Source organism: Hordeum vulgare, chromosome 1H, assembly GCF_904849725.1.
Source record: "Hordeum vulgare subsp. vulgare chromosome 1H, MorexV3_pseudomolecules_assembly, whole genome shotgun sequence".
Taxonomy (NCBI): Eukaryota; Viridiplantae; Streptophyta; class Magnoliopsida; order Poales; family Poaceae; genus Hordeum; species Hordeum vulgare.
Window position 1 is genome coordinate 381029701 of NC_058518.1, and position 72089 is coordinate 381101789.

General features: G+C 46.7%; 1 protein-coding gene across 1 annotated transcript; it reads right to left on the minus strand.

Moving 5' to 3' along the window:
• Positions 1-28215: 28215 nt before the first annotated feature.
• LOC123411624 (E3 ubiquitin-protein ligase ATL4-like) lies at positions 28216-30429 on the minus strand. Its single transcript, XM_045104591.1, has one exon. It carries the CDS (start codon positions 29990-29992, stop codon positions 28892-28894), a length of 1101 nt encoding a protein of 366 aa, XP_044960526.1. The 5' UTR covers positions 29993-30429; the 3' UTR covers positions 28216-28891.
• Positions 30430-72089: the final 41660 nt, after the last annotated feature.

The window sequence follows — 72089 nt, forward strand, 5'->3', positions numbered from 1 at the left end:
CCAATCCTATTTTGAGTAGGATTGGAGTAGGAGTCCTACTCCCCTCTTGGCCGGCGCCCCCTTGGGGACTTGGTCCTCAAGGCTGCCTCCTCCCCTTCCCTCCTATATATAGTGGTGATTTAGGGCTGATTTGAGACAACTTTGGCACGTGCAACTCAGATCTAGACACCATAGTTTTACCTCTAGATCGTGTTTCTGTGGAGCTCGGGCGGAGCCCTGGAGGAGTAGATCCTTCACCACCACCGGAGCGCCGTCATGCTGCCGGAGAACTCATCTATTTATCTGTCTTGCTTGCTGGATCAAGAAGGCCGAGATCATCTCCAGTTGTACGTGTGCTGAACGCAGAGGTGCCGTCTGTCGTGGTTTTGTCACGGCAGAAGTCCTCGTGAAAGGACTTAGTGTTGGAGCCATCGCACCTTGGTGGTGACTCAAAGGGGTTGAACGGGAGTGAGACGGCAATTTACCCAGGTTCGGCCCCTCGTGAGGAGGTAAAAGCCTACGTCATGTTTTGTGTTGTATTGATGGAGTTTCGATTACAAGGAGGGCGTAACTCCCCAGACCTAGCACTCGATGACTTATCACCTGCCCTCTTCTTCCCTGGGACTCGCCTTTATATACAGGTCGAGTCCCTAGGGTTTACAAGGGTCCTTTTCTTTATACAAACCGTGACTCTTACGATCTCTAAGTCGCCACCTTTCCAAAGCTTGGAGGCCTTCTCTGTCATGGACTCCTTCCGGAAGTTCTAAACCGCCATACGACCTTCGGTCCTACCAGGCCAAGGCCCGAACCATATTTTAGATGAATCGCCAGATTTGGTGACCCGGCCCAACTAGGGCGGGTTATCAACAGATAATATCCCCAACATTAGGCCCCAGATTGACTTGAATTTCCTTCACGCCAATATCCTTACTCGATTAAGGGCCATTCATCTTCACCCCTTTTATACGCCATGAACTTAACCCGCCATCTGTTGAGGAAAAACTTGAGTCGCCAAACCATTTCTTGTTGGTACCTCCTTATCCCTTGAATCCCGGAAAAGATAATAACGTAATCCCCAACGGATCCTTCGGTATCGTTATCCCAAAATTTTCGGGGCGCCATCATGGCGAATCTTTATCTTTTGGTGGTTCCCGCTCATGGCGCCTCGATCCTCGTGCCTACCCTGATAAATAGGCGGGAGGAAGGGACTGGGCGCATTCCACCTACCAGTCTTGTCGCCCTTCTCTTCCCCACTATCACAGCGAAAACCCTCATCGTCTTCCGAGAGCTTCGCCGCCACCCGAGGACCTCGTCGCCATCCAAAAGCTTCGGTGCCGCCCGAGGACTTCGTCGCCGTCAAGCACTCTGCCGTGGCCGAGCAGTTCGCCGCCGTCGACCGTCTCGCCGTCGTCGAGCACCTCGTCGCCGCCCGAGGTTTTTGCGCCCGTCCGAGACCTTCATGACCATTGACCATCTCCAGCCGAATCCACCAGGTTAGGTTTCTGTCATTCAAGAACAGATCCAAGTTCCTTTTCGAAGTTCATCACGGTCGCGTTCTTGGTGCTTCTCGAATAGCTTTACTTGTTCCCGATTAGTTGGCGGCGATGATAACGAGAAAATCGATGTCTTTCATACCTTTATTTGTTCGGCTTTTACTTGCATACTTAGAGCAGGGCTTCACCAAATCAACAGTATTGTCCCACCTTAGTTGCAGGTTACTATATCCAGTCATTTTCCGTGTTCATCTCCGTCTGCCCGGTAGATCCATAATCTACCGCTTGTCAAGTAAACTGTTTGTAGTCTCATACTTCACCATTTTGACAAACACCACTCATGCTTTGAAACACCGCTCCCTTAAGTAGCAAAAGTTTCGTAAGTCGCCCTGGCAACCTGACCCGGACCTTCGTTGGCGGATCAAAAAATTTCCTCAGCCATCGGGAAAATTATTTGGCGAGTCAAATGAAATTGTTTCACCTTTTTTAGTAGATGTTTGGCGTGTCAATTCACCCGTAATTTTATCCCTTTGTAGCATGGGCGCCGTTTTCAAAAGCGACTCGCTCCCCACCAAGGTTAATGATGCTATACTAGATGATTATGTGAAAACGGGAAATTTGGACCCTCAGGAGATTATCGGTTGGTGCACCGGGTTAGGAGAAGAAATCCCCAATCCCAAGGAAGGGGAAATAGTTGTTTTTGTTGAACACCTTGAGCGGGGCTTTAAGCCGCCTGGATCGAAATTCCACAGAGACGCCATGGCTTTTATGAATGTCCGCCTCCAAGATCTAGGGCCCAACTCGATAAGCAACCTATGCCAGTTCCAGGTGTTTTGTGAGGCTTACTTGCGGATGGAGCCCTCAGTTCCCTTATTCTGGTACTTGTTCCACTTAAATCGCCAAACAGAATTTCACAATGGCCCCAGCCTGGAGCTTGGTGGTGTCAATGTTCAGCGTCGTAGGGATAGCCCATTTCCGTCACTCGCCATGCCAAGCCACCCCAAAGGCTGGGGCGAGTCTTGGTTCTATTGCCAGGAGACTTTGCCTGAGGGCGAGAACAAACTTCTGGGTTATAGGGAAGATCGCCTTCCAACAAATTTCAAACTCCGAGACAAGCTCACCGAAGAGGAGGAGTCAGACTTTATCCCAGTATTGTCCAAGTTAAGATCTTTGACAAACAACGGCCTTACTGGAGTTGACTTGATCCGTTGCTGGGTCGAATGGTGTATCCTCCCTTTAAGTCGTCGGGATGGGTTAATGTGTGAATTCGATGGCACCCTAGATCATCCTCAGTGCTACTTCCACACGGCTCTGACGGAAAATGACATTGTAACAATCATCAAGAAGCTGACCGGCGAGCCCGCGGGAAAATGCAGCCAAATAGGTCTTAAACCTTTCTGCAAGATTAACCCGACACCAAAGGTAAATAACTTTAACCCGCCTTTTGTCTTTTACCCCTTACGTCTTATTCGAACTATGACCTCTTATAAAATATGCCATTTCAGAAAGGTGATAAATTTTTGTCCAAGAGGCCAAAAAAGTCAGCCATGAAGCAAGCTAGGCCGCCTCCAAAGAAGAATTCCAAGGGCAAGGGCAAAGCTGCTGTTACCAAACCATCTGAGGTCGATGAATCCCAAGTCGGCGACGCACCTTCGGAGGTAAAAAACCTATCCTCTATTAACTCGCCATCCATTACTGATAACTTTGTATTTACACCTCTGCATCTCTTGCGTAGAATGAAGACAATGAAAGCTAGGAGGATTCTGTAGAGGTAATTTCTGTTTCCTCCGACTCATCTCCTTCTCCACCTAAGCCGGCCAGGCGAATTTGTGGGAAAGTTCCCTTCTCACATCCAAATGCTTGTTTGGATCCAAATTTTCTTCTGAAGAAAGCACAACACACCTCAAATCGGAAAACTCGAAGTCATTCTGGTGATCTGGTGTCCGGTTTACCACCAAGAAACAAGAAGAGGCCAAATGAGGTATCTTTTAATAACACTTCTTCGGGTCTTTTTGGATTGCATTTGTAACTCGCTCATATCTTCGAAGTATAACTTTTTGCAGAGTTCTCCTCCTACATCTGGCGACTCAGTAATGTCGGCACTTCCACCGATGATCCGTGTCCCTGGGTAAACCTTTGATAATTTTTACTTTTAGTCGGATGGTGATAAATTTTCAGTCCTTTAAGCGCACCCCCTTCTCCTTTCAGGGCACAGGCGAAGAAAAGAAAAGCTGGCGGGTCAACTCCCGTTACAACTTCGGAGCCTATTAGAAAGTCGCCGCCGATCCAGGATAACCCGGACCAAGACAAACCTGAAGACCAAGTGGATCTCCCCAGCTCTCCCAAGGAAAACATGGATGCACCTAACCCGCCAAGTCCATTGACAACAACAGAAGACTCGGACGTTGTGGTTATCACCGGTACTCGCTTCTCTAAACCGGCCACAGCAGTTTTATCGAAGCATGTATCATCATCAGCTCAACCTATTATTGAGCATGAACTTTCCAAGGCTAAGCTCTCCCAATATGAAAATCTGGAATTCAAAGAACTTTGCTCTGGCTTTGCAAGTCGCCTGGAGGCGAGTTATGAGATGGAGAAGAGCCTGCTTCGGATGCTGAAGAACAAACATGAGGTACATTTTGTTGTACACTATATTATCCTCATTAACCCCCAAGGGTCGGGTCATCAGTAAAAAGATGATCCGGGTCTTGATGATTTGAAAAACTTTCGACCTGTAACCCCCAAGGGCCGGGTCATCAGTAAAAAGATGAGTCGGGTCTTGATGATTTGAAAAACATTCGACCTGTAACCCCCAAGGGCCGGGTCATCAGTAAAAAGATGAGCCGGGTATTGATACTATATAATTTTGTCTAAAAATTTATACATTAGCCCCCAAGTGTCAGGGATGTTGCTTGCTGAAAGTGCGTTATATCGACTAGAGGGGGGGTGAATAGGAGATTTTTAGAATTTCATCACTGAGGAAATTCCTTTTGAGGAAATTCCTCACTGATGACTAACTTACAGCGGAAACGGTAAAGGATCAGAAGTGCAAAGTTTCACAACAGCAGTTTTTCAGAGTGAAGAATGTGAAAACAGATTGCACTGTGAGCAGGCACGCAGAATACAGATGAGGATTAACTGACGTGAAGAATTTGGGGTTGAGGACATTCAGAGAAAGTCTTCAGCAAATTCTTCAAACAGTCGCAGTGAAAGTCTTCAACACATAATACGAGGAAAGTAAGGAGTTGAGGAATTAGAACCCGTTTCTCAATGAAGATAGTCGTTGATGACCCAGTTCCAACTGCTGTGACAGTCGTACATCTGGTTTGGAGCGACTTGGTATTGAAACCAAAGGACACACAGTCCCGGGACACAGAGTCCCTACCGTGTTCTCCTTGAGCTAAAGACACACAGTCCTCGCCCAACACTCGTGGTAAGTCTTCGGGGCAGACTTCCAAACCCTCACAAACTTGATCACCCGGCGATCCACAATTGACTGCTGGAAAGCTCTAGACCATGACGCCTAACCGTCTGGAGGATGCACAGTCCTCAAAGGTAAAAGGCTTCAGTCCCACACAGGAACAACTTCTTCAGTGATGCTCAATCACTAGGTTTGGTTTGTGGTTTCGGTGTATGGTGTATTTCCTCACTGATGAATTACTCTCGAAGACTCTGAGGAATTGGGTTGCTCTTATGACAAGTGTCAGTTTCTAACGGAGCAGCCAACCAGCTAATGGTTGTGGGGGTGGCTATTTATAGCCTGGGAGCATCCCAACATGATTTGACACTAATGCCCTTAAATAATATGACCGTTGGAGTGGATAGGACCAATGACTTGGCGTGGCTATCGAAACGGTCGGAACCCTCAACTGTGAGAGTCCTCATGTCACTCGTATTCCTCACTTGAGGCTTTTGATAGGATTAGGCTTGGGTTGAGCATCATGAGGAAATTCATTCCAAGGTGTAACTTCGACCCCCTTTAACAGTACGGTGTTCCTATTACTCAAATGCGAAGAAAAATAAAACAAAAAGAATAAATCTTCATGCTTCAAATTCTTCACAGTGATTTTCTTCAGGACACACCGGATTCCTCAATTTCAGTTTCTTCATGAGGAATATCAATTTCATCGCAGATTCCTCGCGATTCATTTCTTCAGCTTCAGACCAATTTCTTCAACCGAAGATATACATTTTTAGGGGTCGATATTCTTCAAATATCTCAAACTCCTCAATGACTTATAGATCCTGTGTACACTCATAAACACATTAGATACTTAACCTATAAGTCTTCAAACCACCAAAATCACTATGGGGCACTAGATGCACTTACACTTGCAATAATTCTGAGACTTGCCCCTTAACTATATGCTTCAACAGGAATCACTTATCCAAACTGAATCAGCACTTGGCGACTTGAAGAAAAATTTATCCGATGAGCAGGATGCCCGGGCCAAATCAGAAGAGAAGTATCAACTCATCTTATCTGAGATGGAGAAGCTAAAAGCCGACTTAAAAAGGGCTCAAGCTGATCAAGATGCTTTAACAAAACGAGCAGAAAAAGCTGAAGCCAAGTTGGACACTGTGCAACAGGAGCTGTCCGGCTTAAATCGACACATCTCAAACATGGCGCAAGCTGTCTTCGGTAAAAACCAACCTTTGACCTTTGTAAACCAATAGCTTTATATAAATCGCTGACTATAATTACCTCTTTAACAGGTTCGAGAGCCGCCAACCTTCAGGATGATTGCGTCCTGATGCTGAAGGCGATTTACACGTTGACGGAGCAGCTATATACCGGGAGTGTGCTGACTGTGAAAGAAGTGATGGGCGCCAAAGAACCTATAACATCAATAAAGAAGATGCTTGGCTGTTTATTCACTCTTCCTCCCCAAATTGGCGACTTAACTCAGTCAGCCGCCCGGAAAGGAGCGCTGACCACTCTGAGTCGGTGCTTAGCATATGCTCCAGAGATAAACCCAGAAGAAGTAGCGGCGGGCTTTCCTCAACTCAAGGATGATGGGTCAGAATTCGCTGAAGAGGACTATCAACGTGTCGTCAAGGACTCCCGTTTGGCGGCGACTCAGCTTGCTGCAAGCCTAGATTTATCAAAATACCAAGCCGCCTACGACAACAAAAACAAGAAGGTTAACCCGCCAACCTTTGTAACGACCAGCTTAACTCTGCGTCGACCCAAGAATCCTTTTGACTTGGACGCAGATCTCTCATCAGTTTTGAGCGATGAAGATGAGTTCGCCGCGTTATCCAAATGTAACTGGGTACTGGGCGACTTGCAAATCGAAGTTGTCCAAAGCTCGCAGCAAGTTGATCCAAGGGCATCAGCAGAATAACACCTCATTGATTTGGCCATGAAAGCCATGTAATAGGTCTTTTTAGGAATCAAAACTGTTTCTCTAATATCTTAAAAACCCTTATGTCGCCTTTAAGGTATTTTGAAATACTTGATCCGCCGTTTGAGGCTTTTATCATAATACTTGACCCGCCATTGAGGCGTTTTTATGATGCTTGATCCGCCATGGCTAGAGTGATTATGATCATCAACCTGTTCAAAACTTGAAAACATATATCAAACCATCTCAATGAGTAATAGGTGATAACAAATAGCAATCGCCCAAGATATTTTGAGGGGAGTCTGAAAAAAGTCTGAAAAACCTTGTGGCAGTGCCAGGGAGGTAAAAAATAGCAATTTTGTCGGCTCATAAAGTCGCGATAGGATAGGGCGAGTCAAACAAGCTCAAGCGCCACCCAAAATAACAATTTCGTCGGCTCATAAGGTCGCGACAGGATAGGGCGAGTTAAACAAGCTCAAGCGCCACCCAAGGTAACAATTTCGTCAGCTCATAAGGTTGGGATAGGATAGGGGGAGTCAAACAAGCTCAAGCGCCACCCAAGGGAGACTTTTGTATCAAAAGCCCAAGTATTTAGACCGGCCGATCAGGCACAAGTCAAGCTTCAGTGAAGCGGGTTAAATGAACCAATGGTTTCTCTATTTTCCATGTGAGGCGCTTGCCGGTACCAGACATGTTTTAACCAAAGCAAGTTCAGGGTCCATTAGCGGAATAACTCACCAAGAGTTCATGGGTCCATATGGCGATTCGGCCAACACACAATCCAGTATAACCATTTGTAATGCAGTAACTTTTCGCAGGCCAAATGGATAGCAAAACTGATCTCAGTGAGAGGAAGCCCCCAAGTCGGGAGGCGTTTAATTTTATTGCTTTATAAGAAATGAAAAACTTACAAAATGTAGAGTTTAAGAGCTCAAGTGTAATAAGGCCGCAAGTGGGCAATATTCCAGGGGCGAGTCGACTCAGCCTCCGTGGTTGGCCGGTTAGGCCGGAGATCCACCAGATAGTAAGACCCGTTGTGAAGATTTTTGCTGACGACGAACGGTCCTTCCCATGGTGGTGATAACTTATGCATGCTAGCGCGATCTTGTATCAGCCGAAGCACTAAGTCGCCTTCCTCAAAGGTTCGGCTCTTGACCCGGCGGCTGTGATAACGCCGTAAGTCTTGCTGATAAATGGCCGATCGGGCTGCAGCCAAATCACGCGCCTCCTCTAAGGCGTCCAAAGAGTCTTGACGCGCCAGTTCGTTGTCCTGTTCCACATAAGCGGCGACTCTAGGCCAGTCATGCCTTATGTCAGTGGGAAGAACAGCTTCTGCTCCATAGACCAGAAAGAAAGGGGTAAAACCCGTGGACCGGTTCGGGGTGGTCCGGATGCTCCATAGCACCGAAGGCAACTTCTCAACCCAACACCCCGGGGTTCTTTCCAAGGGAACCATGAGTCGGGGCTTGATTCCCCGTAAAACTTCCTGGTTCACCCGCTCCGCCTATCCATTAGATTGTGGGTGGGCAACCGCAGAAACGTCAAGCCGGATGTGCTCTCGACGGCAAAACTCCTGCATCGCCCCTTGAGACAGATTAGTGCCATTGTAAGTAATGATACTCTGCGGATATCCAAACCGGAAGATTAATTTTTTCAAGAATTTGACCGCCGTCTCCGCATCGCAAGCTCCAACAGGCTCTGCCTCAACCCACTTGGTGAATTTATCAACCGCCGCCAGCAAATGGGTTTTCTTGTTGGATGACATCTTAAAAGGGCCAACCATGTCTAACCCCCAGACCGCGAAAGGCCAAGTGATGGGAATCATCCTTAGTTCTTGAGCCGGCACATGAGCCTGTCGCCTATAACGCTCGCATCCATCACATCGACGAACTATTTCCTCTGCATCTGCATGAGCCTTCAACCAAAAGAAACCATGACGAAACGCCTTTGAAACCAAGGAACGTGACCTGGCGTGATGCCCGCAATCTCCGGAATGAATGTCATTTAGAATTATGCACCCTTCTTCGGAGGAAACGCAGCTCTGAAAAACCCCGGAGGTACTTCGCTTATATAATTCGCCGTTGATGATCACCATGGATTTGCTTCGCCGAACAATTTGGCGGGCCAATACTTCATCTGTAGGTAGCTCGCCTCGGGCGAGATAGGCCAGATATGAAAGAACCCAATCCGACGTAACGTGGAGAGCCGCCACGAACTGGGACTCGGGATCTGGTATCGCCAACTCCTGCTCTGATGGCAAACTTACAGAACGATTATGCAAGGTATCCAGAAAAACATTAGGGGGAACCGGCTTTCGCTGGGAACCGAGACGCGAAAGGGCATCAGCCGCCTCGTTAAGGTGCCGGTCAATGTGATCAAACTGATAGCCATGGAAATGACCCGCCACATCGGACACAGCCCTCCTGTAAGCCGCCATCACGAGGTCTCGAGAATCCCAAGTGCCTGAAACCTGCTGAGCCACCAGGTCAGAGTTGCCCAAACATCTGACCCGCGTAAGATTCATCTCCTTGGCGAGTCGCAAGCCGTGAAGTAAAGCTTCGTATTCTTCAGCATTGTTGGTGCATGGAAACATGAGACGGAGGACATAACAGGATTTGTCTCCTTGAGGAGATACCAGTACCACGCCAGCCCCCGAGCCATCCAACTGTCTGGATCCGTCAAAATAAATAGTCCAGTATGTAAGATCAGGCCTGTCTTCCGGGGCCTGTAACTCGGTCCAATCATTGACGAAATCTACCAAGGCCTGAGATTTGATGGCCGTGCGAGGGGTGTACCGTACGTGATGCGGCCCAAGTTCAATCGCCCACTTGGCAATCCACCCCGTTGCCTCCCGATTCTGGATGATGTCCCCGAGGGGGGTGGAACTAACCATCGTGATGGGATGTTCTTGAAAATAATGTTTAAGCTTCCGGCTCGCCATAAACACCCCATACACTAATTTCTGCCAATGTGGGTATCGTTGCTTGGAAAGAGTTAGCACTTCGCTGATAAAATACACCGGGCGCTGCACAGGGTATTCCTTTCCTTCCTCCTTCCTTTCAACGACCACCGCCACACTTACTGCTTTGGAGTTTGCCGCAATGTATAAAAGCATGGGCTCTTTCTCAGTCGGGGCGGCCAAGACCGGCGGGTTGACCAGTTGTCGTTTCAAGGCTTCGAAAGCTTCATCAGCTTCATCTGTCCAAACAAAATGGTCAGATTTCTTTAGCAATTGATAAAGGGGAATCGCCTTTTCTCCGAGGCGGCTTATGAAGCGACTTAAGGCCGCAATGCGACCCGCCATCCGTTGGACTTGGTTAACATTTGCTGGCTTCCCAAGAGAAGTAACCGCTTCAATTTTGTCTGGGTTAGCTTCGATGCCGCGCTCAGACACCAGGAAGCCCAACAGAACACCAAAGACACACTTGGTGGGATTTAGCTTCATCTGATATACCCGCAGATTATCAAAAGTTTCCTTGAGATCTTCCAATAGCGTCTCCCCCTGGCGGGTTTTAATCACAATGTCATCGACATAGGCGTGGACGTTGCGTCCGATTTGGCCACGGAGGCAATTCTGGATGCAGCGCTGATAAGTCGCCCCTGCACTCTTGAGTCCAAATGGCATGGACACATAGCAAAAAGCCCAAAGGGGGTTATAAAAGCTGTTTTCTCTTGATCCTCCACGGCCATCTTGATTTGGTGATATCCAGAATAAGCGTCCAAGAAACACAAACGTTCGCATCCCGCCACCGAATCAATAAACTGGTCGATTCGGGGAAGAGCGAAAGGATCTTTTGGACAAGCTCTGTTGAGGTCCGTGTAATCAATGCACATACGGAAGGTACCATTCTTCTTGAGCACCAAGACCGGGTTAGCCAACCATTTGGGGTGGAAAACCTCTACGATGAATCCGGCGGCCAAGAGACGGGCAACCTCCTCCCCGATTGCCTTGCGTCGTTCCTCGTTAAACCTACGAAGATATTGCTGGATGGGTTTTTCCTTTGGGTCAACATTAAGATGGTGCTCAGCGAATTCTCTCGGCACACTAGGCATGTCAGAAGGTTTCCATGCGAAGATGTCCCGATTCTCACGGATGAATTCGATGAGCGCGCTTTCCTATTTGGGATCCAAACCCGTCTGAATAGTGAACTGCTTGGTTGAGTCGCCAGGGACGAAATCCACCGTTTTAGTGTCAACCATTGGTTTGAACTTGAGGGGCGGCTCAGCATCTGTCGTTGGCTTTTTTAAGGGTGACATATCCGCCGGATCAACATTGGCCTGATGATATTTGAGCTCCTCCGCAGCGCATGCGACTTCTGCGTAAGCCGCGTCCCCTTCTTCACATTCTCTTGCAATCCTTCTATCACCATCAACCGTGATGGGTCCTTTAGGACCAGGCATCTTGAGTTTAAGGTAAACATAGCATGGGCGGGCCATGAACCGGGCGTAAGCCGGCCGCCCAAACAGCGCATGGTAGGGGCTTTTTAATTTGACCACCTCAAAAATCACCGACTCACTCCTGTAATTAAATGTTGTTCCAAATGCAATTGTGAGCCTGACTCGGCCTATGGGGTACGCCGATTTGCCTGGGACGATTCCGTGGAATACCGTGGTTGAAGGCATCAAATCTTTCTCCAACAGGTTCATCCTTTGGAAAGTGTTGAAATACAAAATATTGATGCTGCTACCACCATCCATCAGTACTTTCGACAAGGTATACCCCCCAACTTGGGGAGCCACGACCAACGCTAAGTCGCCGGGATTATCAACTCTTGGCGGGTGATCCTCCCTACTCCATGATATGGTCTGCTCGGACCAGTGGAGGTATCTAGGGAGTGTCGGCTCAGACACACTGTACGCTCGGTGACTCACCTTTTTATCACGCCTGCAAGCATTGGTAGTGAAAACGTGGTACTGCCCATTGCTTAACTGCTTGGGATGGTTGCGGAAGCCGCCATTATCATCCTGGCCCTGCGAAGCCCCCTGTGGGGGCGGTTGCTGAAAAACTCCGGGCGGGTTATACCGTTGCTGGTGATGCACCGGATACTAGCCGCTGCTCGGCTGCGAGCCCCCCTGAGCCCTCGGTTCGGGGAAACCGCCGAAGGGGTTCTGACGTTGGTTGGGCGCGCCGAACTGCTCCTGCCGTTGGTCCGGGTCACCGCTTTGCCCTTTTTTGATCGCCTCTGCCCGAAACTCCCTCGTCACGTAGCAGTCCTCCCAGGAATGAGTCGCCGAGCCGTCTGCCATGGCGTGGTGCGGGCAGGGGCCTTTCAGTAACTCATTATAGTTGCGCGGCTTTTTGCCACTGTAACCCCGACTCTTCTTCTCGCGCTGGTTGTCGTTATTGGTGTTGGTGTTGGCGACTAAGTCTGAAGACTCTTCCTGCTGCCTTCTCTTGCTATTTGCTCCCTGATTATGGCGGGCCCGTCCCTGGAACCGGGTATGACTTTTGGATGACTCGCCCTTTCTTGGTGAGTTAGTCTTGCCGCCATCCTCGCCGGGATCTTTGGTGTCGTCCGCCTCAGCGTACCTAGTGAGGGTATCCATTAGCTCCCCCATGTCTTGGACCTTTCGTTTGAGTCACCCCAACTTCTGCACCAAAGGTTCGTAGTGGCAATTCTGTTCGAGGATCAGCACAGCCTGAGCCGCCGTAATACCGTCTGACGAGTGAATGATTTCCGCGACCCGCCGCGACCAGTGGTGGGCCGACTCATCGGGGCGTTGAACGCAGTGCTGTAGATCGACAATTGTCATTGGACGCTTGCAGGTTCCTCGGAAGTTTTTGATGAAGCGCTCTTTCAATTCAGCCCAAGTCTGGATGGAGTTGGGAGGTAAGTTTTTTAACCAAGTACGCGTTGTCCCTTCGAGCATCATTGTGAAGTATCTGGCGCAAACTGCTTCGTTTACGTCGAGCATGTCCATGGCGATTTCATAACTCTCGACCCACGACACCGGCTCAAGGTCCGAAGTGTAGTTAGGCACCTTTCTTGGTCCTTTAAAATCCTTGGGCATTCACTCGTTGCGAAGGGCGGGGGCCAAGCACGGCACCCCCACTCGTCCGCCGCTCCCGACAAGAGGGGCTGGGGCGATTTGGATGTCCGGACGATCCCGGCCTGGCGGGTCTTGATGATCAGGCAAGTTGTCCTGGGGGACGAGCCGCGGTCCGCTATTTACAGCGGGCTGGTCCTCTGGCCGACTCCTGGTGCGGCTTGCCTGGGGAGTGGAATGCGGCCTATCTAGGCTATGTGAGAACTGGGCGTTTTGAACCACCACCGTCTTCAACATCTCAATGGCTTTCCTTGCCTCTATCTCGGCAGGAGTGTTGCCGTGAATCGGAAGCGATTCCAAATGGCGAGTTGCGGCAAGGATGTTGTCCACCGGGTTGGAAAAGTGACCTTGGGGTGTCCGGAATCAGGGGACGCGATCCACAACTGGCTGGGCCGGCGGGTTAGGCGGCTCCCGTCCCGGGAGTTCGCGGAGTGTCGAACATGCGGGTCGGGTTGAGATCAGGGGGCAGGCGACCCTGGTGCCTCCGCTGATGGATGGCGTCAGATGCGCGCTGGTGCCTTTCGTGCCGCCAGTTGTCAGTATTTAAGCAAGCTATCTTAGTGGTAATTTGAGCTTGCCGGGTCTCGATCCTGGCGGACTCCACCTCGGCATCCCGTTGAGCCTTTGCCATTGCTTCTCTTAGTTTCGTCAATTCCGTGTTTACTGCCTCCTGGTTTTCCGGTGTGATGGGGGTCGCCATGAGCCTTGTAATTTCCGCTGCTAATTCCACCAAGATAGCGGCCGAGCTTCTAGACATCTCGCCGGTTCCATCTCCGCCTGCCGGGTTTGGCGAGGGTTGAGTCGCCCGAGCCATGTAAACGGCGATCTGACGGCGAGTTCGGTCAAGAACTTCGGGGTCCATGGCCAGCGACAAGCCCCCAAGGTAGTCCCCATGTAGAGACTGGATTGAATCCGAATCGCCCATGGACGATTTGTCGTCGGTGTTGACCGGCATGGTTTCCTGGGTCGCTGAGTGTTCTGGCTCCTCAGATCCCTGCGTGAATCCAACAAAGACCGGGCGGGTTAGGCTTGGCGTCACAACCGGGCGGACGTACCTGGCCGGCTCGACGATGTCGGAGGAGGTGTCCGGCTCAGGCACGGGCGATCCAATCATGCCGATGAAAACGCTCATCTTGCCGAAGGGGACCCTGTAACCAGATTCGATCGAATCCGCCTCGGGCCCCCATAGCGAGTTGTTGGTGTAGTACTTCCCACGACGGCTCCGAGTCATGAGCCCCGTCGCATAGCTCCCAAACCCTGGTAGGGCTCCCTTTGAGAACTCAACTCCACCGTGCGCAGGCCCCACGGTGGGCGCCAACTATCGTGGTTTTGTCACGGCAGATGTCCTCGTGAAAGGACTTAGTATTGGAGCCATCGCACCTTGGTGGTGACTCAAAGGGGTTGAACGGGAGTGAGACGGCGATTTACCCAGGTTCAGCCCCTCGTGAGGAGGTAAAAGCCTACGTCCTACTTTGTGTTGTATTGATGGAGTTTCGATTACAAGGAGGGCGTAACTCGCCAGACCTAGCACTCGATGATTTCTCACCTGCCCTCTTCTTCCCTGGGACTCGCCTTTATATACAGGTCGAGTCCCTAGGGTTTACAAAGGTCCTTTTCTTTATACAAACCGTGACTCTTACGATCTCTAAGTCGCCACCTTTCCAAAGCTTGGAGGCCTTCTCTGTCATGGACTCCTTCCGGAAGTTGTAAACCGCCATACGACCTTCGGTCCTACCAGGCCAAGGCCCGAACCATATTTTAGATGAATCGCCAGATTTGGTGACCCGGCCCAACTAGGGCGGGTTATCAACAGATAATATCCCCAACACCGTCCATTCGGCACTAGATCGGAACGGATAGTGAGACGGATCGCAAGACGGTTCGTGCAACGGATCGCGAGAATGTTTGTGGGACGGATCGCGGGACGGATCGTGGGATGGATCGCGGGATGATCCGTGGGACGGATCGCGGGACGGTTCGTGGGACGGTTCGCGGGGCGGATCGAGGGACGTGAGCACGTTCCACTACATCAACCGCGTTTCTTAACGCTTCCTGCTGTGCAATCTACAAGGGTACTTGTTAGAGCATATATCTCCATATGTGGTTTTGGTAATTGATGACAATTCCTATGGACTAATGGTTGCCTTAAGTTATATTTATAGCATTTGTCCATAGGCACTTCTTGAAGTCCATCTGTTGGATTCAAGGAGTTTATATGATGACCAAGATGGTATTCAAGGTATTATCCAAAGAATGGTCATAGAGACACAAGGTTGATCAAGATCTCAGACAAAGAGTAAATCAAGATGATTAACACACAAAGTGTACAATATGTACCGACAGGGATCAAGTGATCCCATGGTATGGTAAGCATTGTCCATTACGTGTTTGTGTACTAACTCATGGTCTTCGTGAGAGTTCTATGTGGAGGTTAGGTGTGTTTCCATGGGCTTGCGTCAAAAGGAAGATCTCATACAACCCATGAAGGATGATGTCAAGTGGTGATCGTCATCAAGATTGCGGTGTGCAAGTTCAAGTGGATCAGCACGAATATATCATGCTTGAAGCTTGCCGTCCATTGTGGTGGCAATGGACTTGTGAAGATATGCTGAAGAGTGGCTCATCCATACTGAGTATGGGGGAGCAATCAACTAGTCTTCATAAAGCCAACGCAATCAAGAAAGGTGGTCCATCTTGAGGAAGCCAAGATTATCATCATCTAGCTCAAGAGGTCGAGGTGCAAGGTATAGGTTTGCCCTTGATAGGTTTTCTGTTTTAGGATAGATTGTTGTACTGTCAAGGGGGCTCTCAATTGAGTAGCTTGATCGTATCGTTCGTTGAGAGCTCAAACCATTTGCATCCTTGTATCATACTTCTTGTTTCTTATTTGGTGTTTATCTTTGTGAATTTGAGAGCTTATGGTCATCTTCATGACAAGCTCGAGTTCATCGAAAACGGAGTCCATATGCATCTACTATGATGTTTTTTATGTTGGAGTTTTTGCCGGTTCTTCATTCATAGAGGTCTCACATCTCTATATCATTAGCATTTTCATTGTCTGTTTGGATAGCTCTTGTCGTCCTGAATCCAACAAGCTTGGGTTTGCTCGATTCGTAGCTCGTATGCGAAAGTTATGGATGTTTCAGTGGTGAGCGGTAGTACCGCTGGACCTGGCGGTAGTACCGCTGTCCTAGCGGAAGCACCGCCCCTGGTCAGCGGTGGTACCGCTCCAGGACTTTAGTACCGTCATCCTTGCGGTTGTACTACGTCGAACTTTTTGCGAAGACTTTCTTGGCGGTGGTTGGCTCGGTAGTATCTTTGCGCTACCATGGGCTCAACGGTAGTACCGCTGCAGCCAACGGTAGTACCGCTGGAGGGTCAGCGGTAGTACCGCTGCAGCCAGCGGTAGTACCGCTGGGCTCGGGCTGTAAGTGGGGGTAACGGTCTGATTCCTTCCCCCACTATATAAAGGGGGTCTTCTTCCCCCTTGGCTTGATCCATCCGTTGAGCTCATGTTCTACCTCCATTGTTGACCTTCTTAGAGCTTGCTAACTCTCAATCTCTCCAATGATTCTTGCTTGTTCTTGAGGAAAAAGATAGAGGAGATCTAGATCCACATCTCCACCAATCACTTTCTCATCTATGTGAGGGGAACCCATTGGATCTAGATCTTGGAGTTCTTTGTGACCTCCTTGTTCTCCCTCTTATATTTCTCCATAGCTTTTGTTGTTGTGGAGGGATTTGAGTGTGAGGGACTTGACCACTTTGTGTGTTCTTTCCATTGCATGAGTTGCATCGGTTTGAGTTCTCTACGGTGATACGTGGAAGTGAAGTTTGAAAAGCTTATTACCTTTGGTACTTAGTACCCTAGATATTGTTCTTCATGGATGCTTTGGCGTCCTAGAAGCTTGGTGGTGTCTCGGAGCTCAATCATTGTGGTGTAAAGCTCCGGGCAAGTGTTGGGGTCTCCAATTAGGTTGTGGAGATTGCCCCGAGCAATCTGTACGGGTACCAGTGACCGCCCCCAAGGTTTGCCATTTGTACGGGTTCGGTGACCGCCCTCAAGGGTCCCTTAGTGGAATCACGGCATCTTGCATTGTGCGAGGGCGTGAGGAGATTACGGTGGCCTTAGTGGCATCTTGGGGAGCATTGTGCATCCACACCGCTCCAACGGAGATTAGCATCCGCAAGGGTGTGAACTTCGGGATACATCATCGTCTCCGCGTGCCTCGGTTATCTCTTACCCAAACCCTTTACTTATGCACTTTACTTTGTGATAGCCATATTGTTTATTGTCATATATCTTTCTATCACTTAGTTGTTTATCTTGCTTAGCATAAGTTGTTGGTGCACATAGGTGAGCCTTGTTGTCGTAGGTTTTGTTCTTGACAAATTAAACGTTAGTTTTATTCCGCATTTGTTCAAGCCTAAACCGTAATTATTTTAAAGCGCCTATTCACCCCCCCCCCCTCTAGGCGACATCCACGTCCTTTGAGTACGTAGATCCAAATCTCCTCTCGTAGATGGACATCACCATGATAGGTCTTCGTGTGCGTAGGAATTTTTTTGTTTCCCATGCAACGTTCCCCATCAGTAATACCATCATATGAGGATTTAAAGTGTATCAAGGGCTTTTCAACGGGATCCGCATATGAAAATATTTGATCATGTGATCTCAATTTGAAGTTGACTAAGTGACAAAATTCTGAGCTGTGATAGACTTGAGGTCTTTGAAAAACGAATGGGAGATCATTCGCGGTGTGCTCATGGGAGCATGTTTCTCTTAAGGGAAATATTCAAGGCGAATAAATATTCGTCCATTATGTGACTAAGTGACGTTGGTGACAAACGAAATACATATAAACATACTTAGATATTAAGAGAATAGTCATGACACATATTCCGAAGGTGGAGTTATAGTGGCGACAAATGCCACATGTGGATATAGTGACTGATGTCATGAATCATCTTACAATAAATACTCCCACCAAATCATGCATTTACTGTATTTGGAAATGTCGGCCATGCGTTACTTCAAAATGCTAATGCATTTATTTAATTTACTTCTAGGAGTAAGTGGCATCTATGAATAAATGATTTGTTTGAGAACAATCATGGCCAAGGTGATCCTTGGTGAAACTGGATCTATCTTTCAATACAACACATATGATGAAATTATTGCTAATGTTTTGGACTTCATTCTTGAGAAAGTGTGTGACTTCAGAGTCACTATCAAAATGTATAGACTTGCTTGCTTAACATTGGTTAGTCACTAAAGTATAACCACGATGTGATGTGGACCTTGTGAAAGTGTTGAGACACTCAATCATTGCCATAAATTATGGGATCCATCTTGATGGATGGACGACACAATAATTTGAAATAGTGATGTAGGCTTCATTGCCATGTATTTAACCAATGTAATAGAAGGTAATCATACGTATATGAAAATATCATAAATTGATTCAATTTATTGAGTGTGGAAATCCTAGGGGTCCTTGGTAGGATGGTAAGTCACTTGTGCTACATAGAAATACAACTTTTTATAATACGAGCTAGAGGGACAAGCGGATCGGCATTCCGTAGTTTCCTATTACATATTCAAGCAAAGTGTGCAAGAACAATATTTACTATAGAAGTAAAAAAATAGTGAACAACAACAATAAATGCTTTAGAGGAGCAAATTTTTGTTTGGCTGATGCCTTATATATATGTAGACCTCAATTGATATAGAATGACACTTTGAAGATAATCACCAATATGGTGTAGATCTCGCAGTAATGTATAGCATAGTCCGACGTTTGTCAGTAGACGTTCATATCTCTATTACCTTATGTTATACTATATTTAAAAAATCACTTTGTTGGTAGTCATATGTCAGGATGACATGATGTAGACCTCATAGTAATAGTGGATAATCTGCAAAAAAAAATTAGTAGATGCCACCAATACCTTAAGATTCACAAATAAAATTTGAGGTAGTCACATTAATATAAATATTTAAAAGAGCACATTGAAGATAGTCATCTTGTGAAAATGACAAGATGTAGACATCAGAGTAGTGATGGATAATCTGCAAATGATGTAGTAGATGGCACCAATACCTTGTGATTTACAAATAAATTTTAGGTTAGTCGTATTAAGTACGACACATATCATTCTTGTTTAAATGTATGTCCACATTTGCAAGAAATATAATTTATATTGCAAAATTATAGCTGTTGTCCCTAAATCACATGTCATAGGAAATATTTACAGTAAAGACATGACGATGTCTTAAATTCCTAAGGAATGGGATGTGGAATGTAAGAAAACATTCTATTGTAATAGTATTACTGAGGCAATGAATATGAATGCAATTTATGAAATGCATGAAGATATCAAGTAACTATCGTCGCCGCCGATGAATCTGGGCCACTACGTGCCCCAGCCGTTGGCCGGAGAAAACTACGCCACGCCACACGGCTGAGGGCGTCGTCACGCTTATACTGGGTGATAGTCGCGTCGTGGCTTATGAGTCCATCGTTGCGTGTCGGATGTTTGTTGCTGGTGTTGGACGCGAACATCGCTGCACCGCACGCCGAGGGAACCACGCTATGTGCCGCAGACAGAAGTGGTGTTGTATGCAAAAGGTTGTTGGAGGGCGTCACTGTCGTGCGCCAAATAGTGCAGCCTAGATCCTAAGAGTCGCGTTTGCCTGAGGGCATCGCCGGCCGAAGGCCGTGGCGCCACAATGCCATGCGCTCGGAGTTCGAAGCCAAACCGCGCCACAACATGAACTGCCACCGGTACTCGCATCTTCAAGCACCGGGAAGGCCGTCATGCTTCCTGTAGTCTCCCAAAATCGAACTAAATGAAGCAAAGATACATCCATTTCATTATGTGCGGAAGCATTTTTCTCACGAAAGCATACATGCAAAAAACATCAATGATTAAACCATTGATTTTACTCCTAATCAAAAGAAGACAAGCAAATTACTATTCCTACAATAATGTTTTCCTGACCGACTTCATGTCATGCAAAAAGAAATTGCTCTCGATTCTAAAGAGCCACACTCTGCAGATTCTTTATGACAAGAAAAGAAAACAACTTAGCCTTCTTTTGATTGATTTCTGCAGCAAATGCATGCATGCTCCTCGCTTCGGTAGACGTCAGCGTCTTCGCGTTGTGTGGACGTAACTTTGCCGCTATGCTTCTTGCATCACGAGGGTTGCCAATGCTGCACATTTTTATCTCCTGGACTGTCGCGCCGTTGTCCCTTCTTCACTGTTGTGGTCATGCCATCATCAACCCAAATGCTCGGTAGAGTCTATGTGGTAATAACGTGTTTGAAATAAAAAAGTAAAAAACTAAAGAGATGAATGAAAGATGATTTATTACTCTTTATTAATGATAGTAATGGGGTATTTATACCTGGACAAAAATACACATGTTATTTGGAAGTCAAGTAAATTTAAAGTTACTTAAGGACGTTATTTCATAGTTTCCTGGAGAGTCAAGAAAGTGCATGGTTGCTTGAGGACTAAGTAACATATCTAAAAATTAACTTAGTCCTAATTAACTTAATTAATAAGCAAATAATCTATTCTTAACACGTTTTACCGCTCCGTGGGGGGGGGGAGAAATCACTGTCCTTCTCCAGCCAACGATCCCACTGAAGTCGACAGCGGCCACAGTCGATTTCCCACTTTACTTTGTTGATTGAATGAACTTATTAACTCGTTGTCTAACACTGCATATGCATCGTTTTTATGAGGTGTTTTTTATAAGTTATATCTATATTTAATAATTTGAAATAATGAATGTATATGATTAGGTTTGAATCATTTTTTGTCTATGATTATGTGTGAGGATCGTATGTTACTCCTTCCGTCCCAGTTTAGAAGGCATGCACGTATACCTATATCGTCAATTTAATTTATATAAATATATTATTGAACATAAAAATTATATCATTAAAAAATAACATCTAAAAATTTTAATAATATATTTTTTGTTATATATGTCTTTCATTAAATTAATTAAATTAATGGTCTAGATAAATGTGCCGGACTTGTAAACTGAGACGAAGAAAACAGCTAAGATAGTATAGCCTCACTCTCTTTTTTTATTAATAAATATATGACATCAGTAAAATGCCTATAAAAACCGTGCTAAAAAAACTAGTATTAGCACAGGCCTTAGCTATCAGTCAAACAGAGCCTTGCGTTCACTGGTCTTAGCTGAGGTGGAAACTGCCGACCTAGGCGACTTGTCGTCAATGCACGGTTGCGTTTCCACTTGACAGACTCTCAGCCGCTCGCGTGTGTTAGTATCATGGTTGTGCTAAACTAATGGGGTTAGGTTAACCTTCGTATCTCCGGTCAACATCTAGCCAGATTAACCCAGGCCGTGATCTGATTAACTTGGGGACCAAGCACACGCAGGGTGGAAGCATGCATGCAGCATCCAATCGCTTGCGCTCGCCAAGTAGCTAGCCAGATCAGTCCAATTCAGATGGTGACTCGACTTTGGACGGACGACGGCCTAGGGACGAGCACACGTAACACAAGCTGCAAGTTTTATACTAGTTCTAATACAAAGTTGTATTAAGCTTGATTGGAACGGAGGGAGTATATCACGATCGACTCGAACGGATCAACGCGCGTCCGGAGAGAAAAATTTCATGAGCTCCTTGGTCTTCGGATGAAATTTTCGGTCGAGTGGGTGATGGCGCCGCGTGCCGTCTGCGTGTAATGGGATGTCTAGGACGCAATGCAAGTGGCCATCTATACATACGTATACATGGGTGCGGTAACGCATGACGCATGGCCGCTTTGCGGCAACGAACGCGTGGGGCGGGGGTTTTGGTTCTTTGTTAGGTTGCGTTTGTGTTTTACCGCCGGTTGTGTGCCCGGGGAAAAAGAAATCACTGTCCTTCTCCAGCCAACGATCCCACTGAGTGAGTGAAGTCCACAGCGGCCGCAGTTGATTTCCCACTTTACTCTGTTGATTGAATCAACTTAACTCGCTGTCTGACAGTGCATATGCATCGTTTTTACTGTGCCTCGCTGTAGGTTACATATATGGCCAGGTAGGCGCTCCCCCAGCCCCCAGCCAAGCAAGCAGTCCAGCTCCAGCACCAGCACCAAGCTTTTCTCGCTCTGATTCAGCAAGCTCACACCATCCCTGCACTGCACTTGTGCGCGCTGACCGGCAGTACCAGCAAAGCAAACGTAGTACAGGCCCGGTTCAGCTCGGTCTTTTCTTTCTCCGTTGATGGTGAAGCGCACCGTACATCACGTTGGTCGCCTGGCCGGCCCATAAAAGATGAGAGTACACACGACGGCAGCATCCACCGTACTTAGGTGCCCTGCGCGTGGAGTCAATCAGTCGACGCAATACATATTTGACCAGCGCTAGCACTGGTCACGATCCACGAACCAGCAAACAAAACATCGCTAAAAAGAGCTAGCAGCAGCAGCAGCACCTACGTACGTGCCTACTGCGTCCGTCCGTCCCTCACCAGTAGGAGGAGGAGGAGGAGGAGGAGAAAAGAAAAGAATGGAAAAGTGCAAAGGAAGTTGCATGCCGAGTCCAGAATCAGGGGCAGGCCACAGCCACAGGCCTCCTTTTGCTTTTGCTTGCCCCCCTTGCGACAACAATCAAGTCAAAGTGACATTGCTTTGCATTGCATGGACCGCATCAGCAGCAGCTCGCAATAGCAGATCAGATGAACCAACGCATTCAGGCCAACTCCAACGCAAACCTTCAAATCGTCTGGGTCTATCCATTTTGTCAAAATGAACGGTCGAAACTGTCTAACACACGGAAGCAAACAAACATTTGTTGGCTTTTGACCTATTTTAATTCAAATCGGAGTCGTGTTTGCGTCAAAACTAATACGCACATACGAGCGTCGACGCGTGTCCTTGTCCTTTCATGATATGTCTGTCGGGATCACACCTGGGCCTTTTCCTTTTCCCCTCCCTACACACCCCTACATCCCCACCATCCCCTTCGACCCCAGCCGTAGCCGCCGCCATCAAATCCTCGGCCTCCTTGATGTCCAGCCCGGAAGACGATGGGAGGACCGTCGGATTTGTGCATCTCTTGCCCCACTCTCTAGTTCGTGTGTCGACGGCTATATGCTACATCTGCTTGGACGGAATTTAGCACACCCAGCCGTTGGATTTGACGCATCCGACCGCTGGTGAGTGTGTCTTGCCATGGACTGTCGTATACTATACCGCACAACACGATAGGGTCTCCATGCCGCATGCATGTGTTGACTCCGCCTCTAGCCGTTCGAATCTATTTCTCAGCGGTTCGTCGGCAAAGACACGTCCGGCCATCGTCCGGGCTCGCCGCTCGCGCAGCTGCTCGTCGGCTCATCGTTGTCGTTCATATAGCGTGACGATAGCCCGCTGCAGATCGGGCGCCGCGTTACCACCACACCGGAACATCCTGGTGGGTGTTCTTCAAGTGCAAAAAAGAGGGGGTATGTGCCCCTTTTGGTATGTTCTTCACCGGATTCAACGCAATTTCAGTAGATTATTGTGTGGTCGAATTTATGAGTAAGTTGGATGCAAGTTTTTGTTTTGGGGAGAAAAATACATCGATTTATTGATAGCCTTAAATTTGATAGATGTCCATGCTTTCTTGCTAGAATTAAGGCTAGAGATGAGACTAGAGAAGAGATTAGAGGAAAAGCGACGTCTACTTTGTTAGAATCAAAAGAAAGAAGTGTGCAAGCTTTAGAATCTGCAGATCAACAACGAAGGCATAAATAATCTATTAAACCAACTAATGGGATGAGTTATCAAAGTTGGATATCTTTTAAAATATTTAATTATAGTTATTATTTTCATAGGTCTTACTTTTCTACCGAAGAATTGATGAATGTATTCCAATGTAAGAGCATCTCTAGTCGTGCCCCCCAATAGCCTCCTTCCCCCGGCCATTTTTTTTGCCGGCGGGAAAAACGGCCCAATCGTGCCCTGAGGAGCCTGTTTTTCGCCGGCTAGGGACGAAATTGGCCCCTGTGGTCCCAGGCCGAACCCAGATCGCTCGAGGGCGCCAACAGAAACATTTTTGACGCGAAAAACTCTGAGCACGCCGAGTCAGCGAGTGGCACATGCGACCGTCGTCCTCATCGCCTCGTTTCCCGTGGGAATCAATTTAAAGTATGCGCTATCGGTCAACCTTCCTGCGAAGGGCGGCGCAGTGAAGGCACGACGACACGCGTCACGGCGACGCACGTCCCGTCCGTTCCTGCCAGCGTGCACACGCCGCCTCTCCGCATGCTCGCCAGCCCGCGGCTATATAACGTGCCCTCTCCCCGCCGGTGGCCACACAACTCTCTCGCCGACGATGCCCTCTCCTCTTCTTCTTAGTCACCGGCGCCTCCTCTCCTTCTTTATTCCCAAAAAATGGTCGAACGCTTCCCCGACGACGGAGCGGCAGCCAATGGCTTCGTCACCGTCACCTCCACGAGGCGGACTACCTGAGGCCACTTGACATGCGGGTGCCGGGATCATGGAGGCTGAGCGCCGGCGGAGTCCCGGTGCCACCACCGCCCTCTAGAGCTGACCGACAGGCGGAGAACGCATGCATCCGATTGTTGCCGTCGGAGAGCTCGTGCAACCTGCCGAGGTACACACCCGATAGCAATACGTTGTGGATGGCGTACTTTGAACGTCGGGACCCCCACCAGCTCGCTGCCACCAACAGGGTCGAACCACGCGGCCACCACAACTCCGAGGGGAGCCGCCAATGGTGGGGCGTCCCCGACCGTACATTGGAGGCCGTACTTGAGCACAGTGGCGAAGGACGGACAAAAGTTAAGGTAGGGGCGGACTTTGATCACTCGCCACCGACAACGCTGTTGTGCCGATGCGTTGCCTTGCAAGCAACCTGCACCAGCGAAATCAACGTAGGGCGGTCACCAAGCCTTGTCCTACCGGGTCCTTCGCCACTACTTGAGCACATCGAGGGTGGCAACTCGCCGCGGTATGAGTACCCACCGCCACCCGCCTTCTCCCGCCGCCGCGACAGCTCCTGGACGCCGTGGCGGATGGAGACAAGGTCGTCCTCCTCGTCCAGCTCCCGCTCCCGCTCCTCCGGGTCGCCGACGCTCCTCCCCATCAAGTCGGAGCCGTAGGAGATGCCGTTTAGGCGGCGCACACGCAGTGGCGGCATTGTCATCAACGAACCTGACGCCTCCTCCCGCCTCGTCAAGCCGAAGACGGAGCCAGGACTCCGCCCCGTCAAGCAGGAGCACCTGGCCATGGCCGCAGCCGACGAGACCGTCCTCAAATGGGCGTGGGACAACCATGTCCCGGAGGAGATGGAGCGCCAGCGCCTCTCCCTTAAGGAGATCCTCGCCCGGGCGCCGCGGCCGAGAGGAGGGCGGCGGCGTCATCCTCGACGACAGCGACGAGGAGGCGCCGGGGCCTTCTAACCCCGTTCACCACGCGACCTAGGGCAGGGATGCAGCAAGGACGGCGTCGGAGCGCAGAACGAGGACGGCGGCGGTGACTACACCAATTTCTACAAGCTTCTCGACATGTAGAAGGTTGCGGCGTGGGCGACAGCGACGGGCGGCGACTTAGTTTAATTATGTTTTTATTTTACTTTTGTATAAATCTCTCCTTAATAATAAAGCAAATACGGTTTCTGGTCGTCCGTCGTGGCATTTTTACGATAAAGTCCCTCTATTTTCAGTTAATCAATCCACAGTCCTTTATTAAGTGGGGAAAATGTTTCGTTGTGCCACTTTTACAAAAAAAGCCCCCGAAGTTTCCTGAAATCAACCCGCAGTCCGGATTTAAGGCAAAAAACGAATCGTTTTTTGCATTGTTCAGAAAACCCCCTGATGTTTCACGTAATCAACCCGCACTCCGTATTTCAACAAAAAAATCCTAACTTTCAGTTAATCAATTCAAATTTAATCTAAAACAAAATTATCCATATCTTTTAAACCGTAACTCCGATTTTAATATGTTATATATGAAATTTGATTAAAAAGATATGTACAATCTAAATAGGATGTTATTTTCAGCTATTGAATACTTCTTAAATATATTTTTTTATGCAAACTTAATCTGTAGTGTATGGTTCTTTTTTTCTCTCTTTACGATGACGATACAAATTGCAATAAACATCCATTAAAATAAAACCAAATTGAGATGAAAGAAAACATCGTTAACGACACATGCTCACCTTTGAAAAACCTCGTGGGGAGAAACAACATATTTTTTATCTTATTCCGGGTGACTGTACATTCAAACGCGTTTTCATTGTGTGAGCACTAAAGCCATCGTCGGCAACACAAATGTGATGTCATGTGAAAATATATTACGTTTAGAGCGTGTGTTATTTTCTCTTCCTTTGCAACGCACGGGCTCTTTTGCTAGTTTTAATAAAAACTATGAATTTCCTTCCAACTTGAGTCAATTTTGATCGAATTTGGGTTGAGTTTGTTTTTCTCAGAAACAGTTGGTGCGATCTTTGGAGGGCCGACTGGGAACCCGAGACCCCCCCTGCCCCCTCTGCCGATTGTTTTTGCCGGCGCGCTCCAAGACTGTGCTATTTCACACATATGGGGGCGAACAGCTGGAGATGTTCTAACAAAATATTATGGTTAAAATTTTAAAACAAATGTGAATATAATGTATACATGCAGAAAAGATGCGGCCACGCGTTCGACGCAATGGCCAACGCATCAAGAAAACATCCATACGTCGTCCCATTGTTATCTCTCTCTAATAATAAAGGAAATACATTTTCTCGTCGTCCGTCGTGGCATTTTTGCGAAAACACCCTTTCGTTTCTTCTAAATCAACCCGCAATCATTTGCAGTCCTTTATTAAGTTGAAAAATGTTTCACTTTTACAGAATCACCCCTCCCTGCACGACGGGCTCAAGCACGCCGTACTCGCGGGAGCTTCGGGCGCAGGTCGTCGGCGGTGTCAAGGCAGAAGGAAGTCGGTGCTCCGCCGCCCCTCCTCCTCCTCCTCCTCCCTCCCTCCCCTCCCCCTCCTCCTCCTCCCCTCATCCAGGATAGCGTGACGGCTTCGCTCCGGCCGCCCCTCCTCCTCCTCCTCCCATCGCTGATGCGAGAATGGGCCTGCGCGCCGCCCCTCCTCCTCCTCCCCTCACTGAGGATAGCGCGGCGGCTTCACTCCGGTCGCCCTCCTCCTTCCCTCCCTGATGCGAGAATGGGCTTGCGCGTCGCCCCTCCTCCTCCCCCCTCCCCTCCCCCCTCCTCCTCCCCTCGTCGGGGATAGCGCGACGAAGGTGGTGTGGCTGACAAAACGCAGGCGAGAAGGTGGCTACACAAGGAATGGAAGAGATGGGGCGGCCATCATTGAAATGAGGAACCAGTAAGAACAAAGTGAAGAGATAAGGAGGACTTTTTTTAAGAAAAAGATGAGGAGAAGTTTTCTTTAGGGGTAAACCAACTTTTTATTCATCAAAAAGCACAAAAAGTGAGATTACATTTGAGTAACGGGGTTGCAAAAGCCATATATGACGATCATGAACTAACGAGAAGGAAAATCTAGCTAACTTATGAGCATCCTTATTGGCTAAACGACTTTCAGAAAAATTACAATAGAAGTTACTTGTTCTGCTTTTAATCTCTTCGATAACGACTGCATGACGCCCCGACTTCCTTTACATATGTCATATTTATTTGACTAGCGCATATTTTTTTCTTCCGTTGCAACGCACGAGCTTTTTGCTAGTATCTATCTATGGATGGATAAAGTCCGGATAAAACGGACGTGCGTTTGTCGTTGTAGTTTGGCATCGTAGTTGGCCTCAAAAACTGCGCTAGAACTCACCGTAAACCAGGCAAGAGGCCAAGCGCACTGTTTTTTCCACAAGGACAACTCACCGTAAACCAGGCTTGTCTTCAGTGCAAGCAAATGCTGTGGTGCATCCATTTGGATGGTATGGATGAGGAAGAAGAAGATAGACAAGGCAGGGAGACAGGTCAAGTCAGTGCAGGGGTACAGTCAAAGCAAAGCTTGTCCAGTCCAGAGCCACCCATCACCCGCTTTATGCATGCAGATATGACATGATCACTCGCTCGAACTGGTTCAACAAAAATGATCACTTTGAACTAACAGTAGATAATACCAGTACCCCAATTTACTCAAGCTAGCTACTAGGAGTAGTAGATGATGGTAGTAGGAGATGATTGCTTGTCCAAATGGGACAGCCAAGTCCTTTTTCCAACTCCCAAGCGGAGCCGAGTTCTCGATCTCACGCTCATGCTCATGCTGCATGGCATGGACCAGGAATCTGCACCCATATCATATCCCAACAACACCACACATCCACGTCCATGTGCACTCTCTACACACACCACTCAAATGCTTTCTTTGCGTGTCCTGCCTCAAAGCTTACCGCTGTCCCCTAGCTTCCTGTACCACGCACGCTACGATGCACACAGTCTCACACTGTCGCACACATGAGACAGAGAATCCCTCTCTTCATCACTTCACTGGCCTTGCAATCCACCACAGTGGCCAATGGGATGAAAATTACAAACCTGGCTAGCAGGAGTACAACTCGTACTACTATCAAAATGATGCAGCACTAGAATAGAATATAGGGGTGGTAAGGTGAAACTTGAAAGCTTGGGAAGATGTGGAACTTTCGTTTGGTTTCACCGATGCGTGCACCATCACCATGCAAGCAAGCAAGGAAGGAAGGAAGAGAGGGAGGTTCGCCTCAAAGTCCCCGAGCGAATTCCTCAGCCTTCCCGCCGACATTCTCCAATTCGGAGCCAGTTTTGTAATCCGTACGGCACCCCCTCCCCCAAAAAGAAACCTAAGAGAGAGAAGGTCGTCGATGCCCGAAAGCAGAGGCGGGCGGGGAGTGCGGCAACGGCATCAGAATCCATCCGGTTTCGGGGCAGTTTCGAGATTACTACTACACTGCATGGCATCCGCATCGCCTGCCGGGGCTCCGGCCGGCGCCGGAGGCTGGAGCCTGTTCCCGCCGTTGGAACGCGCTGTTTGCTGGAGTGGCTAGTATGCTCCCGTCAGCCACCGCACGAACCCGTAGAAGGCGCTGCCGTCCTCGGACTCGGCGCGGCGCGACGCTGGCGCGACCCCGCCGTCCATGTCCCACCACCACTCGGCCGTGGCGGCGGCCGTCACGCTCCCGGCGTCGTACCGGCTGCTCCACCGCCCGCTGCTCCAGCGGCTGCTCCACCGGTTGCTCCACCTGCTGCTCGAACGCCCCACCGACCTGAACGACGACGACAGCCCGCGCTCCCCCGCGGCAGCCAGCTGCTGGCTCGGCTCGCCGGTAATTCGTGCCGAGGGAGGCGGCGCCGGCGCCGGGTTGGCGGCGCTGGGCGGCTTGAGGACGACCTGGAGGTCCTCCTCCACGAGGTACTCCGTGTTGGTGCTGGAGTTGGGGAGCGGGTAGGCGCGGGCTCCCTCTGGCGGCGCTGCGGCGACGGCCGCGGAGGAGGAGGAGGAGGAGGTGGAGCGGCGGCTGCTGACGCTGCCGAGCTCGACGCGGAGGAGCTCGGGGAGCGGCGGGTACGGGAGCGCGATGGAGGCGCGGCAGAGCGGGCACGAGGGGTTGGCGCGGAGCCACGGGTCGACGCAGCCGGAGTGGAAGGCGTGGCGGCACGCCGGCAGGAGGCGGAGCTCGTCGTCGCCGCAGAACACGCACTGGCACACGGCGCAGTCCCTGGACGACCTGGGCAGCGCGGCGAGGGACGACGCGAGCGTGAAGAGCGGCAGCCGCCCGATGAGCCGCTCCCTCTCCGCGGCCGCCTCCTTCCCCTGGTCGGCCGCCGCCGCCGCCGGGGCCACCGCGGAGCTGCGGACCGCCACGAGCGGGAGCGGCGGCGCGGAGGGCCCCGAGGAGGAGGAGGAGGAAGGGGAGCGGCGGCAGAGGCTGCGGATGAAGTAGTGGATGGAGATGGACGCCAGAAGCATCACCACCACGATTACGGCGATGATAAGGATGCTCGGCGATATCCCCGCCATGCTCCCGCGCGCGTCGTCGCCACTCCCACCTCCTCCCTCCTCAGCCAACCGCGGCACCATCGGCACCACCAACGGCGCCCTCCGCTCCGGCACCGGCGGCGGCGGAACCGATGCCGAAGACATGGATCAATCTCTTATTCTCTCTCTCCTCGCTCTGCTCTGTTCTGCTCTGCTCTCGGGTCGGCTGCTGCGTGGATGCCTCGGCTGAGGAGGAGGAGGAGGAGGCGGCGTGTTGTCCGTGGCTTATAAGTGTGGGTTTGTCAGCACGCGAGAGGCCCATGGCGTCCATGGCTGCTTGTCATTTATACGTGTGCCGGGAGATTGTGCAAGGATACAATCATAATGTGGCCAATTGGTGTTGGATTCTTCCCCTCTTCTAATTAATCTTTTTTTCTGAAGTATCACACACTACTCTACTCTACTCGTGCGATCCTGCCTCGTACGAGTATTATACTCCTACTTTTCTACGATTTGGATTAGTGGGCCTTCAATAGATTTATCCGCCTCCCTTCATCATCATCATTCTTGTATCCGCTTAAGAAAAGCTGGAGTCGTTTGGAGGCAAGGAATGGTGGTTGTGGGCTAGCACGTAGCCTTAGGAAAATCTAGGCAAATGTTCATTGTTCATACACACCACAAACGAAAGGTAATGCGATTCAGTGAACGGTTTCTGTGAAGGATGGGATCTGCGAACGTTTTGCAGGAACATGGCAGTTTCTTCAAGTAAACACGGCAAAATTGCCGTCTGTGTTTGAAGACCTTGCTATAAAATTCATATTTATGGCTATCGCTATTGCAGTCCCAAACAAATCATATTTATGGGAGTGAATTACAACTAGTCAGCTAGAAACATTTGAGATTACTCCCAATAGGCTAGATTATTCATTAAAAGCCAGTGATTTTGTAGTTTTGGTGCAATTTACTCTTTGAAATTCTTAGCATATATATTTAGTTCACCAAACTAAATACCTTGAAATATATTGCAGCGAAAATATCATGTTCTCGAGAAAGTGGATTCAGTTCTAGATAGCAAGTAATTTGAGATGTCATGAGAAAAACAGTTGGAGACAGCCAAATACAGAAGGGTAGCATGTATGTACGAAAAATAATTCTTTTGTCCTGTTTAGGCAGCTCAAATGAATCGATCACCTAGAGCAATGAAATGTAGCCAATTGGTGTAGGATTCTTCCCTTTCTAATTAATCTTTTCTTCCAACACTGAAGCATGTATTTTTTTTACGTTTTGGGTTAGTGGGCCTTTAATAATTTGTTTTGCATGCATTGATCATTCTTATATCTACTTAAGAAAAGTTGGAGTCGTTTGTAGGGAAGGAATGATGGTTGTGTGTTTGCACATAGCCTTAGGAAAATGTTGGTAATGTTCTTACACAAACAAATCATATAGATGGACTGAATTACATATTGGTGAGATAAAACATTTGAGAGTGATTGATTTAGTAAGTTGCACCAAAACACACCAGCACTCACTGTATGGTAATATAAAAAAATTATGAAAAAACATTTTCAGGTGATTTTAACACATACATAAAATCTAGGGATAACGAGCAATATTTTTATTTATGCAAAAGGGGTATGCATGTTAATAAAAGAACCCACAACTAGAACAATAAGAGAAGAGGGACCGTGTATTTGATAATGGACTGGTTTTCAATTCGGTATCAATCAATTTTTTGTCCATACAAACTATGACACACATTCTTGTCGTGTTTATTAGTCTGCAATTCGGACTCAATCAAAAATTTGCGCCATACAACTAACGACACAAGCCACCATGAATTAGAAAACACATTTATGGGACTTCAAAACCTCAATTATTACATTATTGTGTGCTGAGATTTACATGTTTCAGAGCTCGTAAAATCAAGTGTAAGGAATGTGTTAATTATTCAAGATAAATATTCACACAACTAACAAGACATAAGTCCAATCTACACAATTATACCTTTTATCATAAACTAGCAAGAAATTTAGAGTAAACATGAGTTTATACTCTCATATTATTAAAACTTACAATCTCATAACACCAACATTACATGTAATATATATCATAAGTCCGCCACTTTTGAAATGTAAAAATACGAACATACAAATATTCACTGAGTAGAACTGCCAACAAACATAGAGACACAAATGGAAAGGGAAATGCCAAGAGGTCGGGCATTCACAAGTTTAGATGTGTTGTCGTGTGAATCTTGGTTGGTCAAAAGCATGGATTCAATTTTGTGGAACCAAGCAAAAGGACATCAAATATTGGTAAAAAAATACAAATTCTACCACGAGTGAAAGCATTATGTGAAGTCGAACTCTATCCATACCACCAACAACGAGGGGTTGCTCCAAGATAGATGGTCCACCATCCAAGACAGCGTCAACAAGTTTTTCGGAAACCATACACAAGTGATTAGTGATACGTCTCCAACGTATCTATAACTTTTGATGGTTCCATGCTATTATCTTGTCAACTTTGGATGTTTTGTATGCATTTTATATTTTTTTGGGACTAACCTATTAACTCAGTGCCAAGTGCCAGTTCCTGTTTTTCGTGTGTTTTTGACCTTTTTCAGAGGAGAATATTAAACGAAGTCCAAACAGAATAAAACCTGCGGAATGATTTTTTCCATAACAGAAGACACGCAGGAAACTTGAGAACCAAGGCAGGGCACCTCGGAGGAGGTCATAAGCCACCCAGGCCCGGCCTAGGGGGGCGGGCCTGGCAGGCTTGTGGGCCCCCTATGGCTCCCCTGCCCTAGTTCTTCCGCCTATAAATTCTCCAAAAATCTAAAAACGCCAGAGAGAGCCACGAAAATACTTTTCCGCCGCCGCAAGCTTCTGTCTTCGCAAGATCCCACGTGGGGCACGTTCTGATGCCCTGTCGGAGGGGGGATTCGGACACGGAGGGCTTCTCCATCAACACCATTGCCTCTCCGATGATGCGTGAGTAGTTCACCACAGACCTTCGGGTCCATAGCGAGTAGCTAGATGGCTTCTTCTCTCTTTTGGATCTTCAATACAAAGTTCTCCATGATCTTCATGAAGATCTATCCGATGTAATCTTATTTTGCGGTGTGTTTGTCGAGATTCGATGAATTGTGAATTTATGATCAGATTATCTATGAATGTATTTGAGTTTCCTCTGATCTCTTATATGCATGATTTCGTATCCTTGTAATTCTCTTCGATTTGTGGGTTTCGTTTGGCCAACTTGATCTATAATTCTTGCAATGGGAAAAGTGCTTGGTTTTGGGTTCATACCGTGCGGTGTCCTCACCCAGTGACAGAAGGGGTAGTGAGGCACGTATCGAGTTGTTGCCATCAAGGGTAAAAAGATGGGGTTTATATCTATTGCATGAATTTACCCCTCTACATCATGTCATCTTGCTTAAGGCGTTACTCCGTTTGTTATGAACTCAATACACTAGATGCATGCTGGATAGCGGTCGATGTGTGGAGTAATAGTTGTAGATGCAGAAAGTATCGGTCTACTTGTCTCGGACGTGATGCCTATATGTATGATCATTGCCTTAGATATCGCCATGACTTTGCGCGGTTCTATCAGTTGCTCGACAGTAATTCATTCACCCACCGTAATATTTGTTATTTTGAGAGAAGCCTCTAGTGAACACTATGGCCCCCGGGTCTACTTCACATCATATTTTCAGCTCTACACTTTTACTTTGTTGCACTTTCCGCCTTCAGATCTCACCTGACATTTAATCGTGAAGGGATTGACAACCCCTTTATACCGTTGGGTGCAAGTTTGTTTGTTTTTGCGCAGGTACTGTGGAGTCTTGCCCTGATACTCCTAGTGGATTGATACCTTGGTTTTCAAACTGAGGGAAATACTTACTGCTACTGTGCTGCATCACCCTTTCCTCTTCAAGGGAAAAACCAACGCAAGCTCAAGAGGTAGCAATTAGCTGGAACCAAATTGATATTGGAGTCCAAAGCCATGTAGGTTTTACTTGCTTTACATTACCATCATTTGTCTTTGACTTCAGTTGTTGCATTGTTTTGATTGACTTTTTGTTATACTAGTCGGGGTTGGCGGCGTGTTTGAACAACCAAACTGAGGGTAGGGCATTCACTTTGTTCATTGTTGATTCAAATTGAATGGGAAATCAAAGTGGCAAATTGTCCTTGAAGAGCTCAAAGGCGGCACCAAGAACATGAAGAAAATGATACTCTCATGAATCTATTGGATTGGATGATAAAGGGAGCAAAGTGGAGGGTCAAACGTACAAGCGACCGTAATAAAAGAGGAACTAGCAGGCGATGGGAAACAAGGGTGAATTTAGGGGTTGCCGTGGGTGCCATGGCACCTCCAACAAAACGTAAAATATTTTACATATTATATTTAACCTTGTTTTTTGATTATTTGTTGGATTTACTATGACCTTTAGGTCCAATCATGCTAATTTTGTGTAATTTATTTAAAACATTTACCTATGCATTGATTTTTGGCATGCCTAGTAATTAGATCCTAGGTCCGCCACTGATGAGAAACAAGTGGGAGAAGGAGAGGGTCGTGAGTGATCACGTCGGAAGCAAAGTGTCCGTCACATGTACATGCATTTTTTCCACCAAGAAGGAGGAGAGGTACAAGATCTTCTTGGTTGTGCAAAGGGAGATATCGGAGTTCAATCGGAAGAGGGACAAAGATAAGTTGAGCATTGAGAGAGAGACGATTGACACGAAGAAGAAAAATAAATTTGCAAATGGGATCTTGAAAAGGCAGCAATAATTCAAGGATAAGAGCTCAAGAGAGAGAGGTTGAGGCTTGCATGGGACACTGAAGATTGTAGGATCATGTTGCAAGACACTAGCCTTTTGGATGCCGAACGAAAAAGTGGTTCAAAATGAAGAAGGAGAACGATGAGCGCAATAAAACACTTGATTCGTTCATTCGTGTATCACCTATCTTTGTCTATTGATTTTTATTTTCTCTTGTGTTGGCTTTTGGTTTACTTTGCTTTGATAGATTGTTGAATGTCAGATGAATGCATACTATATAATGGACATGCATGACTTGTATGAATATGTGGCTCACATACGAGGAGTGTGGTTGTCAGGGAAGACAACTAAGGGGTGTATTGGCGCTGCCCATGGATGTTTGGAGCTGCATTTGCTTAGTTTGATTGTAGATGCTCTTAGCAAGTAATTTCAGGTAACAAAAATAGTTGGAGGTGAGCCAAACATAGAAAAGTAGCATGTTCATATTCTGAACTTTTGCAGTCTTCTCAATGCGTGATGCGTGATGCCCGTGAGAAATTTGATGGTGTTTACCGAAAAAGGATTTCACCCCATTTTATATTATAAAGCAAACATTAGTGAATACATCCAAGAGACCGAACAACGCACACAACACACACACCCAAGGCAAGATACAAAGGAATCGCACACCAACACACCACCCCACCGCGAACAATAGAGAGGTGAACCAGACACAACGAAGCTAGGCCTCCAAAGCGATGACTCCAAGAAGGGGTACGACCAAGGATAGCCGCCACCGCTCGATCCGCGAAGATCAGGTTTTCACCCGGAGCAAGACAACAAAAGGGGAGCATCGCGACGGAGCCTTCACGAAGGGTACGACGTCAACGGCCGCCGCCACCGTTGGCCAGTCAAAGGACTCGGCAAGTGGTATACCACGACGCTCACACCCCACCATCGCACCCTAACTCCGTCAACCACACGCAACCACGCTCCCCGAGAGGCCATGATTGCTCACCCGCACCTCAAATGCCCGCTCCGCCCGCAAACACCGTGCTTGCTGCCACCAGGGCCGTCGCCCGGCAACCAAAAAACCCCGAGACCTACACAAAGGCCCCGGCTTTGGATCAACCGACGGCCCTCCACAGACAGATCCACCCGCAGATGCTCCGCTGGGAGAATTGCGCAACCCACCCACGGCAGAGGAACGGGGAAGAAAGGGGAGCGGACGAATCCGGACCGGCACCCCCCTTGACGGCGATAGGTGACATGGCCGCATCGAGGCCACCCATCCCTCCAACCAAGCTCCACGCAGAACACGCCACCATGGAGCCGGCATAGCTCTCCGCGAGGCCATCTGCAAACGCTCGCCCGTCGATGAGTGAAACCAAATCGACCCGTCGCCTGATGACCCACAAGTATAGGGGATCAATCGTAGTCCTTTCGATAAGTAAGAGTGTCGAACCCAACGAGGAGCAGAAGGATCTGACAAGTGGTTTTCAGCAAGGTAAAATCCGCAGGCACTGAAATTGTCGGTAACAAGTGATTGTGTGGTGAGATGACTCGTAGCAAGCAACAAGTAACAAAAGTAGCAACGGTGCAGAAAAGTGGCCCAATCCCTTTTGTAGCAAGGGACAAGCCTGGACAAAGTCTTATAGGAGGAAAAAAGCTCTCGAGGACACACGGGAATTTCTGTCATGCTAGTTTTCATCATGTTCATATGATTCGCGTTCGTTACTTTGATAGTTCGATAAGTGGGTGGATTGGCGCTTGGGTACTGCCCTTACTTGGACAAGCATACCACTTATGATTAACCCCTCTCGCAAGCATCCGCAACTACGAAAGAAGAATTAAGACAAAGTCTAATCATAGCATTAAACTAGTGGATCCAAACGCATAAACTAGGGTTTAAGCTTCTGTGACTCTAGCAACCCATCATCTACTTACTACTTCCCATTGCCTTCCTCTAGGCCCAAATAATGGTGAAGTGTTATGTAGTCAACGTTCACATAACACCACTAGAGGAAAAACAACATGCAACACATCAAAATACCGAACGAATACCAAATTCACATGACTATTATTAGCATGACTTATCCCATGTCCTCGGGAACAAAAGTAACTTCTCACAAAGCATAATCATATTCATGACCAGAGAGGTAATGAGTAGCATCAAGGATCTGAACATAAATTGTTCCACCAAGTAATCCAACTAGCATCAACTACAAAGAGTAATCAACACTACTAGCAACCTTACAAGTACCAATCGGAGTCGCGAGACGGAGATTGGTTACAAGTGATGAACTAGGGTTTGGAGATGAGATGGTGCTGATGAAGATGTTGATGGTGATGAGTCCCATCCAATGAGATGAGTGTTGGTGATGACGATGGCGATGATTTCCCCCTCCGGGAGGGAAGTTTCCCTGGTAGGATCGTCCTGTCGGAGCTCTAGATTGGTTCTTCTCAAGTTCCGCCTCGTTGCGGCGGCGAATCCACGTAAAAGCTCCTCCTTGATTTTTTTTCTGGCCGAAACCCTTCATATAGCAGAAGAGGGGGGCCAGTGGGCCAGCAGGCTGCCCACAAGCCCCCTGGGCGCGACCAGGGGGTGGCTGCGCCAAGCAGGCTTGTGGCCACCTGCTGGCGCCCATCTGGTGCTTCTTCGGCCCAGTATTTTGTATAAATCCGGAAAAAAATCCTCGTTGATTTTTACGGCGTTTGGAGTTGCGCAGAATAAGTATCTCAACTTTGCTCCTTTTTCAGGCCAGAATTCCAGCTGCCGGCATTCTCCCTCTTCATGTAAACCTTGCAAAATAAGAGAGAAAAGGCGGCATAAGAATTGTACCGTGAAGTGAAATAACAGCCCAAGAAGCGATAAATATCAACATGAAAACATGATGCAAAATGGATGTATCAACTCCCCCAAGCTTAGACCTCGCTTTTCCTCAAGCGAAAGCCTAGCTCAATAAATATGTCCACATGTTTAGGGAGAGAGGTGTTGACAAAACAAGATACGAACATGCATGCATCATGATCATGATCATAACAACAATACCAACATATAATCTCTCATGCTAAAGTGATAATTCCTTCACAAAGTAAAGCATGGATCAAGAACCTTACCGAGAAGTAACAACCGATAGTCTTAAGTCATTGAAGCAATTGCAATTTATCACAACATCAGAAAGAGTCAAATAAGAGCTTGTAAAGAAATCCACATACTCAATCATTCTTTCGTTCTCTACAATTGCTACAACTCACGTGGTACTCATGAGATCAAAGTTTCAGCTGGACACAGAGAAAGATAGGGGCTTATAGTTTTGCCTCCCAACTGCTTACCTCAAGAGTAATGTCAACAATAATAATTCATGAATACTTACCTCCACGTTGACATATGAATATAGATCTTTCCCAAGCATATGCCGTTAGCCAAGATAAAGGCGAAATAAGGAATTGGTGAAGATCACCATGACTCTTTCAAGGGCAAAAAGTAAAGGTACAAGATAGGCCCTTCGTAGAGGGAAGCAGAGGTTGTCATGCGCTTTTGAGGTTTGGATGCGTGTCCTCTTAGTGCGGAGGAACGTCACTTTATATTGCCTCCTGTGATAAAGAACTTTATTATGCAGTCTGTCGCTTTTATGTCTTCCTCATCACAGGTTCGTACAAAGCTTATTCTCCACACACTAATAGATCATACATATTAGAGAGCTATTTTTATTGCTTGCACCGATGACAACTTACTTGAGGGATCTTATTCAATCCATAGGTAGGTATGGTGGACTCTCATGGTAAAACTGGGTTGAAGGTTTCTGGATGCACAAGTAGTATCTCTACTTGGTGCGTGAGTTTTGGTTAATATGAGGTGGAAGCAATGTCACATGCTAAGGGATCTCTAATCATATAACATTGTCCGGAACCAAGCAAACACAATTCATTATGTTGTCTTCCTTGTCCAACATCTACTTCTAGGCATGCAATAGTTTAGTGAATGTTCACAATCATAGATGGTGTCAGAGATGATATAATTATATGTGAACCTCTCCTTCTTTATCACTTCCTATTAATTGCAACAATGACCAAGGTCTACGTTTGTCTACCCTCAACAAGTTTCAATCAACATTCTTTTTATATGTGAAGCCATCACTTCCCATAAGATCATTATATGATCTTTCATGCTTTTGTTCTTTCTCAATCTATTGATCATGGCAAGAGGCTAAGCCCTTCAACTAAGACACTCTTTATTATATGGCTCACGAGCTCGAATACATCGGGGGTGGCACAAAGCAAAACTCAAGACTAAAACACTAAGACTTTTAATCTACAAGAGAAAGAGAAAACTGAAAAGGAAAACTAAAACAAAGGTAAAAGCAAAAGATGTGATGGTGATACGATACCGGGGCAACTCCCCCAAGCTTGGCACAAGCCAAGGGGATTTCCCATACCAACGCTCATTTGTCTTCCTTTGGTAGTGATGGTGGTGGAGTTGTTGCAATCTTTGACTCCAAGAAGGCCATTAATCTTTGATTTATACCTTGGAGATCTGCGATATGTTTTTCCGGCAAAACAACTTCATGAGTGAGACAAGTATTGCGAGCACGAGTTGTTTCACCAAACGTCAAGAGTTCAATCAAGGATGGAGATAGTAGGTGGAGGTAGAGTTGGAGGAAATCCACTTCCTCAACTTCTTCCCTGTTGAGCACATATTGCACTTCGTCCCACGCCTGATTCCTCTCCTTGGTTTTGCCCTTGGTTTCTTTAGGTAGCCTTTCCTTAGCCTCCATGACCTCCATCCTTTTCAGATCAACACTTACTTCTCCATAAACTTGAGGGAGATTGTTCTCCCTCACAGATTCCTGAGACGACATCTTGCTCTAAATCTGCGGCAAAAAACAGGCTCGAAACAAAAAAACAAAGGAAATATGCGCGATGCAGGGGTCAGACCAAATGGGAGAATATATATTGATTTTTTCCAGACCGGAAGGAGTACCTCGCACGAAAACAGAGTCCGGGAGGGGCACGGGGTGGCCACAAGTCCTCCCGGCGCGGCCACGGGGTGGGCCCGCGCCGGGCTGCCTTGTCGCCTCCTCGCGCACTTTCCGGACTACTTCCAATTTTTGTATTTTTTCAAATATTCCAAAACGGAGAAAATTTCCTACTCGAAAAGTTTTGGACTTTGTTTTCTTACCGAATCACATACCTCTTCATTTTCGGAGTCTGAAATAGGCTGATAAATATCCCTTAGGTATTCTTCTGGAGTTATGGTATTGATAATATTGCTTTCAACATTTATGGGAGTACCTGAGATATAATGCTTGATTCTCTGCCCATCTACAACTCTCGGACAATTACCTTCCATGTTGTTGATCTCGATAGCACCGGAACGATATACTTCCTCAACAACATAGGGACCTTCCCATTTAGAGAGAAGCTTGCCTGCAAAGAATCTTAAACGAGAGTTATATAGCAAGACATAATCACCCACATTTAACTCACGCTTTTGTATCCTCTTATCATGCCACCTCTTAACCTTTTCTTTGAACAACTTGGCATTCTCATATGCCTGAGTTCTCCATTCATCAAGCGAGCTAATATCAAACAACCTCTTCTCACCGGCAAGTTTCAAATCAAAGTTGAGCTCTTTGATTTCCCAATAAGCTTTATGCTCTAGCTCAAGAGGTAAATGACATGCTTTACCGTACACCATTTTGTACGGAGACATGCCCATGGGATTCTTATAGGCAGTTCTATAAGCCCACAGTGCATCATCGAGCTTCTTAGACCAATTTTTTCTAGACGTGTTGACAATCTTTTGTAGAATTAGTTTAATCTCTCTATTTCTTAGCTCTACTTGTCCACTGGACTGAGGGTGATAGGGAGACACAATTCTATGGTTGACATCGTACTTAGCAAGCGTTTTACGGAAAGCACCATGAATGAAGTGTGAACCACCGTCGGTCATTAGATATCTAGGGACTCCAAATCTAGGGAAGATAACTTCTTTCAGCATCCTGATAGAGGTGTTGTGATCAGCACTACTAGTGGGGATAGCTTCTACCCACTTAGTGACGTAATCAACAACAAATAGGATATGAGTATACCCGTTGGATTTTGGAAAAGGTCCCATATAATCAAAGCCCCAGACATCAAATGGTTGAATGACAAGTGAATAGTTCATAGGCATTTCGTGACGTTTGGTAATATTACCTATTCTTTGACATTCGTCACAAGACAAGACAAACTTACGGGCATCCTTGAAGAGAGTGGGCCAATAGAAACCTGATTGCAATACCTTGTGTGCAGTTCTATCTCCCGCATGGTGTCCTCCGTAGGCCTCGGAGTGACACTTCTGTAGGATCTGTCCCTGTTCATGTTTAGGTACACAACGTCTAATAACACCATCTACTCCTTCCTTATAAAAGTGAGTATCATCCCAAAAGTAATGTCTCAAGTCAAAGAAGAATTTCTTCTTGTGCTGGTATGTGAAACTAGGTGGTATATATTTGGCAACGATATAGTTTGCATAATCAGCATACCACGGTGCACTATGTGAAGCATTGATGACATTCAATTGCTCATCGGGAAAGCTATCATCAATAGGTTGTGGGTCATCAAGAACGTTCTCCAACCTAGACAAGTTATCTGCTACTGGGTTATCAGCACCCTTTCTGTCAACAACGTGCAAATCAAATTCTTGTAGCAACAGAACCCATCTGATAAGTCTAGGTTTAGTGTCCTTCTTCTCCATGAGGTACTTAATAGCAGCATGATTAGTGTGAATAGTGACTTTGGAATCAACTATGTAAGACCTAAACTTTTCACATGCAAACACGACTGCTAAAAATTCCTTCTCCATAGTAGCATAGTTTCTCTGGGCATTGTCTAGAGTTTTGCTAGCGTAGTGAATAACATTCAAGTTATTATCGACTCTTTGCCCTAGAACAACACCAACAGCATAATGACTAGCATCACACATGATTTCAAAAGGGAAGTTCCAATCAGGTGGTTGAACAATAGGTGCAGTTATCAAAGCCCTCTTAAGTATTTCGAAGGCTTCCTCACAATCATCGTCAAAAACAAAAGGAATATCCTTTTGCAAGAGATTGGTAAAAGGCCTAGAAATCTTAGAGAAGTCTTTAATGAACCTTCTATAGAAACCAGCATGACCAAGGAAACCTCTTATACCCTTGATATCTGTGGGGTATGGCATTTTCTCGATTGCATCAACCTTAGCCTTATCGACTTCAATACCTCTTTCAGAAATTTTATGTCCTAAGACGATGCCTTCATTAACCATAAAGTGGCACTTCTCCCAATTCAAGACAAGATTGGTGTCTTTACATCTTTGTAAGACTCGATCAAGGTTGCTGAGGCAATCATCAAAAGAAGACCCGTAAACGGAAAAGTCATCCATGAAAACCTCGACAATCTTTTCACAAAAGTCAGAGAATATAGCCATCATACATCTTTGAAAGGTGGTAGGTGCATTACATAAGCCAAAAGGCATACGTCTATAAGCAAAGGTACTAAAAGGGCAGGTGAAAGTGGTTTTCTCCTGATCAGATTGTGCAACTGGTATTTGTGAGAAACCAGAATAATCGTCTAGAGAGCAAACGTGTGTGTGATTAGACAGCCTTTCTAGCATTTGGTCGATAAAAGGCAGAGGGTAATGATCTTTCCTAGTGGCCTTATTCAATTTCCTAAAATCGATCACCATCCTATAGCCAGTAATAATCCTCTGTGGGATCAATTCATCCTTATCATTAGGGACAACGGTAATGCCTCCCTTCTTAGGGACGCAATGCACCGGACTCACTCAACCGCTATGAGCAACAGGATAGATAATACCTGCTTCCAGGAGCTTTAGTATTTCTTTTCTTACTACTTCTTTCATCTTAGGATTCAATCTCCTTTGATGATCAACAACTGGTTTGAAATCAGGATCGGTTTTAATCTTGTGCTGGCATAGAGTAGGACTAATGCCCTTAAGATCATCAAGAGTATATCCAATAGTAGCACGGTGCTTCTCAGAGTTTTTAGCAATTTCTTTTCTTCATGCTCTGAGAGGCTAGCACTAATTATGACAGGATATATCTCTTTTTCATCAAGATAAGCATACTTAAGAGTATCTGGCAACTGTTTAAGCTTGAACACAGGATCACCCTTTGGTGGGGGTGGATCCCCAAGCAGTTCAACATGCAAGTTATTCTTAAGGATAGGATATTGTTTTAAGACAACTCTATCTATCTCATCCCTTTCATCCATATGCATATCATTTTCATGCTCAAGCAAGTATTGCTCTAAGGGATCAGTAGGAGGCACGACAATAGAAGCTAAGGCAATAGTTTCGTCCTTACTAGGCAACTCCTTTTCATGAGGTTGTCTACCAAACTTGGAGAAATTGAACTCATGTGACACACCTTCAAAGCCAACGGTGACAGTTTGCTTCTCACAGTCAATATGAGCATTGACGGTATTGAGAAAAGGTCTAACAAATATGATGGGACAAAAGCTATCTTGAGCGGTAGAAAGAACGAGGAAATCAGCAGGATACTTCGTTTTACCACACAAGACTTCAACATCCCTAACAATTCCCACATGGCAGATAGTATCTCTATTGGCAAGCTGAATAGTGACATCAATAGGTTCTATCTCAACAGGTGCAATCTCGTCTTTTATTTCATCATATAAGGATTGAGGTATTGCACTAACACTAGCACCCACGTCACATAAACCATGATAGCAGTGATCTCCTATCTTAACAGAAACAACAGGCGTGCCAACAACAGGCCTATGTTTGTCTCTAGCGTGAGGTTTAGAAATTCTAGCAGCATCTTCACACAAGTGAATATTATGTCCCTCGACATCGTCGGACAGAAGATCTTTGATAATAGCAATGCTAGGTTCTACTCTAATTTGCTCACGGGGGTGTAGGTGTTCTAATGTAGCCTCTACGTATCACAGTTGAAGCTTTAGAATGATCCTTTATCCTAACAGGGAAAGGTGGTTTCTCAATGTAAGCACTGGGAACCACATGATCATTATAGGCAATGACTCTCTCTTCAACTGGATTGGGTTTAACTACATTGACTTCTAAAGGAGGATGATATTTAAACCACTTCTCTTTGGGGAGATCAATATGAGTAGCAAAGGATTCACACACTTAAGCTACTATCTCAGATTCAAGTCCATATTTAGCGCTAAAGTCACAAAAAGTATTTGTCTCAACAAAGGATTTAACGCAATCAAACGTGAAATTCATACCTGACTCCTTACCTTCTTCAAGCTCCCAATCTTCAGAGTTGCGTTTAATTCTCTCCAATAAATTCAATTTGTAGTCAATATCTCTCTTCATAAAAGAACCCGTACAAGAAGTGTCAAGCATGGTGCGATCATCATGAGAAAGCCGAGCATAGAAGTTCTGAATGATAATTTCTCTCGAGAGCTCATGATTGGGGGAATGAATATAACATTGATTTAAGCCTTCCCCAAGCTTGAGCAATGCTTTCTCTGTCACGAGGCCAAAAAATATAAATATAATTCCGATCACGATGTACTAAACGCATAGGATAAAACTTTTGATGAAATTCCAATTTCAACCGATTGTAGTCTCATGATCTAGTATCATCACATAGCCTATACCATGTCAACGCCTTATCCTTCAAAGATAAAGGAAAGACCTTCTTCTTGACCTCATCCTCGGGCAAACCTACAAGCTTAAATAAACCACAAACTTCATCTACATAGATTAGATGCAGGTCTGGATGTGATGTTCGATCTCCTGTAAAAGGATTAGCCAGCAGTTTCTCAAGCATACCCGAAGGAAATTCAAAGAAAATATTTTCAGTAGGTGCAGCAGTTTGAGGAGAAATTCTGTGTGCTTCCGTTCGAGGTGAAGATACCCCAAACAAGCCCCTCAAAGGATTAGTATCCATAGTGACAAGTGACAATAAATTTCAGCACACTATATGAATGTTTCCTTACCAAGTTCCACTTACCAAAGGCGCTTCACTCCCCGGCAACGGCGCCAGAAAAGAGTCTTGATGACCCACAAGTATAGGGGATCAATCGTAGTCCTTTCAATAAGTAAGTGTGTCGAACCCAACAAGGAGCAGAAGGATCTGACAAGTGGTTTTCAGCAAGGTAAAATCTGCAAGCACTGAAATTGTCGGTAACAAGTGATTGTGTGGTGAGATGATTCGTAGCAAGCAACAAGTAACGAAAGTAGAAACGGTGCAGCAAAGTGGCCCAATCCCTTTTGTAGCAAGGGACAAGCCTGGACAAAGTCCTATAGGAGGAAAAACGCTCCCGAGGACACATGGGAATTTTTGTCATGCTAGTTTTCATCATGTTCATATGATTCGTGTTCGTTCCTTTGATAGTTTGATATGTGGGTGGCCGGCGCTTGGGTACTACCCTTACATGGACAAGCATACCACTTATTATTAACCCCTCTCGCAAGCATCCGCAACTACGAAAGAAGAATTAAGACAAAGTCTAACCATAGCATTAAACTAGTGGATCCAAATCAGCCCCTTTCTAAGTAACACATAAACTAGGGTTTAAGCTTCTGTCACTCTAGCAACCCATCATCTACTTACTACTTCCCAATGCCTTCCTCTAGGCCCAAATAATGGTGAAGTGTTATGTAGTCGACGTTCACATAACACCACTAGAGGAAAAACAACGTGCAACACATGAAAATACCGAACGAATACCAAATTCACATGACTATTATTAGCATGACTTATCCCATGTCCTCAGGAACAAAAGTAACTATTCACAAAGCATAATCATATTCATGACCAAAGAGGTAATGAGTAGCATCAAGGATATGAACATAAACTCTTCCACCAAGTAACCAACTAGCATCAACTACAAAGAGTAATCAACAGTACTAGCAACCTTACAAGTACCAACCGGAGTCGCGAGACGGAGATTGGTTACAAGTGATGAACTAGGGTTTGGAGATGAGATGGTGCTGATGAAGATGTTGATGGTGATGAGTCCCCTCCGATGAGAGGAGTGTTGGTGATGACGATGGCGACGATTTCCCCCTCCGGAAGGGAAGTTTCCCCGGCAGGATCGTCCTCCGTAGCTCTAGATTGGTTCTGCTCAAGTTTCGCCTCGTGGCGGCGACGAATCCACGAAAAAGCTCCTCCTTGATTTTTTCTGGACGAAACCCTTCATATAGCAGAAGAGGGGGGCCAGTGGGCCAGCAGGCTTCCCACAAGCCCCCTGGGCGCGACCACGGGGGTGGCCACGCCAAGCAGGCTTGTGGCCACCTCCTGGCGCCCCTCTGGCGCTTCTTCGGCCTAGTATTTTTTACAAATCTGGAAAAAAATCCTCGCTGATTTTTACGACGTTTGGAGTTGCGCAGAATAGGTATCTCAACTTTGCTCCTTTTTCAGGCCAGAATTCCAGCTGCCAGCATTCTCCCTCTTCATGTAAACCTTGCAAAATAAGAGAGAAAAGGCATAAGAATTGTACCGTGAAGTGAAATAATAGCCCAAGAAGCGATAAATATCAACATGAAAACATGTTCCAAAATGGACGTATCATCGCCACAGTCGAGGTAGCTGACCAGGAAGGTCTTCCTGCGCCGAGCTCCGTCGTTCAACCGTAAGGGCCCGACTAGACGAGGGCCTCCCACCTCCACTGATGAGGACATCAATACCATTGTTACACCCACAGCCCCAGCTGCTATACATACTGGACCAGTTACTAGAGCTCGCGCACGCCAATTGAATTACCAGGTACTTTCGTTTCTTGGAAATCTTTCTAATGTTCATGAACATATGATGCTGCCTAAGTAAGATAATTTTGTTGTATTTATGAATGAAGGACCCAACATGGACAAGAAGGATATCCATTGGAGCGGGATCAAGCACGGAGAAGAAGGTGCACGCGCGGGAAAGAATAGTGGGGCTTCCACTAGTGATTTTGCACTTTGAAAGTTTGAAGCCACCGTAAGGAGAGCATGAAGGCTTGGACGAAATATTCAAGACGTCACTTTATAATTTTCGTCCATAGGCTATTATACGTGCTGTGCCACCTTATTTTTGGGCCAGGCCCATGTTATTTGAAATACCATGTTATAGGCTATTTTTAGAGTCAGCATGTGTGGGAAAGTGAGTTTAGGGTCGTTTTTAGACCCCTCCTCCAAGGGTCACGAAAATCCCTCTCTGTTCCCTCATATATACAGCCCTTAGGGCACCGTTTAGGCTTGGGTTTTGTTTAGATTAAAGTTTGCCATAGTTGCAACTTCGTGTTCTTCATTTGTGGTCCACCACCAAACAAAGGCGTCACGGAACCCCACCTTCATCAATAAATTTTTCCTCTTACATTCGCAATATCCAGATTGCAATCTTAGTTTCTTGCTTGTTCTTCCTTTGCGTGCAGGAAACAGACCCTCGTGGTCAGGTTGATCATGCTCCGGTGTGGTCAATAACCTCTCGGAGTTGGTTTAGCAATTGCTAAGGCGCGACGTCCTCACATGTCCGTAGTCGGATCATCAAAGTCTACTCCACCAAAAACGATAACCACCGTCTCATCGAAAGACACATACAACTTTGCATCTATCAAGTGGTATCAGATTTCCAGGTTGCTCGGTGTGATTTTACCAGTTTTTCGTATTTAGATCGTATGTGTTCTTCATACCTATAGTCCACGGAAAAGCCAAAAAAAGTCTCGCACCGCTTTTGAGAGCACTTTTTAGGCCAAAATTTCAGAGGGTAGATTTTTTTTCCTGTCGTGTTGTTAGGATTTTTAGCGAGTTTTGAGACACTCGCCACCATAGTGATTTTTGTCACAATTTTTGGTTGTTGCACGCCCGAATTGCTCCGAAAAAATTACTATCCTGTTTTTAGTACTTTGGAGGAGTTTTGAGACACTCGCCATTATAGTGATTTTCTCGAAAAAAAGAGCGCAAAAAAGAGAAAAAAATAAAGAAAATGAGAATGGCTCTTCCCTTGATTACGTGTACCGTCGTGATTTTGTTGGTGTTCTAGGCTCGCGTCTCTAGTACGGTCTATCCTAGGACCAGCACGGTGTCGTCGTTGAGTGTCCTTCCAGCTTTGCATTTCTCAACAGATTATTGCTGGCCCTTTTTGCTACCATATTATAAGCCTTCCTAGCTCGAGATACATCTACATCGTGTGTTTGACACCACCTAGCAATCGCTCTATCCAAACTTTCAGAGTTTTGACTACACCGGTTGCCAATCACCACGAGTTGCCGAGTAAGAACCAATAAGAATTTGAGATTTGCTTGACAGATTTGTGATACACCACCACCACCACCACCACCACTTCCTAGTAGTTTGTAGGTTCATATTCTTCTATGTTCCTATTGGTGCTAACCATGCCAGGATCACAAGCCGGTGAGATCGACTGGGAGAGTCTCACCAACCAGGAGCTCCATGGTAAATATCCGCAAATGATGGCTGACCAGGTACAAGACTTCATGACCAGCCTTGGGAGAGGCCATGGAGAAGCTAGACGGTTTGGAGAAGACATTCGATGCCAAGATGGACGCCAAGTTCAATGAGGTACTTGCCCGTCTACCACCATGAGCTGCAGCTTCCGTCCCTCTCCAACAACAACAACAACGATAGCAACGAGGCCCGAACATGGTGGGACAAGCGCGACGTGTGCCTTCCGGCCAAGTTTAGAATTCTGGTGTTATTGCTCCTGCTGCTTCTCCTACTGCTGCTCTAGCCACTACTACTGTGGTTTCTTTGGCTGAGCAAAATGAGGATTATGATGGTGATTATGATGATGAGGGAGAGGTTTCTCCAAAGCAACACCAGGGACAACAACCACCACGACAAGCCGCACGTCATCCACATGGATACAATCGCAATGGTAGGGCGCCACCCCCCTCAGGTACGGGATCATGACCATCTCCCTAAACTTAAATTGAATCTTCCTACATTTGATGGTCGATATGTTCCTGATATATATCTTACTAGGGTGTTAGAAACAGAGCAACGTTTTACATGCTTACAATGTCTTGAAGATAGACGTGTTGCTGTTGTTGTTTGTTCATTCCCTATTTTTTCTTGTGTTTGGTGGTCTGAACATTGTCGAAAATATCAAGCTAATATTCCAACTACTTGGGCTGCTTTGAAAACTGCTATGCTTACTCGTTGGGTTGCACCATATTATCAACGTGAATTACTTCAAAAATTGCAGCGTTTAAGACAAGGATTTTTTTTGTAGAAGAATATTATCAGGAATTACAAAGTGGCATGATTAAATATGGTATTGTTGAGGACAATGAAACTATGCTTGCACCTTTTATGGGCGGATTAGATGGAGATATTCAAACTATTCTAGAATATAAGGATTATAACACCATCACTCGTTTATTCCATCTAGCTTGCAAAGCTGAACGTGAAGTGCAGGATCGACACGCATTGGTGAGAACTAACTTTTCTATAGGTCGCACTTCCTCATGGACGCCATGGACCTCATCTACTTCCACATGTCTTCCTGCATCAGCACCACCTACTTCAGCCACCAATTCCAACAGAGATACTAGGAAACAGGACCCTGCCCCACCCTTCGCCAAGAGCACACCTTTCGGGCCAGCACAGAGCTCTTCTTCATCCATGGCATCCACAGGGAAAACACATGAGGATATCTGTCGTTGTTGTAAGGGTGGAGGTCATTATGCGAGAGAGTGCCCATCCAAACGTGTGATGATTATTACTGAGGATGGTGGATATGACACCGCTAGTGATTATGACGATGAGACTCTCACTCTTATTGCAAGTGAAGAACATGGTGTAGATGATGTTGAACAGGAGACACAATACATGGCTGCTGACTACGCTGACAGGTATGAAAGCTTAGTTGCTCGACGTGTTTTAAGTGTGTAGGTAACATAGGCTGAGCAAAATCAGAGGCACAACTTGTTCCATACAAAGGGAGTTGTGAAAGAATGTTATGTTCACGTAATCATTGATGGAGGGAGTTGCAACAACTTAGCTAGCATGGAGATGGTGGAGAAGTTGTCTCTCACCACCAGACCACATCTTCATCCTTATTACATCCAGTGGTTCAACAACAGTGGCAAGGTTAAGTTAACACGTACTGTTCGTGTGCATTTTAGCATTGTTACGTATTCTGATTTTGTTGATTGTGATGTGGTACCCATGCAAGCATGCTCCGTTTTACTTGGTAGATCATGGCAATCTTATAAAAAATATGTACACCTTGGTAGGACATATCAGTATACTCTTGTTCATAAGGATCAAAATATAACTTTGCTTCCTATGTCTCTTGAACATATTGTGAAACATGACATTGCTAGAGCTAGTAAAGCAAAACATGGCCTACATAAGAGTGAAATCAGATTGTAGCAAAGGAACTTGAGCAACAAAATAAGCCTAATAAACCATCATCTAGTGTTGCATCTGAAATAAAACTGAAGAGTGGTTGTTTACTTGCCACTAAATCTAATATTACTGATTCGGATGTTACTACATCTGTTTGCTATACTTCCATATGCAAAGAGGTATTATTTTCATTCGAGGGCATGCCTCCCTCTTTGCCTCTTGCTGTTATTAACATTTTGCAGGAGTTCACTAACGTCTTTCCACAAGACGTGCCACCGGGATTACCACCTATTAGAGGGATTGAGCATCAAATTGACTTAGTTCCCGGTGCATAGCTACCCAACCGTGGACCATACCGCACCAATCCACAGGAGACGAAGGAGATTATGCGTCAAGTACACGAGCTGCTCGACAAAGGTTATCTACGTGAATCTCTTAGTCCTAGTGTTGTTCGTATTATTCTAGTGCCGAAAAAGGATGGTACCTAGCGTATGTGTGTTGATTGTAGAGGCATTAATAATATTACTATTCGTTAGCGTCATCCTATTCCTAGGCTAGATGATATGCTTGATGAATTAAGTGGCTCTACATTTTTCTCCAAAGTTGATTTGCCTAGTGGATACCATCAAATTCGCATGAAATTGAGAGATGAATGGAAAACAACATTTAAAACTAAGTTTGGATTATATGAGTGCTTAGTTATGCCTTTTGGGTTGACTAATGCACCTAGCACTTTCATGAGATTAATGAATGAGGTTTTACGTGCTTTCATTAGACGATTTGTGGTAGTCTACTTTGATGATATATTGATTTATAGTAGATCTTTGGAGGAACACTTGGATCATTTGCATGTTGTTTTTATTGCTCTACGTGATGCACGTTTGTTTGGTAACCTTGGGAAGTGCATGTTTTGTTGGAAATATGCCCTAGAGGCAATAATAAATTGGTTATTATTATATTTCCTTGTTCATGATAATCATTTATTATCCATGCTAGAATTGTATTGATTGGGAACTCAAATACATGTATGGATACATAGACAACACACTGTCCCTAGTGAGCCTCTAGTTGACTAGCTCGTTGATCAAAGATGTTCAAGGTTTCCTGGCCATAGACAAGTGTTGTTACTTGATAATGGGATCACATCATTGTGAGAATAATGTGATGGACAAGGCCCAAACTATAAACGTGGCATATGATTGTGTCAGTTTATTGCTACTATTTTCTGCATGTCAATGTATCTCTTCCTATGACCATGAGATCATGCAACTCCCGGACACCGGAGGAATACCTTGTGTGTATCAAACGTCGCAACGTAAGTGGGTGACTATAAAGGTGCTCTACACGTATCTCCGAAGGTGTTTGTTGGGTTGGCATGGATCAAGACTGGGATTTGTCACTCCGTGTGACGGAGAGGTATCTCGGGGACCACTCGATAATACAACATAACTACAAGCCTTGCAAGCAATGTGACTAAGGAGTTAGTCACGAGATCTTGTATTACAGAACGAGTCAATAGACTTGCGAGTAACGATATTGAACTAGGTACAGAGATACCGACGATCGAATCTCACGCAAGTAACACACCAAAGGACAAAGGGAACATCATATGGGATTAACTGAATCCTTGACATAGAGGTTCAACTGATAGAGATATTCGTAGATTATGTAGGAGCCAATATGGACATCCACGTACCGCTATTGCTTATTGACCGGAGAGTGTCTCAGGTCATGTCTGCATAGTTCTCGAACCCGCAGGGTCTGCACACTTAAGGTTCAATGATGTTTCGGTATAGTTGAGTTATAGGTGTTGGTGACCGAAGGTTGTTCGGAGTCACAGATGAGATCCAGAACGTCACGAGGACCTCCGGAATGGTCCAGAGGTAAATATTGATATATAGGAAGTCCTGTTTTGGTCACTAGAAAAGTTTCGGGCTCATCCGTAGTGTACCGGGAGTACTGGGAGGGTGCTAGGGGACCACCGGGAGGGGTGTGATGACCCAAGAGGCTCATGGGCTATGAGAGGAGGTGGATCATCCCCTAGTGGGCTGGCCTAAGTCTCTATCAAGGGCCCATGTGAAAAGGATAAAGGAAAAAGGGAGAAAGGCCAAATTAGGAAGGAGTCCTAATAGGATTCCACCTCCCTTGTGGGAGGTGGATTCCTCTCTTGTGGTTTGGCCGAACCTCCTTGGATTGGAGGCCAAGGCTGCCTCCTCTCCTCCTCCTATATATACTAGAGGTTTTAGAGGTGAGGGCTAACCCTAATTTCCACGTGCTCCCTCTACTTCTCTCTAGATCTGTTCTTCCTCTAGATCAGTTTTCGGCGGTGCTTAGGCGAAGCCCAGCTGGATTAGTTCAGCACCACCACCACCACACCGCCGTGCTGGAGAACTCATCTACCTCTCCGCCCCTCTTGCTAGATCAAGAAGACGGGCATCGTCATCGAGCTGTACGTGTGCTGAACGTGGAGGTGCCGTCCGTTCGGCAGTAGATCGGGATGGATCGTGATGGGATTGCGGGACGGATCGTGATAAGATCGCGGGACGGGCTGCGATTTGGATCGCGAAGATGTTCCACTACATCAACCGCGTTATATACGCTTCTGCTTAGTGATCTACAAGGGTATGTATAATCACTCTCCCCTGTCGTAGATGATCATCACCATGGATAGGTATTGCGTGTGCGTAGGAAATTTTTTGTTTCCCATGCAACGTTCCCCAACATGTTGCACTAACCGAGTATCTTTTCTTGGCTACGTTGTTACTAAAGGGGAACGTTGCATGGGAAACAAAAAAATTCCTACGCACATGAAGACCTATCATGGTGATGACCATCTACGAGAGGGGATATCGGATCCACATACCCTTGTAGATGGCTAAGCGAGAAGCGTTAAGAAACGCAGTTGATGTAGTGGAACGTCTTCGCGATCCAAATCACCGCCGTCCCACCATCTGTCCGGACTCTAGCGTCGAACAAACGACACCTCCGCGTTTAGCACACGTACAACTCGATGATGATCTCCGCCTTCTTGAGACAGCAAGAGGGGGCAGGGAGGTAGATGAGTTCTCCGGCAGCGCGACAGCGTGACGGCGATGGTGGTGGAGCTATTCCAACAGGGCTTTGCCTAAGCGCTGCTGAAACTAGACTAGAGGAGAAATGGATCTTGAGAGAGGGCATCATGTGGTTGATTGTTATGTCCAAAACCCTCAAAAACATCCAATATATATAGGAGGAGAGTAGAGGAGGCAACCTTGGCCCCTACTCCAAGGATAAGGGGTCGGCCGAACCCTAGGAAGAGCCCACCTTCCCATAAGGGAGGTGGACTACTTTGGGAGGACTACTCCTTCCCTTCCTTTTAAAGGTCTTTTGCCTTTTATCTCCTCTCCTAGGCGCATGGGACACTGTGACGTCCTCGATTTAATTGTACGCTAACCATACACGCAAATGCGTACGATCAAACCCAAGGACTCACGGGAAGATATCACAACACAACTCTAGACACAAATAAAATAACATCAGCTTCATATTACAAGCCATGGGCCTCGAGGGCAAGAATACAGAAGCTCGATAAATACACGAGTCAGCGGAAGCAACAAATATCTGAGTACAGACATAAAACATGGGGTGCCTTAGAGAAGGCTAGCACAAAAGATACAACGATCGAACGAGGCGGGGCCTCCTGCCTGGAACCTCCTAACTACTCCTGATCATCAGCGGCCTCCACGTAGTAGTAGGCACCGTCGGGGTAGATGTCGTCGGTGGCGGGGACCTCCATCTCCTGGGCTCCATCATCTGGTCGCAGCAAACGGATCGAGGGGACAAGAGGGGAGCAAAGCAGCGGTGAGTACTCATCCAAAGTACTCGCAAGTCTTACATCAGAACTATTCTAATTATGCATCAGTATCAAAGAAGGGGGGTTATAAGTGGACTAACTGCAGCAATGCGAGAATAAAGAGAGAAGGCCTAGTCCTATCGAAGACTAGCATCTTCAGGGTCTTGCAGCAATAGACGAGAGTAGAACAGGGGTAACACATTAATAGTCATATTGTTGCAGCAAAATTAAAGTGAGGTCACGCCTAAAGATCCTCCCTCGACTCCCTGCGGGGAAGCAATCCCGAGGCAAACTAATTCCAGTTAAGTAACAATTGTAGTTGTAAAACATCGGGGCACAACTCCAAGTCGTCCTGTAACCGTGGACACGGCTATCCGAATAGTTAATTTTCATCCCTGCAGGGGTGCACCACATGTCCCGTCACGCTCGATAACACTCTGGCCAGACATACTTTTCTGGGTCCTGCCCGGCCTCGGAATATCGACACGTCGCAGCCCCACCTAAGACTAATCAGAGAGGCCAGCCCGCCGGTCTAAATCCTAAGCACAAAGGGTTCGTGGGCCCAGTTCCCCTTCGCGCTCCTGCACGTGGCGTGGGCGGCCGACGTCAGTCCTAGCATCCCTTAATCACAAGCGCGATGCATCTCGGGACCACTCGGGCGCGCGCCGCTACATTGCTGGCATCTGAAAAGCTTCGGCTGATACCGCGACGCCGAGTATCCATAATTCTTCCCACGTAGCCGGTTAGTGCGAGAAGGTCTCCTACCAACCGAGATCAAATACCCAAATCCATTAACATTTTAATTAGGCCATCAACACAGTCTCACGGGAATCCACCCGTCTTACAACTAATCACCAATGATCCCAGTAACATGGTCGAGTAACTGTGTGGTTGTAACATCGGGGGGGAATCCGAGGTATCACCCTCGTTGGATTCCGAACGATGTACCCGTCAAGGTGGGCTTAGAGGAATCACCCTCGGGGGTCCCACACTTGAGGGGTTGCATGATAGGGGCATCGTTGGGAATGGTGAAAGAGGAATCACCCTCGATAACCACGACCGACTAGCTATACTACAGAGATATCATCAGGAGTACTTAGCGAGGTGTCACCCTCGGTACCCGATAGTATCTCTGTAGCGTCGTACAACTAAGGGGTGCATGTGCCGTGACAGGTCTGGCTCGTCGATCAGGGATTGAGATTGAAAACAAGCGGTGCAACTGGACTACGGGGTCAGAGGGGATGACTGCTCCACCTATACTAAGCATATTAAAGGTACAAGACTGAAAGTAGCAGTTCATCAAAAACAGGCTATGCATCAGATATAGGAGCTAACTACAACAGTAGCAAAATACTAATGCAAGCAGTAGGAAGAAAGACATAGGCGATATAGGAATGATTAAGGGGGGTTTGCTTGCCTTGCTGCTCTGCGGCAAAGGACTGATTGGCAAGGTCGTAGATGTACCCGGCAGCAGCGTCAGTCTCGGGGTCTACCGGTAAGAAGAGGGGGAAGAAACAATAAATAATAGCACCGATGCAACACAAAGCATGACATAGCAAGATGCAGGCTAGACATGAGCTAACGCAACAACATCCGTCAAAGACGGGTCGGAAGAATATCTGACGATATTTTCCGGGTCTCGGGCTACTACCGGTTATACTGGAAACGATGGAAATGTTCCATGTTTGCTATGCTAGGGACGCGTGACAGACGAACGGGCCGTGTATCCGGGTTCGTCTCGTTCTGCTGATCAACTTTCATGTTGAAAATATTTTGATCTGACTTACGGATTATTTAATATTAATTTTTAAAGTTTTATTCAATAATTAGGAATTAAAAACAGATTTGAATAATTTAGTAAAAAGCTATTATGACATCAGCATGATGTCATGCTGACATCAATAGTTGACTGGTCAACTGACCAACGGGTCCCGAACGTCATGGGCACAAGTTTTAATGAAGATTAAATATTAATTAACCAGATTAATTAAGTGGGGGACCCACGTGTCATACTCTAATTATTCTAATTATCCAATTAATTAATTTAACTAATATATCTATATATTTAGTTAATAAAAACATTAACATTATTTTTATTTATTTTAATTATCGCGTGGGGCCTCCCTGTCATAGACAGCGGGTGCGTTGGCCCCACCGGTAAGTGACCTTAGGCCAAATACTCGATTTTATTCATAGATATAAACATGCAAATATCGTATTCCTCCAAATACCTATATACGCAATACATACATCGCATCTCATACATACATACATTTATATATACGGAATAAATCATTTGTTTTTATTTTATTTAACTCTCAACACTCTCATCTCTGTCTCTGTTAACACAGAGACACAAAACAACTCTGTGCTCTAACTCAACATAGAAGAACACCTTCTTCAAATCCTCCTACCGGTCACTACCGTCGACTGATCGGAGTCCCGTTTGCCGGAACGGAACCGGGACGGTGAGGAGAACGTGGCGGTGGGAGGAGCCCGAGGAGGGGCTCACCAACGTTGATGAGACGGCCCAATGAAGCTGGAGTTCTCATGAGGCGGAGGTGACGGCGGTGATGGCGCGGTTCCGGTGGTGAAGGTGACGGTGAGGACGGTGGTGACGCTCGTTGGAGAGGGCCTCCCGGAGTCGTGGCCGGAGAGGAGGGCCCTCCGGTGAACAAGGGGGTCGGCCGGATCCAGCGATGGCTGCCCCGGCCTCAAGGGGAGGGAGGCCGGCTGGTCATGGTGGTCGCCGGAGTTGGAGGGGGGGCGGCCGGTGGTTGAAGGGGCCGAGGGGGCCTTGCTGCCGGCGAGTGGAGGAGGCCGGGAGGGAGATGGAGATGCAGGAGAGGCCCGGTGGGGGAGGGGGCTCGCCGGCGGGGTGGAGACGTAGGGGAGGGGCTCGCCGGCCGGGGTGGGGGCGAGGTGGAGAGAAGGCCTCGGTGGGGGAGAGGGAGATCGTGGGGGGGGGGGGTTCTGTCGTGGGGGCATTGGGAGGGAGAGAGCCTCCCGCGGGGAGGGGGTTACGAGAGGGAGGGATGTTGGTGGGGGTGGGGCCCCCCACGAGGGAAAGGAGCCCCTGGCGGGCGGCGCAAGGGGGAGGGAGGGAGCGAGGCAGGGGAGGGGCTCCCTCGCCTAGGGTTTGAGGGGAGGCGCGGGTGGGCTGGCTGTTGCTTGGCCGGCTGGGCCTCTAGGCCCAATTGGACCAGGTGGGTGGGGGGGGTTTCCGATTTTCCTTTTTTTTCCTTTTCTATTATTTCTTCTTTCAAATTTATTTTATTTTTTTAATTTCTTTCCTTTCTTTTGTCATTATTATTTTTAATACTTTCTTTCTTTAATAGTTAATATGAATTTATAATTATAATTATCTTTTGTTTTCAATTTCTGAATCCAGATAGAAATTCAATGCGGGTCAACGACGGTAATTCTCGATGATGTGGCATTATTTGCGGGTGATCACTGTAGCTTAATTACAATATTTACTGTAGCAGAAGTCGAGGATGTCACAATTCTCCCCTACTAACAAGAATTCTCGTCCCGAGAATTAAGAGGTAGAGGGAAAGTGCCCGGGGTATTCATCACGAAGATGATCCTCGCGTTCCCAAGTGGCTTCATCTTTAGAGTGATTTGACCACTGCACCTTAAGGAACTTGGTGACCTTGCGACGAGTCTTACGTTCAGCTTGGTCGAGAATGCGGACCGGATGCTCTTTGTAAGAGAGGTCTTGTTGTAGCTCAAGCATATCGTGATCCACTGCTCGAATAGGGTCCTTGAAGCAACGACGGAGCTGAGAAACATGGAAGACATCGTGAACCTGAGAAAGGTTCGTCGGCAGTTCCAATTGATAAGCCACTCTTCCATGCCTTCCGAGAACAGTGAAAGGACCAATATAACGAGGAGCTAACTTGCCCTTGATTCCGAAACGGTGTGCACCTATCATTGGTGTGACACGAAGATAAGCTTTTTCGCCAGGTTGATAGACCATATCTTGATGATGACGGTCATACTGACTCTTCTGACGAGACTGAGCAGCCTTCAGATTCTCATGAATAATGCGGACTTGATCTTCGGCATGTTGAATAATATCCGGACCGAAGAGTGATCGTTCCCCAGTTTCTGACCAATTCAGAGGAGTTTGACACCTTCGCCCATACAATACTTGGAAAGGGGCCATCTTCAGACTAGCTTGATAGCTATTGTTGTAAGAGAACTCGGCATACGGGAGAGATTCCTCCCATTTCTTACCGAAAGAAATGACACAAGCTCGAAGCATGTCCTCGAGAATTTGGTTGACTCGTTCAACTTGTCCCTGGGATTGAGGATGAAATGCGATGCTGAAGGACAGATGAGTCCCCATAGCCTTCTGAAAACTTTCCCAGAATTTTGAAGTGAACAAGCTGCCACGGTCCGAACTGATTACCAACGGAATACCGTGAAGTGAAACAACTCTTGACATATAAAGATCTGCCAGCTGACTAGCATTAATCGTTTCTTTGACGGCCAGGAAATGTGCAACTTTGGACAGTCGATCAATGACGACAAGAATAGCATCATTACCTTTCTGAGATCTGGGAAAACCAGTGACAAAGTCCATTTCAACATGGTCCCATTTTCACTCGGGAATAGAGATAGGCTGCAGAGTTCCAGCAGGCTTTTGGTGTTCTGCTTTGATACACCGGCATATATCACATTCTGCCACATAGCGTGCAATGTATTGTTTCATATTGGGCCACCAGAATCTTTGCCGGATGTCTTGGTACATCTTGGTACTACCCGGGTGAATAGACAATGGTGTGTCATGAGCTTCTTCCATCACCTTCCCAGTCATCCTGAGATTTTCCTTCTTATTTGGGACGAATAGGCGACCCTTGAAATACAAGGCGCCACCTTCATCAACAGTGAAAAAGGAGGGTTTACCCTTCGCAATATAGCTCTTAATTCTGTCGACATCATCGTCAAAGTCTTGCAGATTCTTTATGGAGCTCACAAGATCTGGTTCAACCACTAGGTTACTGAGGGAACCCTGATTAACAACACGAAGGTTCATCTTTTGACACTCTTCAGGAGGGGGAACAAGGTAACCCTCAGGAACAATGTGGAGGTTCAGCTTACGGAACTCCTCTTGGAGACGATCGTGAACCTGATGAACCTGGAGGTGGTTGCAGTATGACTTGCGACTCAAGGCATCAGCCATTACGTTAGCCTTGCCAGGGGTATATGATATACTACAGTCAAAATCTGCTATATGCTCCATCCATCTTTGTTGACGTAGGTTCATCTCCGGTTGAGTGAACAAGTACTTCAGACTTTGATGGTCGGTGTAGATTTCACAGCGATTACCGACAAGGTATTGTCGCCATTCCTTCAGTGCATGAATGACCGCGGCAAGCTCGAGATCATGAACTGGGTAGTTCTCTTCATGAGCACGGAGTTGACGTGAAGCATAAGCGATCACCTTGCGATCCTGCATTAGGACACAACCTATTCCTTGACGAGAAGCATCATAGTATATGACGAAATCCCTTTTCGTATCTGGAGAAGCAAGTACTGGAGCGGACGTCAGTTTGTCCTTGAGTGTCTGGAAACTTTCCTGACATTTATCAGTCCATTCATACTTAACACCTTTGTGAAGCAGGTTGGTTAAGGGCTTCGCAATCTTGGAGAAGTTCTCGATGAATCGACGGCAATAGCTGGCGAGTCCGAGAAAACTTCTGACTTGCTTGACATTCTTCGGGGGAGTCCAGTCAAGAATAGCTTGAATTCGTTCGGGGTTGACCGCAATACCATCCATGGAAATCACATGACCAAGGTAAGTCACTTCGTCTAGCCAGAACTCACATTTGGAATACTTCGCATAGAGTTTATGCTCCCGAAGCTTATCCAGTACAAGACGAAGATGTTCAGCATGCTCTTCTTTGTTCTTCGAAAACACCAGAATATCATCCAGATATACCATGACAAATTTGTCGAGGTAGTCCATGAATATATAATTCATCAACCGAGAGAAGGTTGCCGGTGCATTGGTTAAGCCGAAGGACATGACGGTGTACTCGTATGATCCATATCGAGTAACGAAGGCGGTCTTTGGAATATCCTCCTTGCGAACACGGATCTGGTGGTATCCCAATCTCAAGTCGAGCTTAGAGAAAATGGTGGAACCAGCAAGTTGATCATACAAATCATTTGTCCGAGGGAGAGGATATTTGTTCTGAATAGTGGCCTGGTTGATAGGATGATAGTCTTGAACCAATCGATTTGTCCCATCCTTCTTCTTAACAAAGAGAGAAGGTGCTCCCCAAGCAGAGGAACTCGGACGGATGAAACCCAGACGGAGCGAGTTGTCAATTTCTTGCTTAAGTTCAAGGAGTTCATGTGGTGGCATTTTATAAGGACGCTTGGCAATAGGAGTGGTACCGGGTACCAAGTCAATGACAAACTCGACAGCTCGAGCAGGGAGAATCCCCGGAAGTTCTTCTGGAAAGACATCTTGAAATTCTCGGACCACTGGAATGTTTTCAATCCCTTCAAGAGGCGACGCATTTAATGCATTCAAAGCATATAGCCGTGCCTCAGCATTTCGGACGAGGTGAGCATGGTAGCTTACTAGTTCATCTGAAGGGTGTAGGAGGTGGACGGTTTTGGTGGTACAAACGATCGATGCCGTATGAGCTTTCAACCAGTCCATCCCCAATATGAGATCAATGTTGGATGACTTTAGTAGGATGGGGTTGGCAAGGAATTCTAATCCTTCAATTTCAACTGGAACATGGGGGCAAACCACAGAGGTTCGACATTCGCCCCCAGGGGTGTTTACCACTATCGGGATGTTCATCTCTTCGCTCCTAATGTCATGCATGTATGCAAAATTTTACGACATAAAGGAATGCGATGCTCCTGTATCAAACAATACAGAAGCAGGTACTGAGTTAACGAGAAGTGTACCCATCACGGTAGCAGGCTGGTCTTGAGCTTGACTCATATCAATGTTGTTGGCCTGACCACGAACATAAGCAGGCTTAGCGTTGAAATTGCGGTTCTCGTTGTTGCCACTGCCAGTTGCGGGAAGTGTCAGCTGATTCGGATTCTGCCTGCAGTCTCTAGCACGGTGACCTGGACGACCACACTTGAAGCACAACCCATCCTCAGGACGGGAAGGAGGAACTCGAGGCGGTGGAGCTGGAAGCCTCGGCTGCCTAGGTGGCGGAGGAGGCAGGCGAGGTGCAGCATAGGACGGCCTCGGAGCAGGAGCAGGTGCATGGTACATGTTGTTGGGAATCTAGATCTTCTGCTTCTGTGCAGATGAGCCCGAAGATGAGCCCATGTCACGGTTGCGCTTGCTGCTATCTTTGTATTCCTACAGACCAGTCTCAACCTAAATAGCCTTGTTCACCAGGGTGGCAAAATCAGCATAGTCGTGAACGAGGAGTGTCAGCTTGATATCAGGGTGGAGGCCTTCACGGAACTTCTCCTGCCTACGTGCATCGGTCGCAATGTCTTCTTCAGCATAGCGAGATAATTCCAGAAATTTCCACTGATAAGCATCCACAGTCTTGTTGCCCTGGACCAAGTTGCGGAACTCACGCTTCTTCCGGTCCATGATTCCCTAGGGAATGTATCGAGCACGGAAAGCAACCTTGAACTCTGCCCAAGTGATGATAGTTCCATCGGGCTGAGAGCGCCTGTGGCTGTCCCACCATTGAGCAGCGGGACCCTTCAGAAAGTAGGCGGCAAAGTTGACATAGCTCGCCAGGGGCACATTGGCAGACTCCAGCTCATAAGAAATGACACGGAGCCAGTCATCAGCATCAAGAGGCTGAGTTGAGCTGCGGTAGATCGCAGGGTTGAGACGGCAGAAGTCTTGCAGTGTCACGCCTTGCGGTTGGTTCATGTTCGGCCTTTGGAACTGATCCATGAGCCCTTGCATAAACTGGCGGTTCAGCTCAAACTGTTGGATCATCCCCGCCATATACTCAGGAGGCGGGGGTGGTGCGTCGTTGGCAGGGGCACGCGGGCGGCTAGCTGGTCTAACCATCCTGTTAAATATTTAGCAGGGGTAGTTTAGCTTAAAGTAATTGCAAAGGCATCGCACGCATTCATGAAGTAATTAAGCATAATGAAAGGGAAATGTGATAGATACTCCATAGTAGTTGAGTTCGACATACAGACCCATACATAAGTTCGATTACAGACTAACGATTACAAATTCGAAATTTGGCGATAGCCCGGACGCATTAGACGATACCCTGGACTCACTAGGCGGCGCGCAGGCACGCGGTGGAAGAGTACCACAATGAGATGTAGCAATAAGGCTACATCAACGTCGGAGAGGACGATCGAATCCTGGTAGCTGGCGGTGATAGAAGGTAGGGACAGGATCCTGTGTCCCGTTGTGACTCTGGTGAGGGTACCGCATCCAGTCGAGGAGCTGAGGTCCAAGTGCAGGGGTTCTACCCCCAACATCAGTCCACTCGAGAGCTGACGGTAGCTCTATCCTGCTCGGCTCGCGGATGCGCATAGGGGGAACCCTCGGACAGTGTGATGGTTGTAGCTCTGTCAACGCGTCGTAAAGACGAGCGCGCGTAGCATACAGCTCCACAATCAGAGCTCGGAAAGCACGATCCATTGCCTCAGTGTACTGCACGAGAACCCGCGCATCGTAGCGATGCGTCACGTAGGGGGAGCAGACAGCAACGTACGAACGGTCGCTGCGCTCCCGAACGTCAGAAGCGTAGGCAGTGAGGTCAGACCCAGTCTCATCCCCAGCAGGAGCATGCGGGATTTATCTGAAAGGGCTCTCCTCCAGGTTAGGGTACGCTCCACGGAGACGGGTGATGGCGATGTAGGCCGCATCATGGACGGCCATCTCGACCGACACTCCAATACCACAGAAGACGTGGCGCTCGAGGGTCTCGCCGCCCCTCTGGTCGAAGATGCGAACCTCAGCCTGGTACTGGTACTGGTTGTACTCGCGGAAATCCTCAAACACAGTGTACTCGGGGTACCAGCGATATCCCAGCCTGGTGAGGAGGTCTACCAAAATGGCCGGGAACCCAGTCGTCTTAGTGGCCTGTGTCAGGCGCACGTGCTGTCTTGTGGGACGCATCTGAAAACAAGATTGATGGATGTCAATGACAGTGTGTGTAATACATATTCAGGAGAAAAAGAGTAGATAGTCCAGCGCTCCGGGTCGATGTGATTCGAGAACCTAATGTTAGAGTTAGTAAAATATTTGACCCGCAAGAGAAGAGAGAGTAGAGCCGAGAGTATAGGAAAGGAGTAAAAGATACTAATACCACCCAATTGAGATGTGGGCCCGTAAGCCACAACATCAGTGTTAGTAAAGTTTTTCAAACACTAGAGTCAACTTCGGCCAAGGAGTTGGAAAGGGGGCTACCTACAGGCAGTTGGCTCTGATACCAACTTGTGACATCCTCGATTTAATCGTACGCTAACCATACACGCAAATGCGTACGATCAAACCCAAGGACTCACGGGAAGATATCATAACACAACTCTAGACACAAATAAAATAACATCAGCTTCATATTACAAGCCATGGGCCTCGAGGGCAAGAATACAGAAGCTCGATAAACACATGAGTCTGCGAAAGCAACAAATATCTGAGTACAGACATAAAACATGGGGTGCCTTAGAGAAGGCTAGCACAAAAGATACAACGATCGAACGAGGCGAGGCCTCCTGCCTGGAACCTCCTAACTACTCCTGATCATCAGCGGTCTCCACGTAGTAGTAGGCACCGTCGGGGTAGCAGTCGTCGGTGGCGGGGACCTCCATCTCCTGGGCTCCATCATCTGGTCGCAGCAAACGGATCGAGGGGACAAGAGGGGAGCAAAGCAGCGGTGAGTACTCATCCAAAGTACTCGCAAGTCTTACATCAGAACTATTCTAATTATGCATCAGTATCAAAGAAGGGGGGTTATAAGTGGAATAACTGCAGCAATGCGAGAATAAAGAGAGAAGGCCTAGTCCTATCGAAGACTAGCATCTTCAGGGTCTTGCAGCAATAGACGAGAGTAGAACAGGGGTAACACATTAATAGTCATATTGTTGCAGCAAAATTAAAGTGAGGTCACGCCTAAAGATCCTCCCTCGACTCCCTGCGGGGAAGCAATCCCGAGGCAAACTAATTCCAGTTAAGTAACAATTGTAGTTGTAAAACATCGGGGCACAACTCCAAGTCGTCCTGTAACCGTGGACACGGCTATCCGAATAGTTAATTTTCATCCCTGCAGGGGTGCACCACATGTCCCGTCACGCTCGATAACACTCTGGCCAGACATACTTTTCTGGGTCCTGCCCGGCCTCGGAATATCGACACGTCGCAGCCCCACCTAAGACTAATCAGAGAGGCCAGCCCGCCGGTCTAAATCCTAAGCACAAAGGGTTCGTGGGCCCAGTTCCCCTTCGCGCTCCTGCACGTGGCGTGGGCGGCCGACGTCAGTCCTAGCATCCCTTAATCACAAGCGCGATGCATCTCGGGACCACTCGGGCGCGCGCCGCTACATTGCTGGCATCTGAAAAGCTTCGGCTGATACCGCGACGCCGAGTACCCATAATTCTTCCCGCGTAGCCGGTTAGTGCGAAAAGGTCTCCGACCAACCCAGATCAAATACCCAAATCCATTAACATTTTAATTAGGCCATCAACACAGTCTCACGGGAATCCACCCGTCTTACAACTAATCACCAATGATCCTAGTAACATGGTCGAGTAACTGTGTGGTTGTAACATCGGGGGGGGGGGGGGAATCCGAGGTATCACCCTCGTTGGATTCCGAACGATGTACCCGTCAAGGTGGGCTTAGAGGAATCACCCTCGGGGGTCCCACACTTGAGGGGTTGCACGACAGGGGCATCGTCGGGAATGGTGAAAGAGGAATCACCCTCGATAACCACGACCGACTAGCTATACTACAGAGATATCATCAGGAGTACTTAGCGAGGTGTCACCCTCGGTACCCGATAGTATCTCTGTAGCGTCGTACAACTAAGGGGGTCCATGTGCTGTGACAGGTCTGGCTCGTCGATCAGGGATCGAGATTGAAAACAAGCGGGGCAACTGGACTACGGGGTCAGAGGGGATGACTGCTCCACCTATACTAAGCATATTAAAGGTACAGGACTGAAAGTAGCAGTTCATCAAAAACAGGCTATGCATCAGATATAGGAGCTAACTACAACAGTAGCAAAATACTAATGCAAGCAGTAGGAAGAAAGACATAGGCGATATAGGAATGATCAAGGGGGGTTTGCTTGCCTTGCTGCTCTGCGGCAAAGGACTGATCGGCAGGGTCGTAGATGTACCCGGCAGCAGCGTCAGTCTCGGGGTCTATCGGTAAGAAGAGGGGGAAGAAACAATAAATAATATCACCGATGCAACACAAGGCATGACATGGCAAGATGCATGCTAGACATGAGCTAACGCAACAACATCCGTCATAGACGGGTCGGAAGAATGTGTGACGATATTTTCCGGGTCTCGGGCTACTACCGGTTATACTCGAAACGATGGAAAGGTTCCATGTTTGCTATGCTAGGGACGCATGACACACGAACGGGCCGTGTATCCGGGTTCGTCTCGTTCTGCTGATCAACTTTCATGTTGAAAATATTTTGATCTGACTTACGGATTATTTAATGTTAATTTTTAAAGTTTTATTCAATAATTAGGAATTAAAAAAAGATTTGAATAATTTAGTAAAAAGCTATTATGACATCAGCATGATGTCATGCTGACATCAACAGTTGACTGGTGAACTGACCAGCGGGTCCCGAACGTCATGGGCACAAGTTTTAATTAAGATTAAATATTAATTAACCAGATTAATTTAGTGGGGGACCCACGTGTCATACTCTAATTATTCTAATTATCCAATTAATTAATTTAACTAATATATCTATTTATTTATTTAATAAAAACATTAACATTATTTTTATTTATTTTAATTATCGCGTGGGGCCTCCCTGTCATAGACAGCGGGTGCGTTGGCCCCACCGGTAAGTGACCTTAGGCCAAATACTCGATTTTATTCATAGATATAAACATGCAAATATCGTATTCCTCCAAATACCTATATACGCAATACATACATCGCATCTCATACATACATACATTTATATATACGGAATAAATCATTTGTTTTTATTTTATTTAACTCTCAACACTCTCATCTCTCTCTCTGTTAACACAGAGACACAGAACAACTCTGTGCTCTAACTCAACATAGAAGAACACCTTCTTCAAATCCTCCTACCGGTCACTACCGTCGACGGATCGGAGTCCCGTTTGCCGGAACGGAGCCGGGACGGTGAGGGGAACGTGACGGTGGGAGGAGCCCGAGGAGGGGCTCACCAACGTTGATGAAACGGCCCGATGAAGCCGGAGTTCTCGTGAGGCGGAGGTGACGGCGGTGATGGCGCGGTTCCGGTGGTGAAGGTGACGGTGAGGACGGTGGTGACGGTCGTTGGAGAGGGCCTCCCGGAGTCGTGGCCAGAGAGGAGGGCCCTCCGGTGAAGAAGGGGGTCGGCCGGATCCGGCGAGGGCTGCCCCGGCCTCAAGGGGAGGGAGGCCGGCCGGTCATGGTGGTCGCCGGAGTTGGAGGGGGGGCCGGCCGATGGTTGAAGGGGCCGAGGGGGCCTTGCTGCCGGCGGGTGGAGGAGGCCGGGAGGGAGATGGAGATGCAGGGGAGGCCCGGTGGGGGAGGGGGCTCACCGGCGGGGTGGAGACGTAGGGGAGGGGTTCGCCGGCCGGGGTGGGGGCGAGGTGGAGAGGAGGCCTCGGTGGGGGAGAGGGAGATCGTGGGGGGGGGGGGGGGTTCTGTCGTGGGGGCAATGGGAGGGAGAGAGCCTCCCGTGGGGAGGGGGTTACGAGAGGGAGGGCTGTCGGTGGGGGTGGGGCCCCCCACGAGGGAAAGGAGCCCCTGGCGGGCGGCGCAAGGGGGAGGGAGGGAGCGAGGCAGGGGAGGGGCTCCCTCGCCTAGGGTTTGAGGGAAGGCGCGGGGTGGGCTGGCTGTGGCCTCGCCGGCTGGGCCTCTAGGCCCAATTGGGCCAGGTGGGTGGGGGGGGGTTTCCTATTTTCCTTTTTTTTGTTTTGTTTTGTTTTGTTTTGTTTTCCTTTTCTATTATTTCTTCTTTCAAATTTCTTTTCTTTTTTTAATTTCTTTCCTTTCTTTTGTCATTATTATTTTTAATACTTTCTTTCTTTAATAGTTAATATGAATTTATAATTATAATTATCTTTTGTTTTCAATTTCTCAATCCAGATAGAAATTCAATGCGGGTCAACGACGGTAATTCTCGATGATGGGGCATTATTTGCGGGTGATCACTGTAGCTTAATTACAATATTTACTGTAGCAAAAGTCGAGGATGTCACACACTAAGAGAGGCTTCGTCCAGCCACCATGGGCTAGTCCACCTCCTCTCACATCCCATAAGGCTCTTGGGTCATCACACTCCTCCCGATTGTCCCCGGCACCCTCGACACTCCCGGTATACTACCGATGAGCCCGAAACTTTGTCGGTGACCAAAATAGGACTTCATATATATCAATATTTACCTCCAGACCATTCTAGAGCTCCTCGTAACATCCAGGATCTCATCCGGGACATCGAACAACCTTCGGTCACCAGCACCTATAACTCAACTATACTGAAACATCACCGAACTTCAAGTGTGCAGACCTTGCGGGTTCGAGAACTATGTAGACATGACCGAGACACTCTCCGGTCAATATGCAATAGCGGGACGTGGACGTCCATATTGGATCCTACATATTCTACGAAGATCTTATCAATTGAACCTCTATGTCAAGGATTCACACAATCCCGTATGTCATTCCCTTTGTCCTTCGGTATGTTACTTGCCCGAGATTCGATCGTCGGTATCGCGATACCTATTTCAATCTCATTACCGGAAAGTCTCTTTACTCATTCTGTAATACAAGATCCCGTGGCTAACTCTTTAGTCACATTGCTTGCAAGGCTTGTTTGTGATGTTGTATTACCGAGTGGGCCCCGAGATACCTCTCCGTCACACGGAGTGACAAATCCCAGTATTGATCCATGCCAACTCAACGGACACCTTCGGAGATACTTGTCGAGCACCTTTATAGTCACCCAGTAACGTTGTGATGTTTTATACACACAAGGCATTCCTCCGGTGTCACTAAGTTACATGATCTCATGGTCATAGGAATGCATACTTGGCATGCAGAAAACAATAGCAACAAAATAACACGATCACATGCTACGTTTATAGTTTGGGTCTTGTCCATCACATAATTCTTCTAATGATGTGATTCCATTATCAAGTGACTAGGAAACCTTAACCATATTTGATCAACGAGCCAGTCAACTAGAGGCTTACTAGGGACAATATTTTGTCTATGCATCCACACATGTATTCATGTTTCCATTCAATACAATTATAGCACAGATAATAAACTATTATATTGAAACGGGAAATATAATAATAACTATTTTATTATTGCCTCTAGGGCATATTTCCAAGAGTCTCCCGCTTGCACTACAACCAAAAATCTAGTATCACATCTCCATATGATTTACAATGTAACAAATTTAACACCCATACATTTCTGGTGTTGGTCATGTTTAGCTTGTGGAATAGGTTTAGTGAGCGAGTCTGCTACATTCAGATCCATGTGCACTTTGCAAATATTTATGTCTTCCTCTTTGATGTAATCGCAGATGGCATTGAAGCGTCGTTTTATATGTCTGGTCCTCTTGTCAAACCTTGGTTCCTTGACTAGAGCAATGGCACCAGTGTTGTCACAAAACATATTTATTGGATCCAGTGCGCTCGGCACAACTCCAAGATCTGACATGAACTCCTTCATATAGACACCCTCCGTAGCTGCCTTTGAGGCAGCTATGTACTCCGCTTCGCATGTAGAATCAACTACGACGCTCTTCTTGGAACTGCACCAGCTTACCGCACCCCCATTAAGAATAAACACGTATCCGATTTGTGACTTAGAGTCATCCGGATCAGTGTCGAAGCTTCAATTGACGTAACCCTTTACGAGGAGCTCTTTGTCACCTCCATAAACGAGAAACCTTTCCTTAGACTTTTTCACGTACTTCAGAATATTCTTGACCGCCGCCCAGTGCTCCACTCGTGGATCACTTTGAAACCTGTCTGCCATACTTATGGCAAGGCTGATAGCCGGTCTTGTTTGCAGCATTGCATACATGATAGACCCTATGGCTAAAGCATAGGGGACGACACTCATCTTTTCTCTATTGTCTGTAGTTACTGGGCATTGAGTCTTACTCAAATTTATACCTTGTAACACAGGCAAGAACCCCTTCTTGGATTCTTCCATTTTGAACTTCTTCACAACTTTGTCAAGGTATGTGCTTTGTGAAACTCCTATTAAGCGCCTTGATCTATCTCTATAGATCTTTATGCCTAATATGTAAGCAGCTTCTCCCAAGTCCTTCATTGAAAAACTTTTATTCAAGTAACCCTTCGTGCCCCCCAAAAAATCTATATTGTTTCCAATCAGCAATATGTCATCCACATATAATAGTAGAAATGCTATAGAGCTCCCACTCACTTTCTTGTAATTACAAGCTTGTCCAAAAACTTGTACAAACCCGAACGCTTTGATCACCTCATCAAAACGCTGATTCCAACTCCGAGATGCTTGCACCAGTCCATAAATGGATTGATGGAGCTTGCATACTTTGTTAGCATTCTTTGGATCGACAAAACCTTCGGGTTGCATCATATACAACTCTTCCTTAAGAAACTCGTTAAGGAACGCCGTTTTGACATCCATCTGCCAGATTTCAAAATCGAAAAATGCAGCTATTGCTAACATGATTCAGACGGACTTAAGCATCGCTACGGGTGAGAATGTTTCATCGTAGTCAACTCCTTGAACTTGTGAAAAACCCTTTGCCACAAGTCGAGCTTTAAAAACGGTCGCATTATCGTCCGCGTCCGTCTTCTTCTTAAAGATACATTTGTTTTGAATAGCCTTTCGACCTTCACATAATACTTCCAGAGTCCATACTTTGTTTTCATACATAGTTACTATCTTGGATTTCATGGCTTCTAACCATCTGTTGGAATCCGATCCCACCACTGCTTCTCCATAATTCACAGGCTCATTGTTGTCTAACAACATGATTGACAAGCGAGGATTCCCGTACCACTCAGGAGCAGTACGTGCCCTTGTCGACCTTCGAGGTCCGATGGCAACTTGATCTAAAGCTTCATGATCACCATCATTAGCTTCCTCTTCAACTGGTGTTGCGTCGACATAAATTTCTTTCTGCCCTGCGCCACCAGCTTGTTGAAGTAGAGTTTCTACAACCTCATTAAGTTCTATCTTCCTCCCACTCAATTCTTTTGAGAGAAACTCTTTCTCAAGAAAATCTCCGTTCTTAGTGACAAACACTTTGCCCTCGAATTTGAGATAGAAAGTATACCCAACTGTCCCTTTTTTGTAACCTATGAAGACACACTTTTCCGCTTTGGGTTCCAGCTTTTCAGGCTGAAGCTTTTTGACATAAGCATCACATCCCGAAACTTTAAGAAACGACAACTTTGGCTTCGTGCCATACCACAGCTCATATGGTGTCGTCTCAACGGATTTTGATGGTGCCCTATTTAAAGTGAATGCAACTGTCTCCAATGCAAAGCCCCAAAATGATAACGACAAATCGATAAGGGACATCATTGAACGCACCATATCTAATAAAGTATGATTACGACGTTCGGACACACCATTGCGTTGTGGTGTTCCAAGCAGTGTCAACTATGAAACAATTCCACATTGTCTTAAGTAAGCACCAAACTCGTAACTCATATATTAACCTCCTCGATCAGCTCATAGGAAGTTGATCTTCTTGTTATGATGATTTTCAACTTCACTCTGAAATTGCTTGAACTTTTCAAAGGTTTCAGACTTGTGCTTCATGAAGTAGATATAACCATACCTACTCAAATCATCAGTGAAGGTGAGAAAATAATGATATCTACCGCGCGCCTCTATGCTCATTGGTCCGCACACATCAGTATGTATGATCTCGAACAAGTCACTTGCACGCTCCATTCTTCCGGAGAACGGAGTCTTAGTCATCTTGCCCATGAGACATGGTTCGCATGTGTCAAGTGATTCAAAATCAAGTGACTCAAAAAATCCATCAGCATGGAGTTTCTTCATTCGTTTTACACCAATATGACCTAAGCGGCAGTGCCACAGGAAAGTGGCGCTATCATTATTAAGTCTACATCTTTTGGTCTCATTGTTATGGATATGAGTGTCATCACTATCGAGATTCAATATGAAAAAAACCCTCACATTGGGTGCATGACCATAAAAGATATTACTCATATAAATAGAACAACCATTATTCTCTGACTTAAATGAGTAACTGTCTCGCAATAAAAAGATCCAGATATATTGTTCATCCTCAACGCAGGCACTAAATAACAATTACTTAAGTTCATCACTAATCCCGATGGTAACTGAAGTGAGATTATGTCGACGACGATCGCATCAACCTTGGAACCATTTCCCACGTGCATCGTCACTTCATCCTTCGCCAGCCTTCGTTTATTCCGCAGTTCCTGTTTCGAGTTGCAAATGTGAGCAACAGAACCGGTATCAAATACCCGGCCACTACTACTAGAGCTGGTGAGGTACACATCAATAACATGTATATCAAATATACCTTGTTTGGCGTTGGCCGCCTTCTTATCGGCCAAATACTTGGGGCATTTCCGCTTCCATTGACCATTCCCCTTGCAATGGTAGCACTCAGTTTCCGGCTTGGGTCCAGACTTCGGTTTCATCATCAGAGGGGCAACAACTTTGCCACTCTTCTTGGAGTTACCCTTCTTCCCCTTGCAGTTTTTCTTGAAACTAGTGGTCTTATTGACCATCAATACTTGATGCTCCTTCTTGATTTTTGAATCTGCGAGTTTCAGCATCGCAAACAGCTTGGCGAGTGATTTATTCATCCCTTCCATGTTATAGTTCAACACAAAGCCATTGTAGCTTGGCGGCAGTGACTGAAGAACTTTGTCAGTGATAACCTCTAGCGGGAGAGCAATTCCCAGCTCAGCCAAACGGTTAGAGTACCCAGACATTTTGAGCACATGTTGACTGAAAGACCCGTTCTCCTCCATTTTGCAAGCATGGAACTTACTGGAGGTCTCATACCTCTCGATCTGGGCATTCTTCTCAAAGATAAACTTCAACTCCTGGAACATCTCATATGCTCCATGATGATCAAAATGTCTTTGAAGCCCCGGTTCTAAGCCATA

What these genes read in the sequence shown, in the direction of transcription:
- LOC123411624 (XM_045104591.1), bottom strand. Translation starts at nt 29,992, where the DNA reads ATGTCTTCGGCATCGGTTCCGCCGCCGCCGGTGCCGGAGCGGAGGGCG.